The sequence below is a fragment of the Glycine max genome, chromosome 20 (genome assembly GCF_000004515.6).
Source record: "Glycine max cultivar Williams 82 chromosome 20, Glycine_max_v4.0, whole genome shotgun sequence".
Classification (NCBI taxonomy): Eukaryota; Viridiplantae; Streptophyta; class Magnoliopsida; order Fabales; family Fabaceae; genus Glycine; species Glycine max.
Genome location: NC_038256.2, coordinates 41502699 through 41562884, shown reverse-complemented (window position 1 = coordinate 41562884; position 60186 = coordinate 41502699). Strand labels below are relative to the sequence as shown.

Sequence of the window (60186 nt, the reverse complement as noted above, 5' to 3'; positions counted from 1 at the left end):
AAAAAAAAAAAAAAAATTTTTTTTTTTTTTTTTTTTTTGAAAAAAAAAAAGGGGTAAACCTTTCCCAAAATTTCCCCCCCGGGGAAAAAAGGGGGAAAAAAGGGCCCCTGGGAAATGGAAAATTCTTTTTTATTTGGTTTTATTGGGTGGGAATATTGTTTGTTAATAAAATAAAAATACAAATTCCTTATTTTTATTTTCTTAAATTTTAAGAAATTATGAATTAAAGGAACCAATAAAATAAAATAGAATAGCATATGTTTCACACTTTTTATAATTTCATCAAAATTTTATAATAAAAAATAAGAATAGAATATAATTATATTTCAATTTTCTTTATTTTTTCCATCAGTCTAAATATAGCTTAAGAGATATAGGAAAGTATTGCCCTTGCCTTTTTTTTTTTCTTCCTCTCGTAGCCTAAATTGAATTAAATAAAAATAACATGACAAAATTGCATTAGCAAAATTATATTTTATAGAAATACTCTTACGTACATACCAAAAAAAAACCTGCTCGTGTAAATTGCAACAAATTGCGCGCATACAAGTAATTTTTTTCGAAAAAATTATTCTAAATGAATCATAAGTGAGAAGAGTAATGCTGAGAGAATGATGCGAACTTACAGTAAAATATATAGGCAGTGACCAGTGGGATGTCAAATATTGTATTGAAAAATGCATATCAAGTCAATGAATGTGTATTTTCTACCTTACCTACCCAATTTAAAACTTCCAGCTAGCACTTTAAAATCAATTATTTATTCGAAACATGTTAGTGATGCTTTCATTGTATTCTTAAGACAGAGAAAAACATAATCCAAAAAAAAAAAATCAAAAAATTATCATAGTCACATGATCACATCTAAAAAGAAAGTTTTTCTACTGTGACTATAAACTATAAAGAATTAAAGATTGAACAAGGAAGGAAAAAACACTTATATAAATTTGGTGAATGCAAATTCAAATGAAACGCGGGAATAGGGAGTTAACTAAAATACAAGAGTGCATTGGTCGACCCCTCAGCTGGTGTTATATTTTTGCAGCAACAATGCAACAAAGGCATGTCATCCTCAATTCCCCATCAATATTTTTGCTTGTTTAGAGTACAGATGGGATTAGCATCAGCGCATCACCACTTTTGAAGTTTTACAAGTTATCAACAAACACCCGTTATATATTTATTATCCTGACAATTTTACAGTCATCTAAGACATCAGGTTTTTACAGTTATCTAATAAACCATTAAAATAAGAACTATTTCTTTCTCCCTGTTTTTGTCCAAGCCTGATGAACACCAACAAAATATAACTCAATTTAAATGCCACTGACTCAGCAATAACAATTGGGATATAACACCTAAACACTTCCCCCACAATATAACACCTAAACCACTGCCTTGATCTTTTTTTACCTTAATGATCCCTTCTCGCTGTTTTCTCTCCAATCTTAAGTTCGAATATTAGATATCTAATTATATTAAATATTTTTTTAAAAAAATATTTTAGTTCATAGTGATTTAAGTCCTATCTGATTTGAATGATACTATTTTTGGTGAATAATATGTATAGTTTAAACAAAAAAAATACATGGATAAAGATAAAAATAGAGTAATTTGAGATGATCGAGAATAATGTTTTTAAGCTAATTGCTAAGTTAAATTAAACTTAAAAGTAAAATTAAGAAATATATATTTTTTATATAGAAAAATTAAGAAGTATATTTGAAAGGAAAACAATTGAAATTTAAACTAAATGTTGAGGATTATGACTTGGATAAAACACGCGACTCAGTGAAAAAAGTTAAAACTAGAGTAATTTAATGTCAATTTGACTAACTCCTCTATCATTGGCATTTTTGAACTTGATGTTGTGATTCATGAGTGCAACAACATCCTTTCTCATCATCATAATTTTAAGGTTAAATTGTACTTTTGGTCTCCCACTTTAGGTTCAATTTTGTATTTGGTCCCCCAGTAATTCAATTCACAAATTGGGTCCTCCTGTTTTGTAAAATTCTGCAATGTTGATATTAGACGCCTCGATTGGACGTTGATCGTTAAGCTCATATGTTGACTATCACGTGTCAACGTTTGAGAGGCTCTTGAAAATTTTTACCCATTTGTGGTAAAAAAAAAAGTATGCTGGCCTAATCCCCCTTAACCCTAATCCCTAATCCTAATTGAAAACCCTAAATTGAATGTATTTACAAATCCCTAACCCTAAAATGGTTTTCTGCTTCATCATGTATTTACAAATCCCTTCCAAATAAACATCAGGACCTTATTCTCTTCACTATCTTCCAACGCCGCCACCAACAATGTATTCTACAACTCCACAGTGACGGGAACAAACCCCTCTGACACTGTCTATGGACTTTTCATGTGCAGGGGTGACGTCCCATTTCAGCTGTGTGGACAGTGCGTTATAAACGCAATGCATAAACTATCATCAGACTTACAGTGCTCCTTGTCCAAACAAGTTGTGATCTGGTACGACGAGTGCATGGTTCGCTATTCCAATTGCTCTTTTTTCTCCTCCGTAGACATAAGGCCTGCTATTGGCCTGTCCAACACTGCCAATATCTCAAACTAGGCAAACTTCACGCGTTTGATGTTCGAAACCGTGAACGAAACTGCAGATGAAGCGACCATTGCTGCCAAAAAATACGCCACAAAGCAGGCAAACATATCCGAGTTTCAGAACCTTTATTGTCTGGTTCAGTGCACGCCGAACTTGTCAACCTAAGGTTGCAGAAGTTGTCTTAGTGATGCCATAGGGCTCCTTCCATGGTGCTGTGAAGGAAAACAAGGAGGGAGAATTTTAAATCCCAGTTGTAATGTTAGGTACGAATTGTACCTTTTCTTTCGCACCAACACCACTGCTTCCTCCCCAACCCTAATGCCTACACCATTAGTCTTTGTTCCTCCAACTCCAACCACTTCTTCTAACTCAGGAGATAATATTATATGGTTCAAAATTTCATGCTTTGAGTTATACTTAGAATGATGAAAAGAGATGAAATGGAATGAATTATTGAAATAAAATAAGGTGAGGAATGGAATATAATGAAATTAAACTTTTAGGGTTAGGAATTTGTAAATACATTTGATTTAGGGTTTTCATTTAGGGTTAGGGGGGATTGGGTCAGCCTAATTTTTTTAAACCACAAATGGGTAAAATTTTTCAAAAGTCTCTCAGACGTTGACACGTGACAGTCAACGTTTGAGCTTAACGATCAACATCCAATTGAGGCGTCCGGGGACCAACATTGTAGGATTTTACAAAACAGGGAACCCAATTTGTGAATTAAATCACTGGGGACCAAATGTAAAATTGGACCTAAAGTGCAATTTAGCCTAATTTTAAAGTTACCTATGGAAGGAGACAAGCTAATATTATGGCTCATTATCTAGCTAGAACTACCATTGACTCATATTGTTTCATTGACTATTTAAGTATTCTTATCTGTATAAGATCTTTGATTATTAATGAAATGTTATGAGATATTTATAGTAAAAAAAGAGAGGTTAAAATTAGAGTAATTTAAGAGGATCGAGAAATAATTTTCTTAAGCTAATTGTCAAATCCTCTTAAATTACTCTACATTTTAAATGAAGTTGGTTATTAATGAAATCTTAAGGACAATTAAGAAATAACCCTTTTTAAGCTAATTTGATTAAGAAATATATAGGATTATTAAGAAATTGATTATTAATCAAATCCTCTTAAATTACTCCTAATTGTCTCAAGGTATGTATAGTTTTGGTATAGAAAAATTAAGAAATATATTTAAAAGAAACATTTTAAACTAAAATTAAATGCTTAATATGTAGGATTAATATGATTTTTTGGTAGTATATGTAGGATTAAGATAAAACATATAAACGAAAAAGAAAATAACCCTTTTAAAAAAATAAAAATAATCCAATCCAAATTATTATAGATTGAACTAGATTTAAATTTTAAATCAAATTAATTAAATAATAAATTAAGAAAATCAAAATAATATGTTAAATAATTTTTCTTTTTACAATAGACAAAACCCAATCCACAAAATATTTTTAATTTACAGGCAATACTAATAAGTAAACATAAACATTAAAAAGTTAAACAGGGTATTGACATGTTATTTCTTAAAACATTAAATTAGGATGTCACTCAAATTAATAGAACGTGTATGATTTAAGTGATGATATTAATATATAACTAGGGACTAAAATAATTTTAAATATTTTTTTTATGAAGAATTTTTCTAATGCATAATGGTTATAATAAAGATTAACAACAATTATTCAGAATAAAATTTAAAAAGATACTTATTTCATGAATAAATTTATGCAAGAATTTTTATTTTTTATTTATTTATGAGGATCGAATATAACAACTCACGCGTTATATCCCTAGACACTTTTATGGTTTTGGATTTTTTTAAAATTTGTTTTTGTTAAATCTAAAGACTAAAATTAAGAGGGGAGATAATTTCAGGAAATAAATGTACCATTTATCAAAACATTAAATGTATTATTAAAGGCAAGAAGGGTAATATGGTAAAGTGGGGGGGGGGGAGTTTAATGCTAGCGTAAATAACGGCCGAAAAATGGGCACTTTGATTACCGGAGAGAGGCCCATAAAGAAAAGCTGATTGACGAAAAAAAATAAAATAAGAAAAAAAAGGTGAAAGATACGAAAAAAGAATAAAGAAAGGAAAAATATATTATAGGGCGGATTCGGAAGGAGTTTGAAATATGGTTTTATGAGAAGCGTTGAGATCCGGTACCACACTTTCTCTCTCTATCCTTATCAGCTTCTCTCTCAAGGTTCTCTTTGTCCCTTATCACCTCACGTTCTCACTTTCTCGCCCCCATACAAGTTTTCCACCAGCCAAGAAACGGATAGAACAATTTCCATAGCCACCACCGAACGAAGAAGAAAGACAACGCAGCACACTCTCAGCTACATGGCCTCACTCTTCGATTTGAATCACCGCCTCTGAACTCCCTTCTCTATTCGCGAAATCCGCAGGTTCGTTAACCTTCTCGGTTCCAAGCTCCGCCGAAGCCCTAGGTTGCCGTGCGGCGCTGCGATTTGGCTGCCGCGTGTTCGATCTGTGAAACGGTGTCGTGCGGTTAAGCTCTGAGAACCCTAGGTTTTTTTATTTTATTTTTGGATCTGGAGTTTGGTATTCGCGTGCGCGGCGGCGGCGGGTGTGGTGGTAAACCCTAGGTATTGTTATCTGTGGCTGCCCATGCTATTGGGTTGGTTTTGATGCCGCCTGAACCATTGCCTTGGGATCGAAAGGACTTCTTCAAGGAGAGGAAGCACGAGAGGTCCGAGTCGCTTGGGTCTGTCGCCAGATGGAGGGATTCCTCGCACCACCGCGACTTCAACCGCTGGGGATCCGCCGAGTTTCGCCGACCGCCAGGTGAGTTTTCATTCCAACTCTCTGTTTCGGTTGCGTTTTGTTTTGCACAACATGCCGGAAAACTCGCGCATCCGTTTTCTTATTTAGTTTTTTTTTTTAATTTTCATTATTGGAAAGAGTTTTTCAGTGGTTTAAGATTTGGTGGGTTGTTCTTTGCGTATTTGATGTGTTTTTGAGGGTCGACCTTGGGTTATTTTTGAAGATCCGTGGCTTCTGTTGTTGTTATTGGAATATTTTTACTTTCTGCCTTGAGGAGGGTTTTTTTCTTTTTGCAAGATTTTTGTGTGCCTTATTTTTTGGTCTATGTTTTTTCTGGATGCGAGAATATATCCTTTGCTTGTGTTGATTTTTTTGTATTTTCCTTTTTGGTTTGAATATTTTCTGAAGGTCATGGTAAGCAGGGTGGTTGGCACCTGTTTTCCGAGGAATCTGGTCATGGGTATGCGATTTCTCGGTCCAGCAGCGACAAGATGCTGGAAGATGATAGTCGGCCGTCGTTCTCGCGGGGTGATGGGAAGTATGGCAGGAGCAGTAGGGAAAATAGAGGAGGGCCCTTTGGTCAGAGAGATTGGCGAGGGCATTCATGGGAGCCCAGCAATGGTTCTATTAGTTTTCCCAGGAGGCAGCAGGATGTGAACAATGACCATAGGTCAATAGATGATGCCCTAGCGTATTCCCCTCATCCACATTCTGATTTCGGGAACGCTTGGGATCAGCACCACTTGAAAGACCAGCATGATAAGATGGGTGGTGTCAATGATTTCGGAGCTGGCCCAAGATGTGATAGAGAGAACTCTCTGGGTGACTGGAAGCCACTTAAATGGACCCGCTCTGGAAGTTTGTCATCTCGAGGCTCAGGTTTTAGCCACTCAAGTAGCTCAAGGAGCATGGGAGGAGCAGATTCCCATGAAGCGAAGGCCGAGTTGCTACCCAAAAGTGTGGCTGTTAATGAGTCGCATTCAGGGGAAGCTGCTGCTTGTGCCACATCTTCTGTGCCATCTGAGGATACAACTTCTAGAAAAAAGCCTAGGCTGGGTTGGGGGGAGGGACTTGCAAAGTATGAGAAGAAGAAAGTCGAGGTGCCTGAAGCAAGTGCAAACAAAGATGGTCCTGTCTTGTCTACTAGCAACACAGAACCTTGTAATCTCCTCAGTCCCAGCTTAGTTGATAAAAGCCCAAAAGTTATAGGATTCTCAGAATGTGCATCTCCTGCAACTCCATCTTCTGTTGCCTGCAGTTCCTCACCTGGTATGTTGCGACACTGTTTTTTAAATAATCCTGTGTTGAAAGCTATAAAAGCAAAATTATTGCAATTTGTAGAAGGATTTAGTACTGGTAATTAATAACATCTGTTTTATTATATATATAGGATTATAGTGAATAATACTGTGATACTATGGAGTTTATCTTGGTATTGCATACAGAATTGTGGTGGAATAGTAGTCATATCTGGCAAGATTTATGTTTCAATTCTGTTTACTACATCCTGTTTTTTAGTTGCTATTACAAAACTCAATTTTCTAACTTTGGTTCCCTGATTTTTCATCTTTCTTTTTACTCTAAGGATGATCTCTTACCCTTCTAAGTGTTGTCTCTTTGTAGTCATCTTCCTTTATTAAAAAAGCTTTGCTTCATTGATGTTAACAAGTGAAAACTATAGGGACTGAAGTTTTCCTTAAACATAAAACAAAAGCTATTTTTAAAATCTTTCTATGATTTATGAATGTAGGTAAGAATCAACATTTCAACAGTTGTATTGCTGCCCATGTTTTCGACTAATGTTGAAATTCTGTTTCTTGAACATTTGTTGTATTCTAGCTTCTGTTTTCAAAAACGACTTGGATAGGAGCATGACATGTAGGAGAGTCACAATTCTGGATATTTACAATGAACATAATATATTATGAGATCAATATCCAATAGAAAGGTTAGTCGAGTTGGCATATTAAATCCTTAATTGGATAGGAGCATGTCCCATTCTCCTTTGTTTTTTTGATAACATATTTTCTGAGCTTAGATGAAAAATGCTAACTTGGATTTTCCCTCAAATTTTCTGTAATTGTTCTGTAACTGTTGTATTTGTGTGTGTGTGTGTGTGTTTTCCTTTTGTGTTATTTATGTGCCAAAACCTAACCTCAACCTTTTAGCAGGTATGGATGATAAATTATTTGGGAAGACCGCAAATGTGGACAATGATGTTAGTAATTTGACTGGTTCACCTGCTCCTGTGTCTGAAAATCATTTTGCGAGGTTTTCTTTTAACTTAGAGAAATTTGATATCGACTCCTTGAATAATTTGGGTTCTTCAATTATTGAGTTGGTACAATCTGATGATCCAACTTCTCTGGATTCTGGTCCAATGAGGTCCAATGCAATTAACAAGTTACTGATATGGAAAGCTGACATTTCAAAGGTGTTGGAGATGACTGAATCTGAAATAGATTTACTTGAAAATGAACTGAAGTCACTAAAATCTGAATCTGGGGAAACATGCCCTTGTTCATGTCCAGTAGCCTTGGGCTCCCAGATGGTAGGTGGTGATGAAAAATACGGTGAAGAACATGTTGGAGTCTCTGATCAGGTCATCCGGCCATTACCGCTGAAAGTTGTTGATGATCCCAATACGGAGAAGATGCCCCTTTCAACTAACTTACATAGTATTCATGAAAATGGCAAGGAAGAGGACATTGATAGTCCTGGGACAGCTACTTCTAAATTTGTTGAGCCTTTGCCTTTAATTAAAGCAGTTTCTTGTGATACCAGGGGATATGATAACTTCTCCAGGGACTTGGATGCTGTTCAGTCTACAGCTGTGAAATGCCTAGTTCCCTGTACTACTAGGAAAGAAGCTAGTGTGTCTACTTTTGTTGATGGCAATACTTCTATGGCGCTAAAGGATAGCATGGATATTTTATATAAAACAATTATTTCTTCCAATAAAGAATCCGCCAACAGAGCTAGTGAGGTATTTGATAAGTTATTGCCCAAAGATTGTTGCAAGATTGAGAAGATGGAGGCAAGCAGTGACACATGCACTCATACCTTCATCATGGAAAAATTTGCTGAGAAAAAGCGGTTTGCAAGATTTAAGGAGAGAGTTATTGCACTTAAGTTCAGAGCCTTGCATCACCTATGGAAAGAAGATATGCGCTTACTGTCTATCAGGAAATGCCGACCAAAATCTCACAAAAAAAATGAACTAAGTGTGCGATCTACCTGTAATGGTATCCAGAAGAATCGATTGTCCATTCGATCACGTTTTCCCTTTCCTGGTATGAATCCCCTCTGGTCTTTTACTCATGCAAGTGATTTTGCAGTCCTTACTTGCTTAATTAGTTCAACTTGGAAATCATGTTTTAGTTTGATTTCAGATTGCAATTGCTTGTTAATATTTATAAAAATAAAAGAGGTGGTTAATTTTGTATTGTAGTTCGGATTTTGGGAAAAGAAAAATTCAAGAAGATTTTGATACTTTTTTGGTGCTTAATTGCTTGGTTTGCATATATCCTTGTGAATTCAATACTTGTGTACAGTTCTCTCAGTGAGGATAGAGCAATGGATTTATCAAATTCCTATTTGGTTTGGATTGGTAGCTTTACTAATTTTTGTTAGTTTGATTTTGATGTTATCGAAATCAACTAAGCTTGCTTTGGGTTTAGACTACATTTGAAATCAATCCCAAAGTAGCTCGGATGTTTGTCACTTCTTATCTGCAAACTAACTTTGTGGCTAGAATTTGATCTAAACATGCATGACTGAAAGTTTGATAATTATGGTAATTTCTTTTGTTTTAATAGTTGAATTGATAAAAGACATTTTCCGGTGAATTCAATGATATGCCTTCTAGTAGAACACATTTGAATAGGGATTGGCTTGTAGACATGAAGCTGAAGTGCAGGGATTAATGAGATGAGATCTCTGCCTGTTTAACTGCTGTAATCAAAGATGGAACTATTTGTGACATTAATTATTTACATCGGCCTGTACCGGATGATCAGAAGTGAATCCAGCATGGTGATGTGTCATCATGCAACATTGCTTGTAAATGATGGTTACTGTCATAGTTTATCACTGTTTTGTTTTATTTGTGCAACTTTCCTGTTCAATTTCATTTGTAAACTATTTAGTTGGTGCTTAGTAGGGTTCTGAAGTCTGAACTTGATGGTAACAATTTAAATATGTTGAGAGGTTTGGTGGTGAAGCTAGGTTTGTTTGATAGAACAAATTTGAATTTGTCAGTATGAAAGGCAAAAATTGTGAGTAAATTGGAGGTTCTATTCAATTTATTATGTTATAATTATGTTGCCAAAATTTCAGGATTATTTAGTGATCTTGCTGTCACACATTATCTTCATTGTTTAATGGTTTTCTCGGTGATGCTTTAAGTTGCCCATGGCATATTTTATAGTTTGTTCATTTCCTAATTTATTTAGCCCTTTTTTGGGATGATAACTATGCTTTCTTTTTGTTTTCTCCTTTTAACTGTCTGCAGCAGGAAATCAACTAAGCTTGGTTCCAACATCAGAGATAATTAATTTTACAAGCAAACTGCTTTCAGAATCCCAAGTTAAAGTGCAGAGTAACACCCTGAAAATGCCGGCATTAATTTTGGATGAAAAAGAGAAGATGATTTCCAAGTTTGTATCCAGTAATGGGCTGGTTGAAGATCCCTTGGCTATTGAGAAAGAAAGGGCTATGATCAATCCTTGGACCCCAGAAGAGAGAGAAGTTTTCTTGGAGAAATTTGCTGCCTTTGGAAAAGATTTTCGGAAAATTGCTTCTTTTCTTGACCACAAGACAGCGGCTGACTGTGTTGAATTCTACTACAAAAATCATAAATCTGATTGTTTTGAGAAAATTAAGAAGCAAGATGGTTGTAAGCTTGGGAAGTCATATTCAGCAAAAACTGACTTGATTGCATCAGGTAAAAAATGGAACCGTGAATTGAGTGCTTCTTCGCTTGATATTTTGAGTGCAGCATCATTGATGGCAGATGGCATTGCAGGTAACAAAAAATTGCGTACAGGAAGCTCACTTTTGGGTGGATATGGTAAAGTGAAGACATCAAGGGGTGAGGACTTCATAGAGAAATCAAGTAGTTTTGACATTCTTGGGGATGAAAGAGAAACTGCTGCTGCAGCTGATGTATTGGCTGGTATATGTGGTTCTCTTTCATCCGAGGCTATGAGTTCCTGCATAACAAGTTCAGTTGATCCTGTAGAAGGTAACAGGGATAGGAAGTTCCTGAAAGTAAACCCTTTATGCAAACCACCCATGACACCTGATGTTACTCAAGATGTTGATGATGAGACTTGCTCAGATGAGAGCTGTGGTGAAATGGATCCTACAGATTGGACTGATGATGAGAAGACTGCTTTTCTTCAGGCTGTATCATCCTTTGGGAAGGATTTTGCCAAGATAGCACGGTGTGTTGGGACAAGGTCCCAAGAACAGTGCAAAGTTTTCTTTAGCAAGGGCCGGAAATGCCTTGGATTAGATCTCATGCGCCCAATACCTGAGAATGTTGGATCCCCGGTTAATGATGATGCAAATGGGGGTGAGAGTGACACAGATGATGCATGTGTTGTTGAGACAGGCTCGGTGGTTGGAACTGATAAGTCAGGCACTAAAACAGATGAGGACCTGCCTTTGTATGGCACAAACACATACCATGATGAATCCCATCCTGTGGAAGCTAGGAACCTGTCAGCTGAATTAAATGAATCAAAGGAAATTATTGGGACAGAAGTAGATCTTGAAGATGCAAATGTCACTTCTGGTGCTTATCAAATCAATATTGATTCTGAACTGGGCTGTGATGGTAGTGAAGTTTTCTTGTGTGTTTCTAACAAGTCTGGATCTGTTGGTGAACAAGCAGGTATAATTATGTCAGATAGCACAGAAGTTGGAAAAGATAAAGCAAATAAATTGGGAGGTGCAGCTACAGAATTAATTTCTGCTCCAGATTCAAGTGAACCATGCGAGAGTAATTCTGTTGCTGAGGATAGAATGGTCGTTTCCGAGGTTTCTTCTGGTGGTCTTGGAAATGAATTGGAGAGGTATAGAGTGTCTGCTACCCTATGTGTTGATGATAGAGATAATAAATATGAAGCTGATTCAGGTGTTATAGTTGATTTGAAAAGCTCTGTGCATGATTTAAGCACTATGGTAAATTCTTCACTCTCATCTTTGGGCACTTCTTGTTCAGGATTGAGTTTTTGTTCTGAAAATAAGCATGTGCCCCTTGGAAAGCCTCATGTCTCTGCATTGTCTATGGACGATCTTCTTGCAACTTCAAACTCATTGTTGCAAAATACAGTTGCTGTTGATGTTCAATGTGAGAAAACAGCTAGCCAAGATCAAATGTCCTCTACTTGTGATATTCAGGGAGGTAGAGATATGCACTGTCAGAATTCCATTAGCAATGCTGGCCATCAGCTCCCTATTACTGGGAATTTATCAGACCATGTTGATGCTGTTAGCATTCTCCAGGGATATCCCTTTCAAGTTCCTTTGAAGAAAGAAATGAATGGCGATATGAATTGCAGCAGTTCAGCAACTGAATTGCCTTTTCTGCCCCATAAGATTGAACAGGATGATGATCATATCAAAACATTCCAGTCGTCAGATTCAGATAAAACATCCAGAAATGGTGATGTGAAACTGTTTGGGAAGATACTAACCAATCCTTCAACCACACAGAAACCTAATGTGGGTGCTAAAGGGAGTGAAGAAAATGGCACCCATCATCCTAAGTTAAGCAGCAAGTCTTCTAATCTGAAATTTACTGGCCATCATAGTGCTGATGGAAATTTGAAAATTTTGAAGTTTGACCATAATGATTATGTTGGCCTTGAAAATGTTCTTGAAAATGTTCCCATGAGGAGTTATGGTTATTGGGATGGGAACCGAATACAGACTGGTCTCTCGACATTGCCTGATTCTGCCATCTTGCTAGCAAAGTATCCTGCTGCCTTCAGTAATTATCCCACATCTTCTGCCAAATTGGAGCAACCATCATTGCAGACATATTCCAAGAATAATGAACGGCTCCTGAATGGTGCACCCACTTTGACGACAACTAGAGACATCAATGGCAGCAATGCTGTGATTGATTATCAGTTGTTTAGAAGGGATGGTCCAAAAGTGCAACCATTTATGGTAGATGTCAAGCACTGCCAAGATGTATTCTCTGAGATGCAGAGAAGAAATGGATTCGAAGCAATCTCAAGTTTACAGCAGCAGAGCAGGGGAGTGATGGGAATGAATGGTGTTGGAAGACCGGGGATTCTTGTGGGAGGATCGTGCAGTGGGGTCTCAGATCCTGTGGCTGCAATCAAAATGCATTATTCCAATTCTGACAAGTATGGCGGTCAGACTGGGAGTATTGCAAGAGAGGATGAATCATGGGGAGGGAAAGGGGATTGACCAGGCAGGTAGTAGATTGTGCTGTGAGCGGCAAACACCTCTTTTTGCTGCACCCCTGTATTATAGTTTTTGTTATTTGCTCAATACAGTGTAGGGCGATTTAATGGTTCTCAAGCCCGTCTTTTTGGTAAAATATTTAGGTGCTTGTAATATGCAGCAGCTTTGTATTTGTTGTATTTGATGAAAATACAGAAATAATCTCTGAAAAAATTAGGAGGGGCGATTGCCATTACCATTGCCATTGCCAATTCTGGATCCCTTGCCGCCTTCACTCACCTGCTCATTCCTACAGGTACAACCGGTCGTGTGGATAATTGACAAGTTTTGATGGTTCATTTCGATTTTGAGGTGTACTAATTCACTGTAGCCGAGTTGGTACGGGTTTTAATGATTTGTTAACTCCACCCGTAGTTGCTTTGTTTAGGTAGTTTTTTAATCACCGGCGTTTTTCTAAGTGCAGAAGTTGGGAATTGTGAATATCTCTAACAGGCAGGTTGAGTTGGTACCAGTAAGTGTTTTGAGTTAACTGTTCGTCACTTTGCCTAGCGCCCATTTTGAAATGGATATTTTCATTGTAGGAAGCGTCCTCTTTTGCTTTAGATAGTGACTTTTTTTTGACAAATACTGTTTAGGACGAATTCTGCTATCGTTATTCTACCCGAGATTTGACATCATGCAAAAAATTAAAGCCTGTATGTTGGGCAGTTAGAAGTCCTTCTCATTCGGTTTAGGGCTTTGTCTTAGTGATGAATTTCATAATAAAAAACAAGTAATTGTTGTGATAATGTGTAGCCCATTCAGATAAACGAGTTTTAATACCATAAGGTCTTAAATCATAGGCCTTTCAAGTAGAGCTTTGGAATAAACGTGAGCTAGCAAAATTGAACAGCAACTTCGCTCTTTGTTATCACTTGTCATAGTAGAAATTCTTAGTTACGGATCACTCATGGCTCAAGATTTCCACTTAGTTACAGGAAAGATAGTTTCTCTTGAATCTGTAGAGCATCTTTACAGTCAACCAACTTTTACAGCTTAAGCAGTCTGCTGCATGATAGCAATTTCCTTAGCCTCTTCTGCTGTGTGGAGGGCAGAAGGAAGGGGTGCAATAATTTCAATTAACTGCAATAACCCATAAAAAAAATATCAGAAACAAAGGATAAATGTCTAGCTCCACCAATGATAAACTTAAATAACACGGCAAAAAAAAGTGTATTTTACAGGCACCCACGTATGCTAACATCCTGAAGAAATTTGTCATAAGGATGCAGGTTGCAGAACAGAAATACTCAAATACCATCGAAATGGTCTGATGAAGACCATGAAATTGAACGGCACAAATGAAAATGTACAAGTGTAAATTATGACACTTCAATCAACTGATGATTAAAACTAATCCTAGAACAAATGAATTCCACTACCAAATTACTGATCATACGATCTTTGACATTGTGCAACTATCATAACATTATTTGAGATTGATACTTTAATATACCTCGTTAGTTGTCGGATGAGAGAGAACCAATTTATGTGCATGCAAGTAATACCCACAATCTCCGGGAACTGGTTTCGTAGGTCTCTGATAACCCCTACACAAAGGAGCAGCAATGTGAAATATGGAACAAATTTCAAACCAATATCACAACGTACTTGCAAATTTGCTTGGATTCATTTTGAGAATCTTTGGTTAGTGTTTAATTTGTAAGTAAGACGAGGGTAAGTTCATTGCATAGAACAATTTGATATAATTTAATATAGTAGACCATTCTACAAAGTGAATGATTGAATAATATCCTTGTAAACTATAGTACAAGCATTTACCCATCTTCAGCAAAACTCTCATCTACAAAGTCACAATCTAAGCATTTAGGTTGCCCACCAACACCATAAAGCGGATCACCTGCAAATAAAGCCAAAGGAAAAAATAATGGATATTCACACTTTCTGACTAGTTCAGGGTTAGCAAGTCAGAAATGTAGTCAGACAAGACTCACACGAAGAATGGGAGAGCCCTCATAAAGCATATTACACAGTAAGTAGGAACGTGCATTCATACTAGTTAATATGGATAGGATTGAACATTTCAAAAGATGCAGGGAAATGTGGTGTTTAGCTATTCTATCATCATGTTTAGAAACGAGTTTATGCAAATCGGGTGTTTCAATGCAGCCCAAGTTCTGAAAGAGACTGAATTTTGGGAAAAAGTTTGATTTCAACAAAGTAAAACCAAGCATGCAACAAGCTAGGATAATCAAACCCCTAAGACCTAACTAAACAAAGGATAAAATACCCGACTGATGAACTTCAAGATCCCCAAATCATAAATGTGAGTTAGCAAATTGAAACCTCAATAAATAATCATACCATTCTCCATTAATAACACTATTATTTGCCAAATTTAAAGTTTGAAGACTAAACTGAAGCAAACAAAGTATCTCCAGAAAAGAAATTGATATTTACTCCATAGCTGGAGGGTTAAAACTCAAAACCGAAAAACTGTAATTTAGTACTTTAGCCTTTAAGAAGTTTAAAGCTTAATATGCATAGGAGTAATAAAGGAATAACTTGTAATCTTTCTACCTCCCTTATTGTGGTGTTCATCGTACAAGAAATCTAGTTTTATTTTTCTTCATGTGAGCACCATGAAAATTTTAGCATTAAATATTCACCTAACAGAGGATGCCCTATGAAAGAGAGATGAATGCGGATCTGATGAGGCCGTCCTGACTGAATCTTAACCTGACAAACAAGGCAATCAGGGATGTTAAGATTCTGGATTTCTAATTTTATGGTAGCCTTTTTCTTTCTTTTGTTGCTTCTTAAAAGGGATTCATAACAAGATGCACACAAGCAAAACTTAGGGTAACCAATAGGTTACATGTTAAAATAAGAGCAAACAATTTTAGAATGACTAATCCAAGAGTGCGGTTTGATGCGACATCAATGAATATTGAACAATATCTGAGAACAGAGCAGTGCTGCAATTTTTTTTAATTAAACCCATAATAATGCATAGTATTTTTCACCCAAATTGTACAGATTTAGTTTCCTTATTTCTTGTAATTAGGATTATTTTTCATTGTTTATGTATTTCCTGTAATATGTACAGATTTCTAGCCTAAAATTATTAGGATGCGTTTTATCCAATGAATACATTGTACCATGGCATCTTAAAATTATCAAAAAATAAAATTTACTTTTCCTCATATTTCAAGTAAACCAATGTTTTATTGATGCTCAAGCATTAAATTGATGATAGTTTCTGTTAATGTTTTTATTGATAAAAAGTGGTAGTAGATAGTTTAATTATGTCCTTTTACCCTATCACATATCATAGGATCCCACGTTTACAGAATTGTTGACTAAAAGAAAAGTGGATTTGAACAACAAATTCAGCTACCTGGACCAACGTGCTGTTTTCTTGTATGTTCGTCTCTAGAATGTCCACTACACTGAGTGCTGGTTTTCCTGGTTCAAATGAAAACAACTATGCATGACTGGATGATCAAGAATGTCATGGAGGGAAGTTTTAGGAAGGAAAGGAAACATAAGAACAATAGCAGATGAGAGGAAATCAATAAACATAAGCGTGGCTTTCCCTCTGAAACCCATCCATCTGAAGAAAAAAAGAAAAGCATTAGAGATTAAAAATAACCTGATTCAGAAGCAACGTATAACCCTTTAGCAACACCAGGATATTTTACTATTCCAATTGGTTGATTAATAGTCACCTGTAAAGCAAAACAACCTTCAAGTTATACAAGCAAAATTGATGAAGACTAAACAGAGCAAAAAAATGTTCTAAATAAGCATGAATTAACAATTTAATAGTCCCTTGATCATGATATTAAATACAAGGTGGAGGCATTAGTCATGACCAATATTGAAAGAACAATAAAGTGAACCATGCTCACTAAAGTAGTTACCATTTTAGATAAAAAAATTGTGGCTTACTAAAATGAACAAGTGATGTGGATAAAAAGACCATGACAATTTTTAGTTCTAGATAAAGTAGTTTGAACTGTGACAGTTATGTAATGTGGATAAAAAGACCACGACAGTACATGTTTTAGTCATTGTGTCTAGCCCATTATAGAATCCAAATGAACAAGACAATGATTACAAGATGATGAACTGTCACAGTTCTAAATAAAGTAGTTTGAATCATTGGTTCTAGACATATCTCAAATTTTACCAAACTAATAGTCTTATTTTTCAAAAGCTAACACTCGATGAATTCATTTTCCATGGAACTACACTATACGGGTTATAATATAGCTTCTTAAGTAAGCTTCTGTTGTGTGCTGACTCAGCTTGCTGATTATACAGCTGATAGGTAGTTAGAGTGTTAATTTCAGTTAGCTGTCAATAGCCTAACAATAAATATATCACACATATTGTCTTGCACTTAGCTTATTCAGTTATCATTGTAATAACAGAATTCTATAGCTTCAGTTTCTCTCTAAACATTTTCTTACTTTCTTACACACCATTGCTTTTTGTCAGTGCCTAAAATAATTTGTGAACACACCAGCTACTTTAGTTTCTTTTCAAAAAAACATAAACAAAAACTAATATACCCCAGTGCCAGATTTTCCCAGATTTTCATAAATCATATATGACAGCAAAATATAATTCATAAAAGTAAAAGATCTCCTGTAGTATAAAATAACTTTAAATATTACAGAGTTCTTGCAGCTGGATTATTAATACTCATTATGAATAGGCAAAATGAAATATCCATGCTATCTTAATCTAATGTCACTATCACCTTGTCATTCTCAACTATCCCACTCACAAGAGCTCGGTACATCTTTGCAATCTTCCCAAGTTCCTGCTTTGTATCTCTGCTTCCATAAACAACAGCAGACAATGAGTTAAACAAGTTAACTAAGAATGAAATCTTTAACCTCAACTTAAGATAAGCAACATGCTACAGGGTAAAACTTTTTACAAGTAAATTATAAAATGCAACAAGAAAGATATTTCTTTTCTAACCTTTTTCCTCCAACGTGAGAAGTTCCGTCAGCAAAATGAGATGCAAGACGAGCTCTGGCTAGTTTTGTCTTCGCACATAATAAAATTCCTGTGATGCAATCAATTAATCAAAAAAGCATTAGAAAGTGTCATGAGCTAGTTATTTACAAGTTATAACATTAGACGGGTATTACAAGCTAAGGATCTAGTCATACTAGTATAACATCTCTGCTAGGAATAATTATGTAAATACCACTAGCGCTAGTACTTAAACAATTAACCAAGAAAACAGTAATTAATTGAAATTTTCATAACTGATAATTAAGTTTTTATATCATATTAAAATAAAACTAATTCCCTCTCAAGAGTTATGAAACTTACCTAGGTTCATTCATATATTTTTGTAGCAAACTAAGCAACGGATTACAGATAGAATCTATCAATTTCACTTTTCAACAGAAATATTCAGTATAACCTGAAGTTCCCCTCCCTAGGCGATGTACGGGAACAGGATGCAGCCTTTTGTGCATTTCACAGGTACCCTGATTGTTGGCTTCCCATTGAAGCTGTGTTAAAATTGTCCTTTGCTGGTAGAGACCTCCAGGCAAAACTTGCAGGCCAGACGGTTTATTTAGAGCAATCTGAAATCATAATCAACATCCCAATCAATAGAACAGATATTGAATACATTCTAATCGCCTAGTACTCAAATAATGCATTTTGGTAGGGAGAAGCAAAATTTGTGCATAACTTCATGTGAAGGTAATTCACTACTTCATTTGAAACACTTGTTGGGAGCATTCAGCCAGAAAACATGAAATATATCTAATAATAGAACTTTTTTATCTTCTGTTTCCCTCCTTCTCATGAACCAAACATATTTAAATTTATTACACTAACACACAAGTATAATGTCAACTGAAACTCATCATTTGCATTCTAAAGCACAATTATAAAAAAAGTTCAATTTCTTTTATTTAAAAATTTAATATAATTAATCAGACAAAAACAGTCATATTAAACAAGTAGAATACGAAATGGTGCACAAAGTAACACTAACCATGTCATCATCTTCATATAAGACGTCGATCATGTGCGGTGCATCTGGCTCCTTCCATGGAAGTCTATGATAGATTAGCTTTGATCCAACTCTATATGAAGAAGTTAGAAAACATTATATAATGGAATAAAGTCACATATTACAAAGGATAACAATTTTCTACCAAAGAACCTGAGGACTGTGTTAGAATCAGTAACAACTCCTCCATCAACTGTTATCTGTAGATGACACACTAATTAATGACAGCCATTCAGATGATATATTCCACGTAGTCAACTATTTCAGATTCATCGATGATCAAACCTGCCCACTTTTTATTCGCTGCAACCAACTGTTAAAAAATCAGTACATATGATTTCCAAGAATAATTATGCTATTAAAGCGGAAAAAAACACAATAAGAGGGTAGGCAATCTTCCCAAAAACCAAAAAAGCTCCGAAAAAAAGAGAAATTCATGAAAATAGCTCTCCAATACCTCAGCAAATCCAATAAATCAACCCCAATAAAAAGCTGCCAGCAAACATCCAAATAGAGGCACCGACTGACTGAGAATTCATATCTTCAGTTCAATGATCTCATAGTTGGCAACACTGAATTTGTATTCCTATTGTATTAATTGTCAGCATAATGTACTTCATTTCCCCTCAGCTCTATTAGACAACATTTCAAAACTCCAATTAACAACCTTTTGGCCAGGTCATGGGTGTTTCTTACCAATGTCAACCTAGTTCCATTTTTTTTTTAATTAAAAAAAGAACAAAAGCCTTGAAACAAAAACTACCCAGTTCCCTAGCTCCCTTGTGAGCATATAAAAAGAGAAAAGTTTCAAAATTCATGACAAAAGGGTAAGTAGGTAGTTGAGGAGTTAGCTTACCCTTGTAAGGGAGCAGAACTCTTGTACTTGGTGGAGTAAAACTCTATGAGTGTCGCCCCTGAAAATTGTTACAACATAGCATAATAATAGAATAGAATTGAGTTGCAATATCCATAAGAAAAGAAAATGGAAAGGGAAAGTGGAAATACCGGCATCAGAGGCTCGAACGACGTCGTCGTAGGACAGACCGTCGTTGCATTCAGGCCAAGGAATTCCAAATTTCTTACGGCTCGTCATTGGACCTAGATTCTTGTTTTGATACAGAGATTTATAATTTTTTTTTGACACAATAACCCTTTTATCGATCTCATATTTTACACAATTTACATAATTTTTATTTTGACAAAAATTATTTCTAGGTAATTATAATCTCAAAATCTTATTAAATTTAAATTCTTATTATTTTTAAGATTAAATAATTTTAAAAAAAATAACTTGTGTAATCATTCAAATAAATATTAATATATAAAAAGAAACCCAAAAATAGTTATAAAGAGAACAATAATTAAAATAATTTACCTTCGTTTCATTATCTGTATATTTACTTCTATGCATAAAATCAATTATAAAAACCGAACCACAACAAAGTTTTATATGTTTCTTGGAAGCCTATTTTGATAGGAAGAAGTGGTCTAGATAATACATTTGCTGTTTTTTACGATCTCATTCTTATTAGTTAAAGCCTTTTTTTTTTCTTTTTTCTGAATTCTTATTAGTTAAAGCCTGTTGGAAGGACTTGGATCCTTTATAATATGAATATAATTCTCTCGAGCCTTTTGACTGTCTCTCTGTCTCTAATTTCTCTCTCTCAATCATTTTTATTTCTTTTTGCTAGAGAACAGAGGGCCGGAAGAGATCTAATTTTCTTGTTGGAACATGTATGATTAATTTCATTCTTAATGACTTTTGTTAATTTAGTGTAAAAAACAACTTTTGCTAATTTCCTTGAGCCAAAAAAAGTTAATTTAGCACATTCAATAACTTTTTATCTCCTAGCCTACCAAAAAAAAACCTTTTTATCTCCGAACATTGGTCAGTAGCTTTTTGAGAGAGATGTCAATGGTGTTGCCCATGAACTAGGAAAGGTGACATCATCTTTACCTAGTCTCTATACTAATTATCATATAATCCCAAGTATTGAACATTTACTCTTTAATAAAATGATATATCCAGTAAAAAAAAACTTTATGAGAGAGATTAATTGCTACTCTAAGATCTCAAGATCCCAATCACTAGTGTTATTATGAAATACTCTATTTAGGAGCACCTAATCCCCATTCCAGAGTGATGCATTTTTCGTTTCAAGTGGACAGAGTTTGAAAGTTTATTATTGGTTGGAAAGTTGATGCTTTTCTCATTTCTAGTGGACAAGGTTTGAAAGTTTCTAACTGGTTGGAAAGTCAACACTAAATCTTTTAGAGGACAAGTTACCTTGGCTCTAGTGTTATTAAAATTTTGAATGAATACATTTTTATTTATACTATCTTAAATGGACATTGACTAAAAAAATTTAAATAGAAAGTTTTTATTTGAATTTTTATTGAAATAGTAGTGGAAATTATAGACGTGTATTTAATGAAAACTTTCTATTTTGAATTTCTTAATCAGTGCTATTTTTTTAGCATTTGCCATATTATTATGCCTTGCTAACAAATTCAATTTGGAAAATAAAAATCATGACTCGTTCTCGTATGGATTGTATAAGACATCACTTGCTGGTTATGGACTCAAATGCCAGCGCAATTTCGTCACTCAAGTAATTGAGTGATAAACATATTATAAAGAGACAAATATTGCAAAATTCCATGTTCACGTTCTTTCCAGAGCATACTTGAGAATGAATTGATGAAACGAGCAAATAAAGCCAATACTAACTCTAGTTTCGTATTGACTTTTTCTTTACTTATTTATGTTTGAACATACTAGAGAAAAAGTAAATAAAAAGAATAATCTAAATGAAAAAACATCAATACTTTTATTATAGCCAACAGCAGCATTCAGAGTGACATGGGAGCACCGAAAAGTTGTAACAAATTGCACACTCAGATAATAATAGAGACAAATTTCACACACACAACAAATTAATCATCAGCAAAATACATCAGTTGGTGAAGTTGTTGCCAGCTGAAGAGAAACTGCATTCCAGTCCACAGCATCACCACAGTGCTTGTCTTTTTTTGTAGCCACTGGTAACTGGAGAGGACCAACACCAGAGGTTTCAGTTATAGACACCTTTCTTGCAGCAACTGCCTTCAGCCTGTACCTCTCAGCTCTTGAACCAATTACTTGCCCTAACACCGATGCCGCAATAGTAAATGCCATTGCTGATTTAGGCATCAAGACAGACTTCCTTAGCATTGCTATGAATGGAACAGCTGCATGGACTGCAGCAAACCATGTTGGCGAAAATTTCTTAGTATGTTCTCGCCATATACCCAAGGGAACATTAGCCGCCATGCCCAGCATCCCAATCACGAGGACCTTCGTAGGCAGGGACTGAGGACGGAGGTTCTTTGCAAATGCAGTGCGTGCGATAGCTGCCCGCGCTGCAACTACTGCTTGTGGGCACTTGTATTTTATGCCTGGAGGAGGCTGAATAACCTTTGCAACAAGTGGAAGGACATTACTAACTGCCCGGTATGACTTGGCGATGGGGCAGTTACCGTTTTGCAGCCAATCATTGCCTGCCTCATGCTTTGAACCATCCTGAACATCAGTTTAATGCAAATCAGGGACATTGATAAAGCAATCTAAATCAAGATTCAAATGTGTACTATTCTTTAAATGTTTAGAAATAAATATCTGTGATTGTCTTCAACTACAGGGTTTCTTAACCCTCCCCACCCCACTTTCGAAAAAAAGAAAATGAAAAAACAAATTAGGAGGCCCAAATGTGTAATTCATAACTCAAACTTTCACAAGAAAATTTTCTTATAGAAAATGTCTTGGTAATAGTGACTTGAACAGCAGATTGAATGTAATGTATACCTGCGAAGAAGGATTATTTTTTGATGATTTGGATTTTCTTTTCTGGTTGTTCCACTTCTCAGAAAATGCATCAAAACCGAAAGCCCCACCAAATCCAAATGATGACAGACTAATAGTAGCTGCCTTTGCAGCTAAAGGATTGAATTGGGATTTGGGAGGTTCTGCCTGTACTTTCTTCTCTGAAGGCCGAAAAGATCTGTCAGATAAGGGTACTACACCATCACTCCCGTGGAAAAGCCTAAATGCCAAATCAAAATTGGGACCATCTTCAAAAATTGGACCTTTAGCTCCACGAACCTGAGTAAGAATCAGATATTTTGTAAGTGTGCTGATTTCTATCAAGATTAATAACAGAAAAGATAAATGGTGTGCTTGAAACATTAAGTCCTAGCACCACATATAACATAGGATTATATATAATATTATAATTTATAAGGAACAGATACAGGGGGCACATAAAGACACATCTTTTGACCTGATATAGTAGATAGATCTAAGAAGAGCAAGATATGACAGACAGGAATCATAAATCATCCCCAATAAACAAGGCCAAACCTCCTCGATAGATCTAAAAGAAAGAGCATGATATGATAGACATCATTCTCAATAAACATGGAAGGTCACAGCAAAACCCATACATGCAGGCTAAAATAAAAGATAAAATGAGAATTATGTCAACTATGGAGGATAACTTACAGGCATTGGTAAAGCCAAAGGTGAAGAGAATGAGAAGTTAGTAGGCTCATTGATGTTCCTCAAGAATGGGCATCTAAGCATAGAATCCTCATTTATGTCTCTAGTAAAGAAGTCCATTCTTCTGCTTCAAAAAACCTGCAAATGGAGGGAAGGGATACATAAGAATACTTTATGGAATTTTGGGTTAAGAGACAAACTGTGGAGGATTCAGTAAGTTCAATTCTCAGAATTCTGACAAACAAAATTAAACAAAACCTTAAGACTAAAGGGTCAAAAACCTTTAAAATCAGACTAAATTTATCTAATAGATCAAACCAAAAATATGCACACAAACCCAAGAAGTTCATATCAGTATTCAAAACCTAATACAACACTGAATCGATATGATATCATGGATGGATCAACATCAAATAATTTTTTTTTCATGATTTTTGCAGTCCAGAAACAGAAAATAACTCTAAATTTATCAAGATTTGCACCTTGGATCCGAATTATCCCTCGCCCTTTGTGATTCAATAAAAAAAAAGGCTACACTAAATATCAAATATCAATTCATGACTACATATTTATGCAACTTGAGCATTCCCACTTCCCAACTTGCATTGATTCACAACCCCCAGTGGTCCTATCATCAGATTTATCAGTTATCTTCTGCATCCCCAAAAAGTCAACTCAAGGCAAAACCCAATGAAAAATTCTGGATTCGACCTCTCCACCACAACCCATTTTAAAAGTTTGCACAAAATCGAAAAATTAAGCATAAAAACCCAAACCCATCTCATAAATTCGCCTATTTATTCAAAAACGATGAAAAAAATAAAAAATTTCCGACAACCGTACCTTCAAAAAAAAAGAAAAAATATTTTAAAAAATACAAAGAGGGGAAAAAAAGTAGGGGGCGAATCACCCAAACTAAAGATGATAAAATTTGATCCAAATTGCCTCAGTGCAGAAACAGAGAATGAACAAGCCGAGCACGAGCAACGCAAAAATAATGGGGAAATTTAAAAATAAAAAATGGAAAAAAAATAAAAGCATTAATTATGGGAATAATAATACCTTTGGGGGATTGCAAGAGGCACACGCCAATTCGAGAATGGGACGAAGGAAGAAAGGAATGGAAAGGAGATGGTGTGTTAGGTGAAAAAGATTGAAAATGTTAATGGAAAAAGAAGAACGAGTTCTCTTTCTCTTTCTCTCTCCTCTTTCTAAAAAATTATTATTGAAATTTGTTTTGGCAGAATAAAATTAAGAGGGAAGAGAAAAAGAAATGGAGTCAATAATGGCTGTGGCCTGCACACGCCAGAGTTGAATCAACCAAAGTTGAATATATTTATTATGTATGTATCACGTTTCTTCGCTTTGAGATATTAAACCTATTTAAATGGATTATTTTTTAATAAATATTTTTAGTCAAATCATCATTTTAATCTTTTATTTTATTTATTTTATATTTTATTTTTAAAAAATGTATTTTGACCTTTTATTTCATTCAAAATATTTAAAATAATTATTTATCTTTTAAAAAAATTCCTTTGATATCTTATTTTTTTTTAAATTCAAATAATTTTTCAATAATTTAAATATATTCAATTTTATCTTTCTAATACACTCAAGAAAAAGGATCATTTTAAACAATTTAAAGGACATCTAAAATATATTTTACGGAATAACTCAATAAGCACTTAAATTAAAATAAACGTGTTGTTTAATATATTTAGATGTTTTTTTTATCAGTATAAACACTTAAATAAAAATAAATTATTAAGATGTCTGTATAATATATAGATTAAAATAAATTAATGTAATCTATTTTATTACTTCTAAAATTTGTTAATTCTCTCTGTCTTATTTTATTTATGTTAATATATTATAGAATGGTTGATTATACCTTTTTTATGATAAAATATTATTTATCTGATAAAAATACCATTATTCAATGAAGTAACTACACTTCTATAATCATTTATTTTCTATTGAAAAAAAGTCATTAATATTTTTTATATTCTAAAGTGACAAAGATTTGAAGCAAAATATATATTTCAAAAGTTATAAAGTGAGTACCTTTTAAAATAAAATATAAGATAATTTAAAATTATACTTTTATATTATAAATTTAAATACTCAAATTAAAATGTATTTGATACTTTATATCCTGGCATATATATAAATAAGAAAAACATATAAAAATATAGGATTTAATTAAATCAATTTTATTCAAATTACGTAAACAAATTTACATAGTAAAAGAATCACATTCGCATTACTGTTATTAAATAAAATTTATTAAAAATATCTTTAATTCAAAGCAAGGTTGTCTAAGTTTACAAAAAAAAAACCTCAATTTAAGCAACAAAATAAAATAAGATAACACGATCAGAACATCATACGATTGAGACAGAAACTCATGTCTCAGTGTCATATTCTATTAAAGCATTGTGTCACGATGTCCTCTAGCACGAAGTTCTTTAAAATCATCCACGTAGTCATTTACTTCCATGAATACAAGGTTCGAGATAATCATAGGACCCAAACACAAACAACACACCGAAAGTGAGTTATCACATTCCTAAACATGTATGGATAAACGAAGACACACATAAATAATACAAGTATAACAAGTTCAATTTAGCACAATTCATATCATTTTACCACTCATTGTCTAACATCACTTGTCCCAAGAATTTAATCACAAAATCACATTTCACACCTTCATATTAATCACATGTTAAGAATAACACATCTCACACAATTTATTACTCATCATCACGTAACAAGTTACAATGATCATTATAAAGACATTATGCAACAGATACACTAAGACTTAATCTTATATGCAATGTGGTATCATATTAGTGAAAATTTTCATTGGGTGCCTAGGAATACATGATAATACAGAGTACACACTCATAAATCAAGTTACTCTCACTATGTAAAATCATAGGGAGACCAATCAGAGTCACACTATTTTGAGAGAATGCTCCAACCATGTGAGATCGGCATAAACTTAAAGGAGTACTCAAATCGGGTGTATTTACTTTCAAGGTCTAAACTCCGAAGAGTCTGTTAGGGCCTCTCCCTCTTAATTCAGGTTCAACCCATGAAATATTTTAACACGTAGACTCTATATATGAACTGTATAAAACACACGACTCCTTAATTATTCTCAAAATAATTTTAACTCGTCGTGCCTCAAAGTGATTCAAATCGTCAAGTTCTCATAGTGAATTTCATCACAATACTTGTCGCGTATTAACTTGTTTTCCTTAAAGGGTTTTTCAGTCGTGTGATTGTAGAGTTTGTAGCTCACAACTTAATGACATCACTTTACACTTTACACTTTACAATAACATGTATAATTACATTGAGGAACGTATTAATCTCACACTTGTTCACAACACATGTCTCATCACACCTTTTCACTAACACATGATCACTTTTCACACACACACACACACACATACAATAATAATCTTCCAACATTTAAGGCATATAATCATTCACTTATTAATTCGTTTAATAGCAACCACACGTACCTGTATAGTAAACAAGTATATTCTTACATTTTCTCCTAAGTTACTACGACACTTGTAGAGTAGAATTATAAGTACAGGGGATATACTAATCCTATTAAGTTCATAATTAAATTGTTTGAAAGATAAGGCAATTATCTACAACTCTTATGTTGATCACAAAGATTGGCTTGACCATTAACTTTGTCTAAACCTAAGGTAAACATTGGATCATTGCTTAATTCTGATAGCTCGACCTTTGCTTAGAAATTTGACTCTCTAAGGGGCTATACAACTTCTAATTGAGTGGAACCAACAACATTTGTTAGCTAAAATCCAGGGCTACAACTTTTACGAATACCTAAAAATCTAATTCAATCATTTTCTTAGTCATTTTTAAGCTACAAGTTAATTCACGTTATTAGGAAAATAGCACAGACTTACAACAACTGATTTTCACTAAGCACGGGTGTGCTCTCATCAAACACGCTCGTGCTTCACTAAAAACCTTCGTTTTATGAAGCAAAAAAGACATAATTCTGACCTCAAAACAAATAGCATAAAGCATGTGATCACATTACGGGGAACAAAATCCCTCAATCAATTTCAATAAAACATGCAACAATCAAGAATTTCCAAATTTATAGGTTTCTAACATTGAAAGCCAAGCACTCAATTAAACCATCCAATTCGCATCAGGGCATCAATTGACTAGTCAAACATGAGAAATTCATAGTTATCACTGTACAGGAAAAATTAAAACACATAAAACATCCCAAAATTAATCCTAATTTGATATTCTAAGGATCCTTACACATATTCACTCTAATCCCAATTGCGATCAACTCATCCATTGTATCTAAGTGGGTTCACGTGTGTAGTCTGACAATGATAGTGACGTCTCTAGTGTTTTCCTAAGATTCTATAAACTTTTTCTCTAGTTGTTCTAGTAGGGTTTCCAAGCATTAGAGAAAATGAGAAAGGATTGAAACCTCAATTTCACTATCTCCTTGCGAAGGCTATTTATCTCTCTACAGACATTATTTTGCAAATTCCAATGGTGGGAATGTGCGAAAATGAGTTCCAAATTTTAGGATGATCCAACGGTTAACGAATTTGAGATCGTAGTTTTACTAAGACATGTTTGGATGTATGCGGAAGAAATAAAAGGTTTTGGGAGATAAAAAATGGATAATAAATTTGAGAGGAAGAAAGAACATAAAGACACATTATAATTGTAAAAACTGACCTAATCTATCTCTATTTATAATTAAGGTACTTTGAACCTATTATTTACTCCATATTTTTTTATTTTATAAAAAGAACTCTATTTTACTTTTTTATTAAATAAATAATTAATTAAAATATCCCTTTATTTTCTAAAATATTATTTTACTCTATTTATTTTCTAATACCATGAAATTCTTATTTTAATTAACAAAAACCCTTTTTCTCTCATTTATTTAATTTCTAAAAAATTTGTTAATTTTTAAATAAAAATATTTTTATTTATTTTATGAAAAACACGGTATTATAATTTTCATTCTCCTCACCTTTTCAACTAGATATTTTTAATATATATTTTTCTTCTCTTACGCAGATGTATACTATTTAATATGTTATTCTTGTAACTTGTTAAATTTTCTCCCTCAATTATATCAAATTATTTTAATTATTTGTTTACTTCATTTTCTTAACCACCTATTCTTTTGAATCTAACATTTTTTTAATTCTATCTCTAAATTGATTTTTATTTTTTTATCAATAATTAAAATTAACCCTATATGATAAGTTAAATTATTTATTATAAATTAAAAATTTAAATTATATATTTAAAATATTTATTTACTATGAAATATAATTATAATATAGTTTATATATTAAAAATATGTTTATTATAAAATTAAATGATAATGTATCATTCAATGCATTGACTTATCTATTTTGATTTTTGCTTTGTTTTGTGTTTTTGGTTTGGTCAGTTCTCTAACCATCCCTCCATGATGAGTGTTGGACTTGGTATTGTTTTGGTTTTGGTAGCTGTGCCTGTACAGCTTCTCGCCTCTCTTCACACCTCTTATGGTTATTTTTAAGCTATTGCGGCGTCACTCACATTTTTAATATTTCAATTAATTTATTTGGTTGGCCCCATAGGTCACGAAAAAGGTTATTTACCTATGACGAGAATTGAGGATCATTTTTTTTTTTTTTACACTTTGATTCCATGTTTTTTCTGGTGAAACATTTTGATTCCATATAATTGACGTATTTAAGATATAAAATATGGAATTGTGGGTTTTCTATTGTAAGCTTTTGTCTTTCCTTAAGCTAAACTATATAGGAGTTACTTCTTTTATTTATGCAAGAGAAGAGTTAAATGAGTTGTTAAGAAATAAAGAATTTAGTTCAATTAAATAAGATGTGTAAGTGTTGTCAGACTTCTTATATTTATCTTTAATTCTTACTATAAAAATAAGTTGTTAAAAGATTCACAATAACTTATACATATTATTCTATCAATTTAATTAGATTCCTTAATAATGTACTTTTTCTATTTTAGGAGTTAGTTGTTTCATAAATAAATTTGTTGCACAATTATTAAAAACTATTAAAATAATTTCCTCACTCAATTTTATAATTTATCATTTTTTTTCAATTTTAAAATGCATGTTTTTAAAATCAAGGAAAAACCCTAATGTTTTTGGGGTTATTTTATTTTAATATTACACTATTTATTTTGATCATCACATTCTTTTTTAAAAAAATGTTAATAAAATGTTTTTATTATCTTGTTTTTTTTAAAAAATGTTAATAAAATTTTTTATCTTTAAAAAAAATTAATTAAAAAAATTAAACTTATACTTATCTAAAAACATATTCTTGTCTGTAAAACCAAAAATAGAACATACGAATGTGTGTAAACTTAATATTATACTTATCTAGGAAAATATTTTTTTTTTGTCTATAAAACCAAAAATAGAACATACGCATGTGTGTAAAGTTAGATTTTTATTTTTGAAGAGGTGTAAAGTCAGAATTATATTTATCTAAAAACATATTTTTGTCTATAAAACTAAAAATGGAATGCGTGTGTAGAATATCTTTAATAAACTACATAATTGAATATCCTGTCAAAAAACTTACATAACTGAATAACTTTTTGCAGAATATGAAACTAATCAATCTTACCATTTGTGCGTACAAGCTAAATGCTTTTATACTTATATAATTTAATAACTTTTAATAGAATATGAATATTTAATTAACCCCACCGTTGAATTAAAATTTTAATAAATATTTAATATTATGAAGTCAGAATAAATTAAAGTGATAAATTTAAAAATAAAAAAAAATAGATTTTAATTTTCATATACTAACAATTAATTAAAAATTAGTTAAATAATAAATATTTTTATAAACAACTAGATATCACCGTACGTATAAATTATAGGTGGTGTTTGAATTTCAAAATTTTAAGAAATTAAAAATGTTCAGGAATTTAAGTACTTCAAAATTTCTTTATCTTTAAAATACTTAATACTTATTTGGATGAAGTAATTTAAGTTTCTTGTATTTCGAAGTTTTTGTATAGATATGAAAATTTCATTTGTGTTGTTTGAAATTCCTTCATTTTGCTTGAAAAAAAAAGCTATAAACTTCCCATCATTTTAAAAGTTTTTTTTTGGATTAGATATCCACAGGTCATTTTGATTAATTTGATATATAATATTTTAATTTTTCTTAAAATTTGAATTCCTCTCTCAAAGTTCTCCATCATTATGATATATAGTTTTTTTGAATTTAATATCTAACCTTGTTGCAAACTCCAATAGTTATTTTTTCGTAACAAAAAATAGATAAAATGACTCAATTAAAAAAATAAATATAAATTTAAGGAATCAATTAAAAAAAAGTTAAAAATTGAATTAAAAATAGTCAAATAATTTAACCATAAATTTTATGCTTGTACACTAGTAATTCAAAATACTTTGTCATCACATGAAGTTAAATACGAAGGGTATTTTGTGTGATTCACGTGCTCTCTTTCCTCTACACCGTACATCAATGATGTTTACAAATGGTTAGCCCCTGGTATTGATTACTGAATACTGATTGCTCCAAAGTTTTCATCCCGCATTTGTATTAAAAGCATACTAAGGCAGGACAACTTTCCCGCATTTGTGATTCACTTTGGCATTTTTTTTTTTTTTTTTACCGATACCCCACATCATAACATTGCAGCAACAAAACTCAAGTTAGGAATAATAGTTAAATATATTTTTACTCAAAGTGACAGCTTCAAGATTGTAATCTCGAGTCTTGCAAGTTCATCAAGAATCACGATTCACTTCTATTGCGACTAACTACTATTAAGTTCCAGTAAAAGAGCCTCAAATCCCTTGCGCATGTGATTTTAAATTTAATTTCAAGATTCATATGTATAGAAAATATACTAATAAGAGACTTTTCATTTTAGTAACTTCTCATCTAGCAAAGAAATTCCCTTGAGGAGTAAAAAATCTACTTAAAATTAGCATTTGGTAATTGCCATATAAAAATATAAAGCTCGCGTACGCTTGTAATACTAAAATCGAAGGCTCTTCATCAGTTCCTATCAACAAACAGCTGTATCCAACCAATCAAAATAAAAGTTCATACATTAGATTTCCAAAATATTAAGACCTAACAAAGTCATGTCAGCACGTGGAAAGCATTCGAGATTTAGGGTTACAGTTTGTTTGGAAGCGTTTCTGGAGGTAGATTTGACTTTTAAGTTACTAGCTTTTAGCTTCTGTATCTTCTTATAGTCATTTCCGAACATGAGCTTAATGACAACAACCTTAAATAAAGAACTGAATAATGATGAAACTGCAATATCAGCTGAGACTTGTTCAATTTAAAAACTTTTACCCAACAATTTAAGGGTGCATTACATGTACCTCCCTAAAGATATTCCAATCAAAATAAATGGGGGAATAGAAACATCCCTGCATAATGCTCAACCACATCCCAAGAGGCCAAAAATCATGAAATACTCGGGTCAGTTAAAGAATTGCTACTTCTTTCTTCACTGGTGCAGGGAGGGGTGGCAAGGTGCTCATGTCAAGCCAGGTTGAGATCAGAGCATAACATTACGACAGTACTTATGAGGATCCAGATATGTCCAACACCTTGTTGGAATGCAAGGTAGATGTCATCTTTAGCTAGGAAAGCACAAATTCGATATGGGACATGGATAAGATACATTACAGATACGGGAATATGGCAAATTTTATAAATTATAGGACACAACACGTTACACATCTATATATAATAAATAGAATCTATAACTATTATAAAGGAAATAATCCCATTTGGTGTCCACTTTTCTAATGGACATTTTTACCCCCCAAAATTTCAAACTTCCAATTTTAGTTACATCATTTCAATTTTATTTTAACTTCCAATTCCAGTTACATCTTTTCAAATAGGTCACACCAATTACATATACATTTAGTATTTTCAGTATTCGTGCCTGTTTTTGCCCTAGTAAGTATAAAGTTAATATATAAAATACAAATTTTAAATCATGAGAGAATGTGTTTTAAAAATAAGCTTAGTTGGTATAAACATGATAAGGTAAAATACAAAAAATTATTTAACTATTGTGATATTCTAATTAGCAATTGTTTGAAGGTTTAAAAATTAAAAGTATAAAATTATAATTGCAATTAGAAGTATGGAAGTGTTTATGCAGTATCTGACATGGACATGTATCTCACATAGTTTTGACATGACATGGCCAATTGTTTAGAAGTGTCCATACTTCTTGGATCTTCATTATTTATAAATGAGAACAGTGTTTACAATTACAAGGGACTACATTATATGATTTTGTTTTTCTACCCAATGTAAAACCGGAAAATAACCAACCTGATCATGTCTACTGGTTTTTCTTAATCCCGGATGTTGAAAAGGATGATCTCGCCTTCTGACTGGATTTTCTTGTTTTGTTGGCATCTGTATTGGAACTTCTAATAATGAAAAGGAAAGTTTCCACAAACATGGCACCAACCAACCCCAGAATTCCTCCAGCAGCATTCTGGAAATAGAGACAAGGAAGGAAACGAAGAGATGAGAGCTCATAACTAAACAACTATTTGAGGATAAATGAATAAGAAAAATATATTTTAGGCAGTACCATGGCAGGACTGTGATTGAACAATGCTCTAAATGCTGCATATCCGAGAAGATAGCCAGTAAACATGGTAACCACAACATGCAAACCTGGAAAAGTTAAAGGAAAAAATAGAAAAAAGAAATCAAATGAGCTACTTCAGAGATACGCATGCAAGCACAAACAATATATAAATATATGACATCAGTGATGCTGAATATGGCAAATCACATCCCAGTAAAATAGAGAGGGTGGGTTGGGGGGAGACTAAAGATTTCTGTCATCTAAATTGAGTTTCTCTATTTCATTGTAACAGAGAGAATATAAAAGGGCTATTTTTAAGTAACATCACTACTCCCAATAATCACCAAGGAAGACTTCCAGCATAAAGAAAATTGCAAGTCTTACATTATTCACCGACAGCCACAAGTAACTATACCAGTATATGTTATCATACGGGTTATAAGAACTTAATCTTGAGAAATGTACAAATGTAAAAATGAAGTAACTGAAGCATATTTGAAGTTGTTAATTTAAATGATATTCAAAAGTTTGACTATAGTCTTATATCTCCACAACATTTCAGTTTTCAATTATCAAAACTCAAGGTATTAATACGAAGGATTTAATTTAAATACACAGACAGTGTAAAGATTTCATATACTGTTATTCAATCATAATTATCATATACGGTAATTTTTCAACTTTTGTAATAACTACTTAAAAAGTCATGTCCAGGGTGCTTTCTAATTGGATGACAATGTAAAAATCTTTATGCTGATAGTACATAGAAATTAAATTCTAATATGAGTATCTTGTGCCTGTATATATTAAGTACTGTAGTCTGTTATTGGTCACAGATAACTAACGTATCATTAATCCATCAGTACCAGCAATAGCCTAGCCCAAACAGAAATCAATTCCATGGAAAACAGAAAAGCAGGTCGGAGAGATCTCAGTACCAATGCCAAAAGAATATTTCTTCACATGAAATAAACAAGCATTAAAAGAAGAAAAAAGCCAGACCCAACAGCTATGCATGAAGTGTCATATATTCAATGCATGATCGTGAAGGATGAACGTCAATCAAATGTAATATCTCCTTTTCACTTCCTGTTATGCGTTTCCTTTTCTAGTTTCATACAAACATTATGTTTTACGCTGTCAAAGTTCAATTGACAAACTTCATAGAAGAAAAAAATAAAAGCATTACCATGAAAAGACCCAATAAAACACAACAGCTGACTACATTTATATTGAAATTACATTTTTGCAGTAATACTAATAACTTGTGAAAAATTAACAAAACTTCCAGCCAAACTGGATTACAATGTAAGGCATACTTGGTTCAGCAACAAAACCTGGAACTCAGAAATGAGATTGTAAAGCAAAACAAGCAACTGAATCCAGCAAAGGGTGTTCAAACTCAATGAGAAAATTAACACACCAAAGCTTCAACAAGGATTTGCTACACGAGTTCAATTTTCATAGTGTCACCGTAAAAAAAATTAAACTGACAACTAATTAGAAATCACTCTACAATACATATAACTTTGAAAGTAATTATTACAAAATTCAACAATCTTATCATACATAACAATCTCCGACTAAATGGAAGTAAAAACTTCATAGCATACATTCTAATTAAATTCATATATGTATTGACATACTAAACTAGTGTCCAGCAGAGTTGTAGGAGATTAAAATGAAGAAGAAATTACCAAAGCCTAATTGATCCTTGTAAGAAGAGAACGGTTCCGGAACATCCTTAGGCGGCGTAATATCCTTCACAAGCTCTTGATACGCTTTTCTCTCTGCTATGTCTTCCAACTTTTTCAGCCTCGCCTTCAATTCTTCACTCTTCACACCATAATTGAATCGATCAACAAATTTTGGAGCAACAAAAACAACATAATTGAAGGGAATTGCAAAGGAGAGTGAGTGTAGGGATTGATTGAACAGACCTTCTCTCTGGGCTTAGGGCTGGAGAAGATGAAGCGGGTGCCCGAAAAGAGTCGGGTCAAGTCGGGTCTGGTGGATGGATCAGAGGCCATCCACACAGCGCGAAGTTGCGCGTAGGGTACATCCGATTGGAGGAGCAGATCGGAGGATGTTCGTCGAAGCTCGTCGGAGAGAGTCGCGTCTTTCGACGCGCCGGAGAGGAAAACACGAATCGGATCAGTGATGTATATAAACGACCCGACCCGGTTTGGCTTGTCGGTACCCATTGTTGGCTTGGTTCTATTTGCTACTGTCTCCCGCACTATACACCATTCACCAATCGCAAGATAATAATTCTCTCCTTTCTCTCGTTAAATAGTTCAACTTTTTTTTTTCTTTCTAATTTAATCAGTCACTGTTTTTTTTTTTAAAAAAGAGTTTAGGTCCTCGATTGGGTGAATTGAATAAATTTTGTGAATTAAAGTTAAGTTTAAGCATATGAATCTCATTTTATTTTATTATTTATTTCACTCATCCTTCACACTTTTTCTCTACAAACGAACCAAATTAGAGAGCTTTAATTTTTAAAATTCTCCTCCCCTATTAATTTATTTATAAAATTTAAATCAGTAATAGTTAATAATTTCGTCACTAGTTTATGTGTCGGTAAATTTTACGAATAGTTTTATTTTAAAAATATACTTATATAATAATATATGGCAGAAGATCTCTCTCTTGTGTTGTGTGTGCGTTATAAGTTTAGTTAGTATTGTACGAAAATTTCATACTATCCAATGCATAACAATAGAAGCAATGTGAAAGTTAAATTGAGTATTTTATTTGGCTACACTACTTTTTTTTTTTTGTTTTGTTACAATGTTAGATTGAGTATTTTTCACAATGTTAGAATGGGTATGATTACACTATAAAAAAAAAAAAATTAAATTGTTTGTTGTATGCGGCCTCTGATTAATCAGTTGCCCCTTAAGGATGACCGATTAAAATATAAACGAAAATTAAAAATTGTAGAATAATAGGGGTTGCTATTTCCAACCCCCAAAATGCTATTCTCACCCCCAAATATTTAAAGTCATATTTTTCGTAGAAGGATTCATAAATCCGACGACGCACGAAGATTCCAACAAACTTTCCAATACTAGAATTTGTCGTGAAAAAGCAAGAAAAGGTACACAATTAAATCTTGAAATGGATAAAAAAGCAAAAGAATCACATTAATGCCACTATTAGAAAAATACATTTCCATCCAGATGGAAGAAGGAACCGATTCTTCTTCATGTTTGAACCGAGTTATTGCTCTTGTTCTCTGAAGAATTTTGCTTCCTTTCTGCCTGAAGTGACCGGCATAATGATTCCAGTTTTTCTTTCTGATTTTTAGTTTTCTCCAGTTGTTTCTTCATGCGCTCCCGCTGCTCAGACATAAATAAATAATATATTTCACATATGTTGTCAATAAGAAAATTGATATGAGTAACAAATTGAGCATGATCGATGTCTAATGCATCAGCTTAAATAGATATCAAGCTTAAAGGGGTGTGTTACGAAAAATGACATGTGTGAAACATGCCAGGGTAATTCAGCATTTTGGGTATCCTATAATTGCTCCAAGTATATGTTATAGGGTCTAACACAATTGAGGCCAATTAATCCCTTTATCTATGTTTCTCTTTCTTAATTCTTATGGTCAAGACCAGGGAAAAAAAGAAAAAGAAAAAAGTTATATACCTCATCAACTAACTCTATGAGTGTAACATCAGACTTCTCAGATTTACTCTTCAAGAATTGATTCTCCTTCTTGAGTTCCTTGATTGATTTTGCCATCTGATTGTTAACCACAATAAAGAAAAAGACAGAGGACTTTAGAGTTCATCCAAGATATGATTCAGCAAAAATGACTGAGTCTTGAACAAATAAAAGATATAAGATAAATTATGTTTACCTTCTCAATCTCTTGTTTGAATGTTTCAAAAATCTCATTGCTCTTAGACAATGCTTCCTGGAATTCATTGCGCGTTTAAGAAAGTGCAGTCAGATTAATGTGTAAATGGAGAGATCAGACTCAGACCATTCTAAAATGAGGCCTTGAGCCCAAAATAGAAAAACAAGAAACCAAAAGGAGAAGCCAAGTTCTACACACAAGATGTACCCAGAAAACAAGTTATGAATGACATGCCTAAAAGTAATTGGTTGAAGGAGGGTCAAGTCAGTCAAATAAAGATCTGAAAATAGTATGTGTGGAAACATCAGTTGGCTTGGATATGAGGAGAACTAGAGAAGGGTTTTAGGGAAAGGGGCACCAGTCAACTGAAAGAAAAGGTGCAGAACTAGCGCAAGATATTAATATCTCGGAAAACAAAACTCAGCACAAATAACTATAAATATATGAACCCATATCTTAATTATGAATCCAACCAGCAAAGTTGTTTGCCTCCACATCAAAGTGTTATAAATTACAAATATTTACAAACCATACCTTTATGCAAACAATGAGCACATTGTAGCAAAACAGATTATAAGTTCAAATTGTGAAAATACTAAAAAGAGAATCAAAATAGAACCTGGAATTGTTGGAATTTTTCTCCATCAGTTGTCAGTTGCAACCGTAAACTCTTCTCAGTTGCTAATAACTGAGATACTTGTTCTGCATATACTTTTATCTGTGACCGTTCTTGAACCAATTTTTCCTCATGTTGCTTAATTTTTAAATCAGCAAGCTGTAGTTCCAATGATTTTTGCTTCAACTGTTGATTCAAATACAGAACGTAGTGAATAAGTTCCAAAAATTAATAAATATAACTATATTGCAAATTTCGACCACAAGAAAAGAAAATAACCATCACCTTCTGTGCATGTTGCTGCTCAGAGAGTTCATATTGTTCAACTAGCTGTCTTAGCTTGTTTCTTAACCTGTATTGAAATTTAAGGCAAATTATTTTATGCACATCACAAAACAATTGATCCTTAAATAGACAAACATTGCACACATTACTTACTATTTTTAAAAGAGCAAATGTATATAGTTCAGCAAATAGACCCAGATAAAATACCATTAGGAAAAATACATGTGTGAACATATGCTTTATGCCTTTATATATAGCTGAAACATTATAAATTCACTGCGACATTATAGATAACTAACTAAAAATTTTACTCTAACAATTTGTAGGGTCTTACATGTCATTCTCCTTTAGCTGAGAAAGGCACTCATCCTTTCGCTCCTCAAGCTTATTGCTGACATCCTGTAGCAGAGAGCAATTAACATTAAATGAAAAAAGAAATAAAAGCATGAAAAAGAATGAATAGGTGAGGAAAATTCGAGCACATAATGTTATCATCAAAATGTCAACCAACTGAGAAGAAAGCAAACTCAAAGTTCTGAGGTTATAATAAAAACTGAAACATATTCTCCAAACCTCAAGAATAATTGCTGTGTCGAATGATTATTAAAGGAAAAACATAACAGATACAGTAATTTCATGGCTGTTTTTAGCACATTTTAGTAAGAATTGATAAACGATGCTATAACCATGGCCAGCTACAAAAGATATTTCTTCTGGTAGCCAGAGATAAAAACCATCGATTTTCCAACCTTAATGAATAAATTTAGATTCAGGAATAAGTGTCAGTGTCCACTGTATCACTTGACAGCTAGAAAAAAAATCTTATTGCATAGCAGGTCTAAAAACAAGGAAGCATCTTCAAAAGAAAATATTTCATTCCAACCAAAGTTTCAGCCCATTTTGTTGAGTATTAATACACTACAATTAATTAGAAATAACAATTGTTTCCGTAATCACTTTTGACCACATTCCACCAATAGAAATTAAATAGTGCAAGTATACCCAATGCACACTGGTCAGAATATCATACATTCTAGACAAGACAATATTCCAACCTTGATTGCATCTTGAAACTTGGCTGACAAGTCCAGCCTTAAGTTTTGCCCCTCAGTTGATACACGTTTGCATTCTTCCTGAAAACAATTAAATAAATCTTAGTCTTTTCATTAAAAAGTCGAGATGTAGATTTTAAAATAAGACGAATCAGAACCCAACCATAGTATTTCATGATAGTTTTGAAAAGGACCAAAAAGTAGAATATAATAAACTGGAGAAAAAAATCATATGGAGCCATTTTCTAATGAGATGGCATTTTACCAGGATAGAAAATGAAATATTATTAAGGAGACGACAGGGGAAGCATAACTAGGACAGGGATGAGATATCCACCAAAACATAAAGCAGGTACAAGATGTATGATTTTTTTATCAAGACAAAGAAGATATACAACATAGAACATGAAAAACTCAAGATTGCAACAAGGCAGCCCAATCTCCACATATCAGAGATAGCAACTCCCCTATAACAACCATAAGCAGCAGAACAAACATACTGCAGACCATAATAAATTTAGAGGCAAGGAGACATCTTTAAAGATGCAAGCATTCCAATCAGGTAAACAAAAGAACTACATTCACTGCACAATGCTATGAAATTTAAGTTTCAATTTTTTCACCAAAACCTTTATAACAAATCAAGAACTGACACAAGGAGGAGGGACAGTGGGGGACTCTAAATGGTGACCAAGAATCGCAAGAGAGGGTATAGAACATCTAAATGGGCTCGTCAAGGAACCTTTTGAATGCTTGGAAAAGTAAGTTGGAAACTGAAAGGTGGTGTAAATATGATGCTAGGAAAATTTGGAAAATAAATACTTTAGTAGGGGCAAACCACACAAATATACTTTGGTAGGATGGTATAGCTGCACTCACCTAAACTGTAGTATTTTCCTACTTTTATTCATCAGGTCGGTTGTTTTTCAGTTTGGGTCTTCTAGTTTTGCTTTTGCATGGCCAGTTGTTTATGTGCTTATGCTAGTGGACTGTTACTTTTGTATTAGTGGTTGGTTATAAACTTAACACGAGAAAGGGCTCCCTTTAGTTAGATAGTAGGATGAAAGACAGCCTCGTCATGAGCTAATTATTTTCAAGCACAGCAAATCATGGATCACAATCATCCGATTTGATGGAAACTCAAAAACATGACCAGGTTTTCCACCACAAGAGAAATAGAAAATGCATTATGTGTAACATAATTGGCTAAAATTTGTTTTTGTTTCTGTGTTCAAGGGGATATGTTATCCTCCTGTCTAAATTGTATTAATGCTCTCTCTAATAGAAATTCTTTCACTGAAAAAAATTAGTTTCAATCCAGCAATTTAACTACCCAGCAAAATTTGCATAAATCAACAGACCTCAATTGCTACAAGACAATATTTGAGGTAGTCCACTTCTCCACATCTAGAAATACATATACATTATACAATCAGTTTCTAAGGTAGCAGTGCAATAGAAAAATACCATCAGCATTTTATTTTGGCGTTGTAACTCTCTGCACAGTGACTCAAGCTTATCTCGGACGGCAAGAGCTACAAAAAGAAAGGCAACACTCAATAGACAAGAATTAGCATCAATGTGGTTACAGATTAGATGCTGTCATTTATTTAAGATTACAAAAATGTGAGTCTTAGATATACCATTTCAACAAACAGTGTTTGTCAAAACAACTCAAAAGTCTACCCAAGCCTCCAACAACCTAACCTAAACCATAGTTGTCAATAGCGGCCGTAGCGGCCGCTATAGCGGCGGGGCGGAGCGGAGCGGCACCCATCCGCAACGTACACGTGTGTAGCGGGGCGGTTTCGGGTCGCGGCTGGAGCGGCCGCTATCACGGCGGAGCGGCGCGAGTTGCGGAGCAGTTTTTCGCGCCGTTACTTCGAAGCACGGTGGTTCTGAGTGGGTTCGGTGGTTCTGTTCTGTGTTGCTTCTTCTGCTTTGTTCTTTCCAGAGAGAGAGGGAGAGAGGGAGGGAGAGAGAGAGAGAGAGAGAGGGCACTGTGTTGCTTCTTCTGCTCTGTTCTGTGTTGTTAAGAAACCCTCGATCTCAGATCTCGCACCCGCGCGCTCCACCAACTCTTTATCTCCACTTCTCCCAAAATTGTCCTGCCTTAATTATCTACCATGTGTATACAGTATATTCACGTTTTAATATATCATTAGGGGATTCAGCAAAACAAAACATATATACCACTAGGGCTGGCTTATGTAGAGGCAAACAATATTAATATATAATAATAATGTTAATAATTAAATAATATAGAAATAATATTAAATAAATATAATAATATCATAGTTTTATAATATTAAAAACTTATATATATATATATATATATATATATTTATATTTTTGTTTTAAAGTTTAACATTTCTAGTTAAATTGTAGCTGAACAATATTAATATACAATAATAATGTTAATAATTAAATAATATAGAAATAATATGAAATAAATATAATAATATCATAATTTTATAATATTAAAAACTTATATATATATATATATATTTGTTTTTGAACATATATATATTATTAATTATTTATATATTTATATTTTTGTTTTAAAGTTTAACATATCTAGTTAAATTGTAGACGAACAATATTAATATATAATAATAATGTTAATAATTAAATAATATAGAAATAATATTAAAAACTTTTATATATATATATATTTATATTTTTGTTTTTGAACATATATATATATTATTAATTATTTATATATTTATATTTTTGGTTTTAAAGTTTAACATATCTAGTTAAATTGTAGCCGAGCAATATTAATATATAATAATAATGTTGATAATTAAACAATATAGACATAATATTAAATAAATATAATAATATCATAATTTTATGATATTAAAAACTTATATATATATTATTAATTATTTAACATATATTAAAAAAACATTAGAATAGCGGTCATCCCGCTATCCCACTTTTGGGGTCGGCCGCTCCGCTCCGCTACGCAGGTATTGACAACTATGACCTAAACTATCAATAGAAAAAGCTAACATGTTTAAATGGTCATTTTTATGAAATAACTTGCTTATTACACTTATTAGTATGAGAGAAATAGTACATATAGAAGGAAAACCAGTAGAGCAAATACAATACCATCAGAAGATATTATTTGAGTGCTCAATTACAGAGGTAATTGATTAATAGAGTGAAAATTCTCTAAATGCCCTAGTATTAATTTACACTGGCCTAATTAAGAACACCAATTATTTGATCAGAAACTTCACAAATGCTTTTCAAGGCATATTCCAAAACTTTATAAATCAACATTGGATATATTTGTTGCAACATACCTGCATCTCTTTCTGCCAACACTTGTTGGTACTTCAGTGTAAATTCTAAAAGCTCCTTCTCTGATTTAAGAGTACGCTTTGCACTTTTGCGCTTTTCACTAGTTTCCTGAAAAATTAAGAAGCTCAACTATTCAGTCTCTCCTAAATGTAGTTTCATATAGTCATATGTGACATGACAAAAGAAAGAAGGAAAAAACAAAATCCGCTCATGTCAACCAAAATGAGATAAATATAGTTCACCTATCGCATTTTAAATTCAAATATAAAAACTGAAAAACTATCTTTTTAACTTATTGAGACATTAAAAGGAATGAGGTGAATCAATCCCATTAATGACTCAGCTCATTTTAGAAAGTGAAGAAAGGGGGGTTGGCTACAAAGGTTCCTGAATGTTAACCGACCAGAAAATCGGTGTGCATCAAAAGTATATTGGGCTCTATTAAGCCAATGATTGCACAGAAACTAGCAACTCCAAAATGGATGTTTTTTGTTCAATGTACTTACTGAACTTGTGACCTAAGGTCCTAAACTGTCCATATCATTCACACAAAGATAACCTAACAACTCTAGAATCAATCGACGCAGCCTCATCACTATTCTTGAAGGGTAAAAAAGTACATTAGACTTGTAAACTCACAGCCTAACAATCTAAAAAAGGTTCAAATTATTAGTTTTCCATTATAAAGCAAAAAGAACCACTCTGCTTATTACCAGGAAACTTTATCATGTCCAAGTTAGTCTCCTACCAAACCCAATGCCCAAAAAAACTAGTTGTGGGTCAAACAAAACATCAGTTGAACAGTCAAGGACATGTAACTGTTCAAAATAAATAGCAGAAATTAAAGAGTGGCAGAGGGAACACACTCGTACAGACTGAAAAATATATAGCAGAACAGAGTACAGACATATTATATGTACTAATGCATGTGTGAATATAGAAATTAACAGAAATAGTTGACTAACAGGTTTTTTGTTTTTTGAAGAATCAACAGTCTCTGGTGGACAAGTGCTCTTTACAGGCAGTGCTTTTGTCTCCAAAGGTACAACAGTTGCTGCAACGACAATTCTCAACAACAACAAAACCATGTCAGATACTCAAAGAAAGAAGAACTAGAAGACATCAGTAATTCAACATGGAGATCTAAACATGTGTTTTTATAGGTTTGCAGAATGTGCAAGCATACGAGGTAATCCATTGATTATTTAAGTTTATGAATATTTTCAACCATTTAGTACCTGACTAGGTATAGTATCAGTAAAAGTGTCAAGCAATGTAAGAGAAATAGGAAATGATAGTTTAAGAGATCCTGTTCATCTTTCCAACAGAGAAATTCTTAAAATCATGCATTTTCAATTTTCTTTTGTATGGAGAATATTTTTAATCCTAAAAAGGAGTTGCTTGTTTGATAAACACTTATATAAGTATGGATTATTCAAAAATAGAAAAGATTACCCATTATGCTAAGATCTCACACCAGCTAAGTATATGGTCAAAGTACTCCTTATAATAATGACTCGGGCAATTTGACCCCCACTCCCTGAGCCAGATTTTGAGATGAATTAAACCCAGTCCGTTCTCAATTCAAATATGGTATCAGGTCCTATCCCAATCCTAATATGTTCAGTCACCCACAGTTCATAAATGTTCAGTCCTGCCAATTTCACACTTCATATATCCAATCTTGAGCATAAGGGGAGTGTTATGATCCCACATTGGCTAGGTATATGGTCAAAGTACTCCTTATAATGACATGGGCAATCCTACTTTGATCTAGATTTTACAATCAAATTATGTCTAGTCTGTTATCAATTTTAATAAGGTCAATATTAACTATGGGGGTCATAGCAATGAGAATACCTTATTCCACATAATATGAAGACTGTTCAAAGTTTGAACAAGAATACTCAAGACAAAAAAGGATTACAAGGTTTTTAAGTCACATCCAACACAGACATGCATACAAACATCAATAAGGAAGCCTCCAATTTTGAAATCATGTATGCATCAAACATGGTGAGAAGTGCACCATCAGAATCCACAGCTATTTTATCCATTTAAAGGAAAATAAATAAGCAAAGAAGAAAATTTTGCATTGGACATATAGTATCAATAAATAAATGATGGAGGGTAACACTCAATTGTAAGGAGTTACCCAAAAAAAACTGTCATTAGTCAAGATCAATATGTTACTCATGTAGTTCCCGTGAAACTAAAAAATATTAGCATGTAGTTACGAATTACAAAATCTACAAAAAAGGGGCACAAAGGCTTAGGATAATTACATCCATCTGAACTTTGGCATTCTCCTTGTTGTTGCTCATTTACCTCACAGCAACTGGACAGCAGAGACTCGGGAACAGAATTAGCTACAGGAGGTGTAATCTGTGCCCCTTCTGTCTGCTGCATAGAGCTTCTAGAGGGACTCTCCGCTGAGCAGTCTGAGGCATCAAAAGTAAGTGCTTTAGGTAATGGAACATAAGAAGTTTTTAGTAGCTCACTGAGCTTGCTTACCATGATTGTTTTGAAACTCTTTTTCTCCCAAATCATTTGATCGTTCATTAGAATGAATAAGGTCAGAGGGACCATCATCCTTGTAACTATTCAGGGGTTTCTCTTGTTCAGGAGATGGAGTTGCAGGAGCAAGAGGCTCTGTAGTACTCTCAACAAACCCATCTGGCAACGAATCAACTTCGGGAAGTTGATTTGCATCTGGATTCTGCATTTCACCTACATCTCAAACATCCTTTCTTAGAATTATTTAACTACAATTTAAGGTTCATTTGTTTACATAAATACTGGGAAGACAAGTAAACCACAGCTTTTAAAATTTTACCTAACACCTACGATTACATTGCATAATTGCTATTGTAATCTTATCTTGTCAAAAACCGCCTAAACTATTTTTAAACTTTATCAAGGATAGACTGTATCATTATTTCTACAAAAACCAAGCATATGGAAAGCCATATCAAATGTCAGGTAAAATTTCAATAATATTTAACAAGTATAACAACAATGTTGCATGAATCACAAATCAATACGGTTAGTATATCAAAATAAAGAAACACCCTTAACAACACAAGGAAGCCAACAAAACAAACCCAAAATGTTGTGGAAGAGTCTACTTAAAAAAAAAAACAAATTGGGTAGACGCAGATGAATAATTTCAACCCCCCCCCCCCCCCCTCCCCCTCCCCCTCCCCCCTTGATTTTTTCTTAAATAAAAATAACATTTTCCGCTCCGACACCGAATAAAACACGATCATCGTTTGTATCAACAAGCTGAAGATTGAAGAAAGTGGGGGCCTGCAGTGCAAATAGCTCAGGTAGAACAAACAATGATGTGGGTGATTAAGAATCAGAGTAAAAATGAAAACTTTAAGAGAACAAATGGAAAATGAAAAAGGGAAAATCAAAGGGAGTACCTAGCAGTAGGCAGAAGATGTATTGTTGGAAGAGGTGAGAAAGGAGAAGATCTAACAGTGGGCGTGGTAGTGAAACTTGAGCACTTTAAAACCACCTGGTGCTTCGCTTTCTCGCCCCAAATTTTGCTTTTGTTTCTTCTCTGTAAAAACTAATAATAATAATTCTTAAATAACCTAGGTATGAGTATGACCACGAACTAATTTATTTTTGCTTAATTGCAAATTTAGTATTTCTATTTGTCTTAAATTTTAAATTTGATCCTCTATAATTTAATTCATAAATTAAGTCTCTCCTTATTTCTCTTGAATATCAGTTTTTAGTTTTTAATCAACCACGGGTAAATCGATGGAACATACACAAACACATGTTTCACAAGCAATGCATTTGTCAGATTCAAGATATATTCAATCGCAGAAACGTTCTGATGAGATTATTTTTTCATAAGGATATTGAATAGTTATGGGTAACCAATTTGCATGAGATAGGATAATCGTAAAACCCTTACCAATGTATCTTGGAGCTGGGACTGTTTCTGTTTATTGACTCTAATTTATGAATCCATTTACCATAAGGAACATATCGTGAGTATCTCTGAATATTTTTTCTTTCACAATTTTATTATTTCAATTCTCAACTCGAAAATTAGACTATTACTGTTACTTGTAAAAGTTAATTAGATGCACGAATGGGGGTTAACATCCAATAAGAATATGATATGTGAATGTTAACGTTAATAATTAATCGTCAATGTCTAAATTTAGAGTTAAGGACTAAAATTACCTAATTAAAAAAAATGGAAGACTCGATTGATAAATTAAATTATACGAAACCAAATTTGAAATCTGAGACAAATAGGAGGATTAAATTTACAATTAAATCTTTATTTTTTTACAAAAGAAATTAAGACTAAAAATGAGATTTTTCATTTTTATTGTTTAAAATTTGTATGGTTAGCTTATCTGCCACAATAATGTTGTTCAAGACTCAAGTTACACGGATAAATAAATAACTTGTTTAAATTTTTAATTAATCATTTAACATTTTACTTAATATAACTTTAACTTTTGCCGTTTATAAAAAAAATGTCTTTTAGTCCTTACACTCGCATATAAGTTATAAATTGATCTACCGTTAATGACAACATAATTAATGTTCCAATAAGGGACACTAACGTAGCATATGGTGCATTCTGAACGAATTTGATTGAGTAGAGTGAAATAAAAAGAAAGGAAATATTTAAAATAAAATAAAGTGATATAGATATGGAACTCACATTTTCTTTTCCTTCCTATTTGAATGACACGTAGCACTGACATGATTGAAAATTCCTATCATTGATATTATATCAAGAATCATTTTCAATAAAACGATGTATTACTGTATTAGTCCTTGTATAAAAAAAAAACTGCAAGTTGTAGTTGATGTATTAGCTTTATTAATATACAATATAATGGTTTTGTTGTTATATTTGATAATTGTTGATTCTGGTAATATATTTGATAATGATATATCTAACTGTTAAATACAACCTATTTTATTTTGAACTTATACATTACAATGGATTTGATCCATTGTAATATTTCTTATACATTGTATTGTTTTTGTAGATCTTGTTTGTTGCTGCATTGTAGTAATTTTGTTATTGGAAGAGAATGCAACAGCTGCGAGAGAAAAATATGCAGCAGCTGCTAATGCAGGAAGCAAATTATATTAGAGCCCTGAGAACCTTGTTCACGCCAAGAGAAGGCCCTTTTTGCTTAGAAAGAGTTAAGCGTGGAAATAATTTTATATACTATAATTTCTCTCTCCACTTGTGCACTGCTATACTGTTTCAGCCCGAATGAGCCTGGAAATAACATTTAATTTCTTTCTTTCACATTTAATCTTTACCAAACAACTTCAATTTATCTGAATCACTCCTATTTCATCTCCCTCTTCTCTATTTCCATGCCATTTCAGCTCCACCAAAACAGAGACTAAAAGCCTAAAACTAAATCATAAAAGATGATAGAAATGTTTACTTCTTTCCTCTTCAACTAAAACCCTTTAGATTTAAATTTATTTTTATCAAAATTATCCACCATAACAATTTTTTTTCCTTGCTGAAATGAAGCAATGAACAGCATAAAAGTATAGAGCAAACTAGGCCCTTCAGATTTAGGGAACCTGAATAATGGCTCCTTTAATGCATCTGGCTTGGCACCACCTCGACCAACATGTACACCACCGTGAAAACCTTGGCCAAGAACAACAACACCATTACTTATAGCATAACCCGCGTGCGCACCACCTTGAAAACCTTGGCCAAGATCGTCATGAACAGCACCTTCACCAATAGGAAAACCCCCCTTCACACCATTAATAATCCGGTTATAATAAAGATCATTTAAAATAACGAAATTAATATTATTCTAATAATTATTATTAATGATAATACCAATGATTAATAATTTATACAAAATCATTTAAAATAAAATAAAATAAAATTATTTAATCTATTTTGTGACATAATAATATATTACAAATAAATTTTTAACATTTTCACTTATTCTAGACAAGTTTATCAAAATTAAAAATATTAAAATTTTATTTATGATCTACTATATCACAAGATAGATTAATTAATTTTACTTTGCTTAAATAATTTTATATGTATTGTTAACTATTTATATTTATGTTATCAATGTTATCGTTAATAACAACTTTTAGAAAGGTAACTTTTAGAATGGAGTCTTTACCGGGAATGCAACGCTCCTTTCATTGATATCGAAGTATGTAGATCCTCATAGCCTTGATGAATTCAGGCCTATATCTCTTATTGGATTTATCTATAAGATCGAGGGTAAATTGTTGTCTAGCATAATCAGAAGTGTGTTGGAGGACGTCATCGATTGAAGTGAAGGGGTCTTTATTAGGGGAAGAAACATGCTTGATTGTGCTCTTGCGGCTAACAAAGTGATGGATGAGGCAAGGAAAATGAAGAAAGAGTGTTTGATCTTCAAGGTGGACTTTGAAAAACCTATGACTCTGTGTCATGGTCTTTTCTATTCTACATGCATAATCCTTTGGGCTTTTGCAATAAATGGATCTCGTGGATGAGAGCTTGCTTGGAGTATAGTTCCATCTCAATTCTTGTGAATTGCTGCCAAGGGTTTGAGCAAGTTTATGAGACAAGCGGTGGAGAAAGATCTCTTTGAAAGCTACTTGGTGGGATCACAAAAGGTTAAAGCCAATTTGCTACAATTTATAGACAATACACTCTTCGTTGGGAAAGCATCATCGGTTAAGAATGTCATTGTTCTTGAATCAATTCTCAGATGCTTTGAACTTGTTTATGGATAAAAGGTGAATTTTCACAAAAGTAAGTTAGGAGGGATGTGTATTTCTGGTGATAGATTGTTTCGGTTCGCATCCATTTTGAATTGCAGGACTATGGATATTCCTTTTGTGTATCATGGCTTGATGGTGGGTGGGAATCCTAGGAAAGCTTCTATAAGGGATGGTTTCCTAGAGGAGTGCAGGAGTAAATTGGCGAAATGGAAAAGTAAAAATCTTTCTTTTGGTGACCGCATTTACCTCATTAAATCGGAATTTTCCTCTTTACCTATCTAAATATTATCTTTCTTTAAGATGCCATTGAAAGTGGTCAAGGCGGTGAGAAAATTGCAATAGAACTTTGGTATTAAAGATATTTTCACTTTCAACTTTGCTTTGTTGTCAAAGTGGAAATGGTGGTTGTTGTGTGATAAACAGGGGCTTTGGAAATAGATTATTCATTCTAAATACCAAAGTTGTAGTAATTTGGGAAGGAATAGGGGCGGCTAGAGGGATTCTACGTGGTGGAAAGTGTGTGGGAATAGTGAGGAGGGTAGAGATGGTTTGATGCTAATATTAAGTGAAAGTTTGGAGATGGGAAAAATATCAATTATATTTGTGAGAGGATGTTTGGGTGTGAGTGAGGAGGCTTTGTGTACAAAATATAGAGGTCTATACAATAATTCGTTTCAGAAGAATTGTGTGGTGGAGGAGGTGGGGTAGGTGGATTAACGGTGCTTGGGAATGGGATTGGTTTACTAGGGAGTGCCAAGAGGTGAGGGGATTTGGGGTTAAATTTCACAACGTGATGGTGTACAGGGATAGGCCAGATATCTTTAGTTATATTTTTTTAATTTAAAAAAATAATAATCAAGGTGTAATTTGAAAAACAAAAAAAAAATTAATAAGAAGACAGTATATAATTTGATTGATTAAAAAAATTAGCAATATCAAAATCCCCAAATTATTAGTCACCGTAAAAACTCTTTTTTCCAACTTAATTTGTACACTGTATGAATTAGCTGTATATACTCAAATCCTGTTTAGTTTCTTATACCCGATCACGTTGAGTGTATATACTAAATTATTAATCAATAATATACTAGCTTCGAAAAGCAAACAACAACACTACTCTCAAATTTGTTTATGAAATTATATCGCAAATCTGTAATTACCATGTTTTTCTCAATTTTAAAATTGTAAATATATTTAAGGCCATATATCAATAAAAATTCGGTTGCATAGGTATCATATCAATGAATTGTTTCACATTTTCTTTAGCAACAATCGACCATTAATTTAATATACTACATTATTAATTAATTATCGCACTAGAAAAGCAAACAGCACTCTCAAATTACTGATATAAAAATTTGCTTATGAAAGTATTTTATCGCAACTCTTTAGCATTTGCTTAAGTTTCAAATCATAAATATATAGGCCATGTATGTATACCAATAATTAAAAATCTATAGTAGCATATAGGAAGCATGTCATAGACGAAAAATCAGTCTTCTATCCTCATTTGTCCCCACAAAACAACAAAAAACAAGTCAATATCAATGCAGCAACATTGAGTAGTGTAGGCAAAAAGGAGAAGAGTAGAACTAGAAGTTAACTTTGATGAACATGCCGGCTCCACATACGTCAACTGTGCCAAACAGCATATAAATTAAGTGCCTCTATGGAACCCTTGGTTTTGACTTCCAGACAAGGAGCCAAACACAAACTTAGCTCAGACATGTGGACACAACCCAAGTAACCTCTTTAAACTAATAATATAACAACACTTTCTAGAACGAGAGAATTGTTATATCTCCATGCATAAGTATAGTTTCATCTAGAAGCACTTTGAATAATAAATATTATAATACGACCTCGATCCTTTTTAGCCTTTTGGCGCCTGCATGCTCTTCTAGATGGTTAATTAATCAAACAGTTAAATTCGAGTATACCTTGTTATTTATTAATTCCTTAATTTTCATCTAGATGGTATCGACTTCATCAACACCTTCCTCTTTTTGTCTTTCTCTCTTTATATCTCTTCCATATATATTGGGAATATAATTGAACAGATCAAGACATACACCCCCGTATGCAGCAAAACCTTATAAGAGAAAAAAATATTCTTCACTCTTGTGTGTTCATATATTATTCCCTTAATTTGTTTCTTTCTTATTGCTATCAATGGCGGTTAAAGAATTATTTCACTCATCAGATCAAGAAGCGGGATATGAAGAAAGCACTCTACTGCAGCAGCAGGTAGATCCATACGAAGAAGAAGAAACTCTATCTCTTTCTGACCTTCCAATTTACAGTACTAGTGGCTCAATTTCAGCTAGATGGGGTGGTACTGATGATTTCTCCAAAGAAGATGGAAAAGACTTTGGTGGTGACCACGACGACAACAACGATGATAATTTGTTCGAGTTCTTCAGTGAAGAATTCACCACATCATCAACTAATAATTATGCAACCGCAGAGAACATAATCTTCTGCGGCAAACTCATTCCCTTCAAAAACATTAATATTCCTCCACGTGCTGATGAAAGGAATATTATTAATACTGAACGCATGATCAATGTCCAAAAGGGTATTGCAAAGCGCAGTTCAAAAGGTTCAAAGAGTAGTTTTGAATCATGTGACTACTCATCGCTTGGGAAGGTGTCGCTGGTGAGGAGTCCCACAAATTCAAGATGGTTTTTGTTCATGTTTGGGATGTCAAAGTTGTCCACCACCACAGAGATGGAACTCAAAGATATTAGAAACCGGCAAAGCCGCCGGAGGGGACCCGCGGCGACGATGATTCCGGCGCCGGAGAATGGAAAAGATGAGGTGGCTGTGAAGGAGAAGAGAAGCTGCAAAGGGATGTGGAAGATGTTGAAGTCAATCTCTATGGTGTTAGGTTGCCACAGTAGCAAGATTGCAAACGACGTAGTAAAGGCTGCTTTTGTGTGAATTTTGAACGTGTCATGTGCCTCTAGACATGCACCTACTCCAATTTGACCCGCACTTTGGCTGCGTTGCTTTGGGGATAAATTAAAGAGACTGAAAATAGAGAAATAAATGATATTTTAATTTAAACTTTTCATCTCAAATCATTTTTTTTTTAAATTTCTTTCTCTTCTGTCGAACGAATCGTTAAAGGTTCATGAAGTTAGTTAGCTGGGGTTCAAATGATTTGTCCTTGAGTTTAATTTATACATTGATTGATGTTATATATAGTATATAAATTAAACTCAAAGATATAATAATATATAGATATAGCTGATGAGAGAGACAGTGTTTGTGGATAATTGGTCATTGTAGCCATATCAAAGAAAGAAAGCATAATCTATTATTCTTGTCTTGTGCTTTCATGTGTAACAAATTGCGCGTTACAGTTTGTGTAAAACTTGTTTTTGAAGGACTTTTCTTCTTCTTTTTCTTTTTAGCCTTTTGGTCTCACAACATTAACTAAAAAGTCGAAACACGCACAGATCTAGATTGATATCATTTATTTTATAATTTGTGAAATTTCGTCGGAAAACCGCTCATATATACTGTTGGAGTACACATGAAAATTCTCAACAGTATACAAACGAATTCGTGCCGCGCATGTATTAATTTTGTAAAATAATGATTGATGAACGAATTTTTTGTAGCTCAAAACGTGACAGGTTATATATTTTTGTAAGAATTTAATTAAAATTACTTACATCAAAATTATTTTTTGTATTGTCGTCGAATTATGAATTATTATATGATTAAAAATTATTAAATTTTATATAAAATTGAATTAAAATTCAATAGCAGTAATGTAAAAGCTTTTACATTATATATAAGATGATTTGTAGAAGATTGATGGTACAATTTAAAAATCTTTACATTGATATAAAAAATCAAACTTTTATACTCCCTCCCATTCTATTATAATTGTTTTATAAAAGAAAAAAAAATCCTAATTAAAATAAATTCAACAAAATTTATAAATAAATTAATGATAATATAAGATTAATTTTATAAAACTATTATTTTTTTAATCTATTTATTACTTTTTCTTAATCCGTGTAAAACAATATAAAATAATTACTATTTTGCGATAGAGGGAGTGGTAGTATAATATTCACTTTAATTGAATCTAGATTGATTTTAAATAAGTTTAATAGTAAAGTTGTTTATACAGGTTTAGTTTCTCATTTTTTTATGTATGAGAATAAAAAATAATATAAGAGACTTTAACAACTCATACACCTTACTTGACTAACTCAATTAAATTCCCTTAACTTTGTTCTCTCATTTAGACACGCCTTGCAAATATTGGCAACTTAAACGGGTCAGGTTGCCCGGGCTGCAACATAAATGGGTCAGGTTTTACAGGTCCACATCCGCATCTCATAACTTGCAACTTGCAAATAAAAAAAGATTTTTAGAAAGAAAAAAAGTAAAATAATGTAAACACAATAAAAATGGAAAAAATAATAAAAATAATTAAATATCATCATCAATCCAACCATTTAAGTATCATTTTTTTAAGTTAATTAATCAAATAAACCAACCAAATATGAATATATATATATATATATATATATATATATATATATATATATAAAGATCATTTTATTCTGAATATATATATAAAAAGAAAACATGTCTCAAATTTGATTTCATAAAAGGTAGATTTTTTTTTACAGAAAAAAGGTAAAATGTTAAATACGTTTAAAAACATGGCATAAAAAAATTGTTGTAGTAGTAAAATGAAGAAAAAAAAATACCATTCTTTATATGCAATATACTAGTAATTAATATTTAACTCTGTCCGAAGAGGAAGCCTAGGAATATAGTCAATGTACTTTTAGGCAAGGGTGGACCAACCGTTATGGTTGGGGATCTTTGCTGCCTAAACCAAAATTTAGGACAGATCAATGTCCCAATGCTTCCTATGTCTGATGACACGATTCTATTACCTCAATTGTTTCTTTTGATTACGTCTATGATTGTTAGATAAGAAGAATTAGCCGGTTTACTTGGATGTTTGAATCATTTCTAATAAAATTTGATAAGCTGAGTTGGATGAAAAGACACATTTCTAGAAATTCGACCGATTTTGCATCCAATAGAAAGAAAAGAAAAACATTTTCATAATGTATTTTTAATTTTATTTTTAGTATATGACCACCAATCTGATAATTCTACCAATGAGGTTTATAGGTCAAGTAAGTAACTGTTTATTATTCAGAAAAAATAGGAATATATTATACATAACATAAAATATTAAAAAGAATGTCAGATGAATTTTCTTTATATTTCTTTTGAAAAAGTAAAACCCATGAAAAACTGAAAAAAGACAGCGAAAGAAAAGTTTGTTATTTCGTTAGTCGTTACATAGGTGTTTTTGTTTGGGTACGCTGTTATTTATGAACGTTAAAATTAGGAATCACATTCCGTGTGGGGTCCCACTTATCCGGACACCCAATCCTTGCTGTAATAGATTCATTCATCGTTGAAGTTTTCTCCTTTCCTCCTTTTTTGTCCTTTCTTCCTCTTCACAGGGTATGTATGTACCTTAATTTGCAGAGAGATTTTTGATTCTCATACAAAGGTGTTTGGAATGTGAAATATTTCAGTTTTGTCCTCTTTCTCGTGCTTTTTGTCCCTTCTGATCCTTGTATTTGTCCTTTTTGAATCATGCTATCTGGGTTTGATGTTCTTTTGAATTATGCTATCTGGGTTCTTCTCATTGTACATTTTGTATCTTTCATTTTTCTTTGTTGTTAGTTTTTCCATGAAATAGGTGTTCACAATTGGTGCTTTTGAACTTTTGATGGCTTTTTGAATGATGCTTTTTTTTTTGGCTTCTTCCTCGTTGGATCATTCCATCATACATTAATGAATCGGATGAAAGTCATTGCCTTTTCTTTCTAGAAAGTGGTGTTTTTTTTTTATATTAGTTTCGGTTTCTAGTCCTTTTCATTAATGGGGTTTGAATGACATTTATGGAATACATTAGTTATACATTTGCTTTCAGCATTTATGATCTCTCCATTTTGAGGTTCTATTCAATTTTCCATGACTCTTCCCTTTTACAACTCCATGCAATGAATTCTGTTTTCTATCACGATTCCCTCTGAATTCAACATGCTTTAAATTGAAACACAAGGAATCTAATTGCTTCTGCCACAACTTTTATTCATCTATTACTCTCATTTTATGTTATTTGACTTTCCTGACTGAAGCTTGTTATTCATTTTATGCTATTTGACTTTTTATTAATTTTTTTTTCGTTAATCAAGATTAAAGGAACTCCAAATGGGGAGGAAAGGGGGTTGGTTTTCTGCAGTGAAGAGAGTTTTTGTTTCTGATTCCAAAAAGGAACAGGTTTGTGAATAACATGTGTTACATTAGTCCTGACATGAATAGAAGAAAATTACCTTGAAATCAAATAAGATTCTCATGCAAAACAATTTGTTTTTGTTCATATAAAACAGAAACACCATCATCATCATCATCATCATAAGTCAAAGTTAGGATGTTTTGGGACTCATCACTATGAGGATCTAGAAGGAGCACCAATTGCCGTTGTTCCTTCACTTCCACCAAGAAAAGATCCCAAACCAATAAGTGAGGCAGAGAATAATGAACAGAGCAGGCAAGCCTTTTCTTTGGTTTTGGCTACTGCTGTGGCCGCCGGGGCTGCTGTTGCTGCAGAGGTTGCTTGTCTCACAAACACGCCTCGTTCCAATGGAAAAGCGAATCAAGAAATGGCAGCTATCAAGATTCAAACAGCTTACCGTGGATATTTGGTATGAACTTTTATGAATCCTACTTATTTGGAACAATGCTACACAAATGAAATAACTAATAACATGGAAGGTTCATGTCAATACCAAAATCAATTAGGTCCTAATAAAATTAAAGTGTATAAGTTGATTTTAATTTATAGGAGAAATTCAATTTATTTTCTTCTCCAGAATTTTATCCAACTAAGTTCTTAGTTTCTTTTATTATTGGGAGAATTTGTATCTGTGCTGCAACAACTTTGTGTGTAATAGTTCCATGTTATGGGGGGTTTCAGGCAAGAAGATCCTTGCGTGGCTTGAGAGGTTTGTCGAGGTTGAAAACATTGGTGCAAGGGCAATCTGTTCAACGGCAAGCAGCTACTACCTTGCAATGCATGCAAACTCTTTCACGGTTGCAGTCTCAGGTTCGTGCAAGGAAGGTCAGAATGTCTGAGGAGAATCAGGCTCTTCATAGGCAACTGCAGCAGAAACGTGAAAAGGAATTTGACAAGTCGCAAGCTAATGTAAGCACTTTATGAGTATTCGTATGTTATGTTGAAATGCATGTTATAGGAAAAATGAGTTATGCAAATACTATTCTGATGCGTATTTGCCTCGCAGAATGTGGCATGTATAGCAATGCAGTTCTGTTTTATTGCTTGTGAATGTGTGTTTCCCCTTGTATATATGATGTTCTCTGAGTTAATTTATGACAAATTGTTAATTGTTTCCCATTTATTGTTCATCACCCCCTTCAAAACATGAAAATATAAACATTAACATGTTGACGTTCTCCTGGCTTTAAATTTTATTCTAAAGTGGCAAATAGTTTTGCAGCAGATTGGAGAGAAGTGGGATGATAGCTTGAAATCAAAGGAGCAAGTTGAAGCCAAATTGTTGAACAGACAAGTAGCAGCTATGAGAAGAGAAAAGGCTTTGGTCTATGCATCAACACATCAGGTAAGAAGAGACTGCCTTTATTTTGGATTTTAGTGGAACAAAAGAAACAAGTTTTGGATTCAGTTACATTTTCAAGCCTTTTGTATATCTAAGCTCATGTACAAAGGAGTCCATTTTTTTTATTTTCCTACACAAGTCAATTGGTTCATAGTTGTTGACCTTCCTACCCCCATCCTTTTGATAAAGAAATGGTTTGCCAACATGTGCTTGCTGTTTTGATTTTTCAGCAATGGACAATTATCAAATTTTCTGAAGCTTAGATATCACTGTCAGGCCAACATTATACATTGTTCCCACCCTTGATATGGATAGCATAAGTAGAAATAAACTCAAGGACTTACCAAGTCATCAATGTAGAATCTTGTTGAAAATGAAAACTAGAAAATAGGCTGAAAATGCATGTGTAGAATAGTAAAATATAGATGATGTCCTATGATGGATAACTAATTACTTGATTTCCAACAGCAAACGTGGAGGAACTCTTCAAAATCTGCTACAAATGCAGCATTTATGGATCCAAACAATCCCCACTGGGGCTGGAATTGGCTAGAGCGATGGATGGCTGCAAGGCCATGGGAGGGTCAAAACACTACATACCACATTGGCCATGCATCTGCCAAAAGTGTTGCAAGCCAAACCATGTCAGTTGGTGAAATCACAAAATTGTATTCTCTCCGTGATCAGAATAATGATATCAAAATTTCCCCAGCAAGCCAAAAACCAACCTGCCCTCCCAGCCACAATTCTCCTTCAACAACAGCCTCAAAGGTCCCATTAGCCAATGGAGCAAAGGCAAAGGTACTATCAAGTCCAAGGGGTGGTTCATGGGGTAGTGATGGTGACTCAAAAAACATGTTCAGCAAAACCTCAGAAAACAGCCGCAGGCACAGCATTGGAGTGTCTCAAGTGAGAGATGATGAGAGCAATTCAAGCTCATCACCGTCCACAAAGGTTGCAACAAAGGCAAAGTCATCATCATCCAAAGTGAGAAGTGCATTGGTTGGCGAACATAGTAATGGAACACCTGAAAAAGCAGCTTCTGCTCTCATAAAGAAGAGGCTTTCTTTCCCTGCTTCTCCAGCCGGTACAAGAAGGTATGCTGTTTCAACTAGACCGGGAAATGTGGCTTCCAACAAGAGTGTTGCTAATGCTACCATCCCTGAGGAGAAAGTGAGAATGAGAAATGGAGGGAGCAGGTAGGGATGCATCATGCTCATGCGTGCCATTGGTGTACTTAGAATAGAAATATGAATGAAGATGAATCAAATAAAAGATGGTATCATCTTTTTATAGTTGTCTCTATCAACTTTTCTTCACAAGCCATACTGTTGGTGCCATGGGGGAGGAAATGGAATAAAATTTGGCTGATCAAGTAATCATTTTATTCCTACAGTTGTCTTCATAATCAATGTAGGCAACTTCTTCTTTTACTTCTTAACTGGTTATAGTAGTGCTATTTGTGATGTTATAACAAGATTGGTTTTGGGGGTGATACTAGTTTGATGACAATATATATTCTTTATGTAATTACTCATTAATTATTCTGTTTGTAAAGTATTTATCAATTATTCAAGGTAAATTGCTTTCTTGTACACGGTTCTGGCCATGACTATGTTAGATCTATTCTCTTTGTTATGTTTTTGAGAAACATCGATCGATTTGGAAAACTAGATAATGAATATGATTAATATGCCACAGTTCTAGATAAAGACACAATCTACCGTCCCTGGCGTGCATCTTATAAGAAAATTTAAATTTGAGCATGTGAGTTTGGATGATAAAATTGTTAGTATAACTATTACTCATAATTTTAGTTTGATAAATTTCAATTTGGTTAAAATTTGAATTGATCAAGAATAATAACTTTTATGTTGGAAAAAAATAATGAATAGTATATACATTAATGTGATCACTTTTTTTTCTTTGTCTAAACCACTTTGATCCAATCACTAATCACAAACTATCAATATTTTTTGGATTTTTTTTATTCTACAAACTTGAAGACTTCTTGGATACATATCCGGACATATAGAAGGCATATCGGTATTTGACACAGATATGACACTGGTATGTTTCCAATTTTTAAGTATCGAGGCTTCATAGCATTTAACCGTTATGTTGATATATTTATTTTTATATTAATAAAAATAAAGAAGTTTGGGAGAAAATTCTCATACATTTCAGCAGGAAGTTTTTTAGATAATTTTTCTAAATAATTTATAAATTAATCATTATCAAGTAAATTTGACAAGTATTTAAAATTTTAAATAATTAGATTAAATATTATCAATTTGATTTGAAAATAGATTAATTATTATTAATCTGTTTTGAAATTTTGAACTATTAAATTAAACAGTATGATAAATTCTAAACAATATGATAAATTTTCAAAATTGGACTTTATTCTGAAAATGTTTTTAACTAAAACATTCTGTAAATTTTAAACAAACATGTGTTTAATCCTATTTTTAGTTTTTACCGAAAATAAAAACAAAAAATAGTCACAACAAACGCCACGTTAGGCTTTCTATTAAGCCAATGATTGCACAAAAACTAGCAACACCAGAACGGATGTACTTACTGAACTCGTGACGTAAGGTACTAAACTGTCTGGAAATTATGAACTCAACATGACCTAAATTGTTCAATGTGGAGCAATTATGATCCTCTGACCAAATTTTATATTCAATAAAACCTAATCTAGCAACCAACCCCAATTACATTTATATTTTCAAGTATATTTAACTTACCTCATTAAGAAAGACTCTGCTATAAACCAATTAAACAGGTAAAGCCCTATAGAACTGCCTTATCATTCAGAAATCCTGATGGATTCTTTATGTGTTCTAAGCTATAATTCGTTGACCTAACAAAGACAACCTCCCAAAACACTTGTTCATACCATTCCCATAAAGATAACCTAACAGCTCTAGAATCAATCGACGCAGCCTCCACTATTCTTGAAGGGTAAAAAACTACATTAGACTTGTAAACTCACAGCCTAACGCTCTAAAAAATGTTCAAATTATTAGTTTTCCATAATAAAGCAAAAAAGGATCACTCTGCTTATTACCAGTAAACTTTATCATGTCCAAGTTAGTCTCCTACCAAACCCAATGCGCAAAAAACTAGTTGCGGGTCAAATAAAATGTCAGTTGAACGGTCAAGGACATGTAACTGTTCAAAATAAATAACAGAAATTAAAGAGTGGCAGAGGGAACACACACACATACAAACAGACTGAAAAATAAATAGCAGAACAGAGTACAGACATATTATATGTGTGAATATAGAAATTAACAGAAATAGTGGACTAACCGGTTTTCTGTCTTTTTGAAAAATCAACTGGTGGACAAGTGTTCTTTACAGGCAGTGCTTTTGTCTCCAAAGGTACAACAGTTTCTGAAACAGCAATTATCAACAACAACACAACCACACCAGATAAC

General features: G+C 33.2%; 7 protein-coding genes across 21 annotated transcripts; 3 read left to right on the top strand and 4 right to left on the bottom strand.

Moving 5' to 3' along the window:
* The first annotated feature begins 4736 nt into the window (after nt 1–4736).
* Nucleotides 4737–13086, top strand: LOC100810588 (uncharacterized). 7 transcript variants are annotated; one of them, XM_041013370.1, is made up of 5 exons: nt 4737–5423; nt 5811–6671; nt 7571–8695; nt 9919–10347; nt 10429–13086. In XM_041013370.1, exons 1-5 carry the CDS (start codon nt 5267–5269, stop codon nt 12849–12851), a joined length of 4995 nt encoding a protein of 1664 aa, XP_040869304.1. In that variant the 5' UTR covers nt 4737–5266; the 3' UTR covers nt 12852–13086. The 7 variants fall into 7 exon arrangements, with proteins under 7 accessions (XP_040869304.1, XP_006606233.1, XP_006606234.1 ...); XM_006606171.4 differs by having other exon boundaries at nt 4738–5423; nt 9916–10347; XM_006606172.4 differs by having other exon boundaries at nt 4740–5423; nt 7574–8695; nt 9916–10347.
* A 561-nt stretch (nt 13087–13647) lies between these two features.
* On the bottom strand, nt 13648–20302 carry LOC100810058 (RNA pseudouridine synthase 5). Its single transcript, XM_003556174.4, has 14 exons — nt 19909–20302; nt 19760–19817; nt 19189–19216; nt 19057–19103; nt 18886–18976; nt 18301–18466; nt 17847–17934; nt 17620–17695; nt 16504–16579; nt 16249–16316; nt 15518–15587; nt 14670–14748; nt 14344–14437; nt 13648–13970 (listed from the first exon to the last, which is right to left on the bottom strand). Exons 1-14 carry the CDS (start codon nt 19994–19996, stop codon nt 13884–13886), a joined length of 1116 nt encoding a protein of 371 aa, XP_003556222.1. The 5' UTR covers nt 19997–20302; the 3' UTR covers nt 13648–13883.
* A 1409-nt stretch (nt 20303–21711) lies between these two features.
* On the bottom strand, nt 21712–24782 carry LOC100808780 (uncharacterized). Of its 4 annotated transcripts, none has more exons than XM_003556171.5 (4): nt 24503–24782; nt 23444–23578; nt 22748–23044; nt 21712–22465 (listed from the first exon to the last, which is right to left on the bottom strand). In XM_003556171.5, the coding sequence occupies exons 2-4, from the start codon at nt 23558–23560 to the stop codon at nt 21848–21850; spliced, it is 1032 nt and encodes a 343-aa protein (XP_003556219.1). In that variant the 5' UTR covers nt 23561–23578; nt 24503–24782; the 3' UTR covers nt 21712–21847. The 4 variants fall into 4 exon arrangements, with proteins under 4 accessions (XP_003556219.1, XP_014628443.1, XP_025983276.1 ...); XM_014772957.2 differs by lacking the exon at nt 24503–24782 and adding an exon at nt 24284–24473; XM_026127491.2 differs by lacking the exon at nt 24503–24782 and adding an exon at nt 23923–24472.
* A 7061-nt stretch (nt 24783–31843) lies between these two features.
* On the bottom strand, nt 31844–35410 carry LOC100808257 (uncharacterized). Of its 2 annotated transcripts, none has more exons than XM_003556170.5 (5): nt 35077–35410; nt 34834–34972; nt 33137–33222; nt 32869–33037; nt 31844–32159 (listed from the first exon to the last, which is right to left on the bottom strand). In XM_003556170.5, exons 1-4 carry the CDS (start codon nt 35338–35340, stop codon nt 32879–32881), a joined length of 648 nt encoding a protein of 215 aa, XP_003556218.1. In that variant the 5' UTR covers nt 35341–35410; the 3' UTR covers nt 31844–32159; nt 32869–32878. The 2 variants fall into 2 exon arrangements, with proteins under 2 accessions (XP_003556218.1, XP_006606231.1); XM_006606168.4 differs by having other exon boundaries at nt 31844–32126.
* A 666-nt stretch (nt 35411–36076) lies between these two features.
* Nucleotides 36077–45850, bottom strand: LOC100815044 (beta-taxilin). Its single transcript, XM_003555383.5, has 13 exons — nt 45707–45850; nt 44793–45008; nt 44564–44719; nt 43244–43332; nt 42281–42386; nt 40431–40498; nt 38967–39044; nt 38246–38310; nt 37912–37978; nt 37630–37812; nt 37011–37067; nt 36797–36892; nt 36077–36480 (listed from the first exon to the last, which is right to left on the bottom strand). The coding sequence occupies exons 2-13, from the start codon at nt 45001–45003 to the stop codon at nt 36346–36348; spliced, it is 1311 nt and encodes a 436-aa protein (XP_003555431.1). The 5' UTR covers nt 45004–45008; nt 45707–45850; the 3' UTR covers nt 36077–36345.
* Nucleotides 45851–51209: 5359 nt separating this feature from the next.
* LOC102660937 (uncharacterized) lies at nt 51210–51980 on the top strand. Its single transcript, XM_006606850.1, has one exon. It carries the CDS (start codon nt 51210–51212, stop codon nt 51978–51980), a length of 771 nt encoding a protein of 256 aa, XP_006606913.1.
* Nucleotides 51981–54452: 2472 nt separating this feature from the next.
* On the top strand, nt 54453–58334 carry IQD67 (protein IQ-DOMAIN 67). 5 transcript variants are annotated; one of them, XM_006606167.3, is made up of 6 exons: nt 54453–54554; nt 55295–55379; nt 55490–55804; nt 56077–56304; nt 56621–56740; nt 57206–58332. In XM_006606167.3, the coding sequence occupies exons 2-6, from the start codon at nt 55311–55313 to the stop codon at nt 57938–57940; spliced, it is 1467 nt and encodes a 488-aa protein (XP_006606230.1). In that variant the 5' UTR covers nt 54453–54554; nt 55295–55310; the 3' UTR covers nt 57941–58332. The 5 variants fall into 5 exon arrangements, with proteins under 5 accessions (XP_006606230.1, NP_001344572.1, XP_006606229.1 ...); NM_001357643.1 differs by having other exon boundaries at nt 54454–54554; nt 56618–56740; nt 57206–58334; XM_006606166.4 differs by lacking the exon at nt 54453–54554 and adding an exon at nt 54585–54603 and having other exon boundaries at nt 56618–56740.
* The last annotated feature ends 1852 nt before the right edge of the window (nt 58335–60186 follow it).

Bases quoted from the DNA above. Each gene is read 5' to 3' on its own strand.
- LOC100810588 (XM_006606169.4), top strand. From the start codon at position 5,267: ATGCCGCCTGAACCATTGCCTTGGGATCGAAAGGACTTCTTCAAGGAG. The intron at 6,672-7,570 runs GTATGTTGCGAC...TCAACCTTTTAG, and splicing joins TGCCTGCAGTTCCTCACCTG to CAGGTATGGATGATAAATTA. The intron at 8,696-9,915 runs GTATGAATCCCC...AACTGTCTGCAG, and splicing joins ATCACGTTTTCCCTTTCCTG to CAGGAAATCAACTAAGCTTG.
- LOC100810058 (XM_003556174.4), bottom strand. From the start codon at position 19,996: ATGACGAGCCGTAAGAAATTTGGAATTCCTTGGCCTGAATGCAACGAC. The intron at 19,217-19,759 runs GTAAGCTAACTC...ATTTTTTAACAG, and splicing joins AGTTCTGCTCCCTTACAAGG to TTGGTTGCAGCGAATAAAAA. The intron at 18,977-19,056 runs GTTCTTTGGTAG...TTCTTCATATAG, and splicing joins GATTCTAACACAGTCCTCAG to AGTTGGATCAAAGCTAATCT.
- LOC100808780 (XM_003556171.5), bottom strand. From the start codon at position 23,560: ATGGACTTCTTTACTAGAGACATAAATGAGGATTCTATGCTTAGATGC. The intron at 23,045-23,443 runs GTAAGTTATCCT...ATTCTTACTCAG, and splicing joins CTTTGGCTTTACCAATGCCT to GTTCGTGGAGCTAAAGGTCC. The intron at 22,466-22,747 runs GTATACATTACA...ACTGATGTTCAG, and splicing joins AAAATAATCCTTCTTCGCAG to GATGGTTCAAAGCATGAGGC.
- LOC100808257 (XM_003556170.5), bottom strand. From the start codon at position 35,340: ATGGGTACCGACAAGCCAAACCGGGTCGGGTCGTTTATATACATCACT. The intron at 34,973-35,076 runs GTCTGTTCAATC...TATGGTGTGAAG, and splicing joins GCCCTAAGCCCAGAGAGAAG to AGTGAAGAATTGAAGGCGAG. The intron at 33,223-34,833 runs GTAATTTCTTCT...TAACTTTTCCAG, and splicing joins CAAGGATCAATTAGGCTTTG to GTTTGCATGTTGTGGTTACC.
- LOC100815044 (XM_003555383.5), bottom strand. From the start codon at position 45,003: ATGCAGAATCCAGATGCAAATCAACTTCCCGAAGTTGATTCGTTGCCA. The intron at 39,045-40,430 runs GTATTTTTCTAT...AATTGTTTTCAG, and splicing joins GCCAAAATAAAATGCTGATG to GAAGAATGCAAACGTGTATC. The intron at 36,893-37,010 runs GTAAACATAATT...GTTAACAATCAG, and splicing joins TCAAACAAGAGATTGAGAAG to ATGGCAAAATCAATCAAGGA.
- LOC102660937 (XM_006606850.1), top strand. From the start codon at position 51,210: ATGGCGGTTAAAGAATTATTTCACTCATCAGATCAAGAAGCGGGATAT.
- IQD67 (NM_001357643.1), top strand. From the start codon at position 55,311: ATGGGGAGGAAAGGGGGTTGGTTTTCTGCAGTGAAGAGAGTTTTTGTT. The intron at 55,805-56,076 runs GTATGAACTTTT...GGGGGGTTTCAG, and splicing joins CAGCTTACCGTGGATATTTG to GCAAGAAGATCCTTGCGTGG. The intron at 56,305-56,617 runs GTAAGCACTTTA...ATAGTTTTGCAG, and splicing joins TTGACAAGTCGCAAGCTAAT to CAGATTGGAGAGAAGTGGGA.